General features: G+C 42.9%; 2 protein-coding genes across 2 annotated transcripts; both read right to left on the bottom strand.

Annotated features, from left to right (window-relative positions):
* Positions 1-5,428: 5,428 nt before the first annotated feature.
* Positions 5,429-31,197, bottom strand: STOM (stomatin; the record flags this gene model as incomplete). Its single annotated transcript, XM_084237466.1, has 7 exons — positions 5,429-5,623; positions 11,606-11,740; positions 12,695-12,898; positions 16,053-16,135; positions 17,105-17,177; positions 17,708-17,811; positions 31,137-31,197. The coding sequence occupies 7 exons, from the start codon at positions 31,195-31,197 to the stop codon at positions 5,429-5,431; spliced, it is 855 nt and encodes a 284-aa protein (XP_084093592.1).
* Positions 31,198-50,301: 19,104 nt separating this feature from the next.
* LOC311172828 (glycosyltransferase 6 domain-containing protein 1-like) lies at positions 50,302-51,601 on the bottom strand (the record flags this gene model as incomplete). The annotated part of the gene is made up of 3 exons (XM_084236355.1): positions 50,302-50,899; positions 51,313-51,450; positions 51,582-51,601. 3 exons carry the CDS (start codon positions 51,599-51,601, stop codon positions 50,302-50,304), a joined length of 756 nt encoding a protein of 251 aa, XP_084092481.1.
* Between the last annotated feature and the right edge of the window lie 8,188 nt (positions 51,602-59,789).

The raw sequence follows: 59,789 nt of genomic DNA, 5'->3' as shown, positions 1-59,789 counted from the left end.
TGACCTCAGAGGCTGTGTCCTGTCTCCAGTTCAACAGTCTCTGAGGGCTCTGCACCAGGCAGTGAACAAGGTCTGCAACAGAGCGTTTCTGTGAGCCTCAGTTCCCCACCTGCAACTGGTAATACTACATTAAACAGTCCCTAAGTGGAGGTGACATGATCCAGTTGGACTCCACTTAACATGGAAACTGTGACTTTAAGCAAAATGACATCACTCAAGCAGGCCCTGGACCATCATTTAGTCCAAATGTTGGAATATACGAGGTCATCGTAACCAAACGCTCTTACAGGGAAGGACGCTGTTGAGGGCCTGCTGTTTGGAAGGTAAAAGCTGCGTTTTGGAGTCGGACCTGGGCTTAAATTCTTACTGCGCCACTTACCAGCTGTGTGACATTACTAAGAGTATATGAGGAGAGGGCCTCCCCGGTGGCGCAGCGGTTGAGCGCTGGGTTGCGAAGCTGCCCGCGGCCTCTGCAGCGCCGGTTCGATCCCCGGCTGCTCCCCGGCCACCGGAGGAGGGTCCCACATGGCGCGCAGACCTCTCCTGCCGCCCGCTGCTCCCCTCAGCAGTGTCCTTCGGTCCTTCTGCCTGCTCTGCTCCCCGCTCTGGCTCTGGTGAATTCTCTCACCCTCCCGCGCTTCTGACTGTACCCAGTGCATGTATAAACCAAAACAAACAAATAATAAATAAATAAATAAATAAATAAATAAGACATGCCTCTAGAAAATTTAAAAAAAAAAATCTTTTAAATAAAAAAAAAAAAAGAGTATATGAGGAGTAAGAGGGGTGTGTCATGTGGGCCATACTAAGTGCTCAAAAAACAGTAAAACCACAAAGATGGGCCACACGTACCCCCCTCCCTTCCTTCCTTTGTAAAAATCCACCCCACTGGGGCCTCCCTGGTGGCGCAACGGGTTAAGTAAGTCTCAGCAGTAGGAAGCCAGCAACAGCCACTGCAGCATGAGTTAAATTCCCGGCCAGGCAGCTGACCCACATGGCGCGGCAGACCTCTCCTGCCTCACCCGCTGCTCCCCTCAGCAGTGTATTTCATCAGTCTGCCTGTTCTGTTCCCCGCTCTGTCTCTGATGAGTCTCTCACCCCCGTACCTCTGGTCTACACCCCAGCTCTTGTATGCATAAATAAATTAAATCTTAACCAAAAAAAGCCCACCACAGTGAGGGTGGCATGGGGAAAACGGAGCGGCTGGGGCTTTTTTCTCCTTCCTGGCATCGGCCTCTACAGCCACCACCTGTGGCCTTGCTTGCCTCCCAGATTTCCTTGCCCGCATGTTGATGTCGTGCTTGGGAGTGCGAGCAGAGGGCATGTGTGCCTGTGATTGTGGACACCCGGGCCGACCACGGGGCACACGTACCTATAGATTATGGACATCTGGGCAACGACTGCAGAGGAGAGAAGCCAGAGAGGGAGCAAGATCGTGGTGTTGGGGGGTGTGCTGGGAGGCCCGGTTGCTGCCAGCCTCCCTACCTCCCTGCCTGCTGGTCTGCCTGACTGGTCCCCTGCTTCAGCGTTAAAGTCCTGTCCAATCTACCTAAGGCTCCAAGATGCTTTTCCGTTTGCCTGAACCAACAATGAACCTGCCCGCCCTGTGCCTGGTTTGCCCCTGGCAGGTGGGTAGGATGTTTGCCGCTGTAGGGAATGGAAAGTGACTCAAGCCAAATGAAGCCATAGCTCAGTCCTGTGCTCGAATAAACAATTCGAGCAGAGCAGAGGGGTCTTCCTGGCGGACTGAACACCATGGTTCAGTAGGGTCTAGGTCCCCCCTTGATTCTCTCGGCTCTGCTGTTCCTGGCCTCCTAGTGAAGTATCTGTGATGTTACAGATAGCTGGGCTCGCATTGCTGCCGGCAATGCTCAGAGGGAAAGAGAAGGAATTGCTGCTAGTTTCCCAGAAAAGGGAGGAGGAGCTGTGTCCTGTCCTCAGGGCTCAGGAGCCTAGTGAACATTCCTGACCAATCCTGGGCCATGGGATGGAATTATCCAGAGGTCAGCTAGGTTCTTCCCAGAAGCCGAGGGTGGGGGGGTGGGGGGGTGGGGGGGTGGGGTAAATTTCTCTTCCTCTGAGATGAGCACAGCTGTAAGGGAGGTGAGGCAGGGGCAAAAACTTGGTTCCCAGAAAGGAGAAGAGGGTAAACAGATGCTGGGTAAATGGCCTCTTGTTGACTTTTTTTGGGTCAGATGTGGAAAATGGTAACTATTAATGGCTCCTTGCAGTCTGGTGGTATCCAGTCACTCTTGGAGGGAATTTGTGGCCTGTTTTGTTTTTTGTTTTTTTTTTTTCTCCCAGAATCTTGAAGGGAAGATTCCAGTAATGTATTATGACTTTTGTGCTTATAGTACTAACATCTCAACTTCACCAGTGGCTTCAATTTCCTTTCCCAACAAACTTCTCTGGCTATAGGGCTACATCCTATAAGCCAGTGTGACTAACAATGTGGATGGTGTGTGCAAAGCCTCTCTGTTGCTCGACACGCCATGTATTATTATTCTCGTCACCTCTGTAGTTTGTCTTCTTCTTCATGCCTGCCAACTAAGCACCCTTTATAACAGCTTAGCTTGAAGGTGGAATAATTCTTAGAGATGATCCAGGCTTGTGGTTCTTAAGTGTAGACAAGCATGGTCAGCACCCCTCAAAGGTGTGTGCAAACTCGTGCTCCAGATTCTGGCATGTTCTCAGAAGGTCTGAGACTTGAATCTCCTTATTTCGCAGGGGAGGAAGATGAGGCTCTAGGAGAGGGATGAGCCTCTGCAGGGCACAAGTTCCACATCAGTGGGACAAGCACGCGGATGAGTGATTTTCCATCTGGGATTTGCAGAATTCTTTGAGGTGCTTCAGAGATTTCACAAATATTTGCTTCAAATTCCTTTTTAAAGTAGTAGTAGAAATCAAACATTTAGAAACAAAATAGAGAAATTCATTGAATGAAGAACCTGATTTAAGATTATAATTGCCTTTTATAATGCCAATTTTTTGTTTTCCAAAAGTCTTACTGGTTAATATTGAGGACATTATAAATGTGAACTTGAGAACTGATTCTGGTAGAAGACTCTTATCTTTCATGAGTAGTTTCCTTTGAAAAAAGGAGGGTTGCCCCTCCCCCTGGACTCTGGCATTAGGTGGGTTGGGTTTGAACCCCAACTCTGCTTTTGCCAACCATGTGACTTGGTAAGTGTAACCGTTGAGCCTCAGCATCCTCATCCTCCTAGAAGGCATAATGAGTAGCTACAGCACCAGGCTGTTTTGAGAACATCACAGAATGTATGTATTAGTGTCTGAGCACCGAGCCAGGTGGCTGATGTGAGATTCATTCATTCAAGATGGTTCTTTGAAGGTCAGCTGCTACTGATTTGCACCCATTGGTTTTACAGCTTCTATTTCTCTCCACTTAATTTGAGGCTATGCCTGCGTGACTAGCTGGGTGACAGCAAGATGTAACTTCCTGTCCCATTTGGATTAAAAAAAAAAAGAGAAATGAAACCAGCCAAGGCTTGTGGGGGTGCATGGGTCACAAATGTCCCAGGGAAGATATGCGGGCAGGTGCGCCCTAGGGTACCTGCACAGAGAGATGGCAGATGGACAGGAGGGCACACGACAGAGTGAAGGCAGGGAGGACCTGATGTGTCTCTTTTGAACAACTAAAACCACCACTAGATGCAGAAATAAACAGACGCTCACCCAAAGAAGTCAGGAAAAGTGCAAACTTTATGACGAACAGCATAGGAAAGGGAGGCCACTTGGAGAAAACTCTTGCACTAACCCTCTCATTCTATGGCGCCCACTAGACCTTCTCCCTCCTGAGCTATGACGTTCCATCCTACTGGGCTGTGAGTCCACAAGGCAGAAGAGCAAAGACTCTGGTGTCTGGAGATGGGAAACTCAGGGCCAGAACACATTGTTTCTGTGGGTCTGGGAAGAGATTTCTGCCAGGAAATGGGGTTCCTCGTCCTCAGTGGTCAAGGCTAAACCGCTTCACCAAAGAAAGTTATCATTTTAAAATTCAAAATGTAAAGGCAACTTGAGTTTTAAGTAAAAATGCTCCCTCCATGTGCATTTAAAAACTCATAGAGGAGCCTGGATACCTGGTTCAAGGTTTTCTTAAATAAACTTGGAAATGAGAGGGACACTCCCAGGCCGGGGCTGACGAGTGAGGGACAGGTATGGGGGTGGCTCTGGGGAAACAAGGTGCTATTCTTGCATTTCTCTGGGTGAACTCAGAGGAAGCAGGACAAATGTCACCAGCCAGTTTTCCAGACGGGCTTCCTAATATTACAGACTGAGTAACTTGTTCAGAGGGGTTGACCACTTCCTTTTCCAGGAACAGGTGGGGGGATGACTAGGCAAATAAAGATGTACATCCTTATGACAGTCCAAGTTCGAGTGTCTTCTCAAACTCGTGGCTATCATGTCTCCAATCTGTTGTAATCCCTTACATTATTTCATGAGCAGTATTCCATCAAGATGGTCATAATCTAGAGTAGTTAAAGCATGAAGACAGGAAAACATAATGGTTTTCTGAAGATAATAGAAAAAAAATTAGCCCTTAAGCTATACAAATGGGTTTACAGACAACTGTTAAGAGAATCTGGAGAAATTTTTTATTTAAAAAAACCAAAACTATTTAGAACCTGATGTAAATAGGCAAAAGTGGATAAAAAGCACTTTGTGACAAGTGTTTTCGCTGGTTTGAAAGATCACAGGTGAGTCATTTAATCACCAAGAGGCTCAAAGAAGTTAAAAAAAAAAAAGACCCAGCATAATTTTAACAGGACCTCCTCAGCAGTGGATGTCGGGGTCTCAGAGGTCAGGGTGACCTTGCTCAGTGGTCATGACCATGACCTTCAGTGCTGAGAGGTACTGGCAAGAAAATGCCTCCTCGTAAGTGAGGGCTATTCTAAAACATGGTTTGGGTGAGTAAACGGATATCAGGAAAATGTCTTTAATTGAGAGTCCCTGCAAGTAAGGCACAAGTGGGCCAGAGAAGCTGCTTGCCGCCTGCAGTCACTGTGTCCTGCTAAGCCCTGTCCAGTCAGGGTCAGGCGGTGGGAAAAGCCTATTTTCTTGCCTGTGGCCAGCTGCTGACAGCGGGTGCAGAATGACTAATGCAAGTCAAAGAGGAGGGATTTAATCTATTGCATAATCATCTAAATAGAAGAACTTTTAAATGTTTTAGAGAGTCAGATTATCTTACATATCACCGAATTCTCTCTCAGTATTTACAAAAGCTAACAGCCTTTTTTTGCCTGCGGTTATGATCACTATACACTCTAAGAACATCACACACAGCAGAAAGGGAAGGAAAGGGAGGGAGAACAGCCACGGTTCTGCCCTACCCTCTCCTTATGGTCTGAAGGCTAGTTTGGTCCCCCGCTACACCCCTGGGAGGAAGCACACTCCGCACTGGCCTCGGGGCTCACTTCTTCATCCCCATGATGTTTTGCAGCATATCTATGGGCAGGGGGAAGACGATCGTTGAGTTCTTCTCAGCAGCGATGGTGGTCAGTGTCTGCAGGTACCGGAGCTGAAGGGCCGCAGGAGACTCTGTGATGACGATGGAGGCTTCCTTCAGAGCCCTGGACGCGTTCATCTCTCCCTCTGCTGCAATCACCTGTGGACAGTGGGAAGGAGCATCAACAGGAGGGAACGGTGGGTGTTAAACTGCAGCTCATACACCTTGGGGGTCAACCAAACTTTCCAGGGGGGATGCTAGAATCATTGCAATGAAATCAATTTCCAGAATTTCCATAAGTTCTTTTTTTTTTTAAAGATTTATTTATTTATGCATACAAGAACTGGGGTACAGGGCAGAGGTGCAGTAGCTCCCTGGGCGGCCAAGGACCGAACTCATGCTGCAGAGGCTGTGGACAGCTTCACAGTGCTGTGCTCAACCCCTTGGCTACCAGGGATGCCCTCCATAAGCTCTTTTTTCCTATAACTGATTTGCCTGAGTATGTGCCTGAGGTCAGGAGGTCAGGTCAGCCTGTTCTGCATGTCCCAGGGTATCAAACAAAGGGACATTCAGAACACTGATGGGAAGGGCGGAGAAAGTGGACCACCCTGAAGGCTGGGAACTTGTCCTGATGCAAGTCAGAGGGATCTTAGTTCTGATTTCAAAGAAAGGAAAGAGGGCTTCCTGAACTGAAAGCTGATCATTAAAAATATTTTTTGATAAGAGCACTATATGAATTTTTAAATACATAAATTCATTGGGAGTGCTAAGAATTGCATGATGTTAAACAAAATTTCCATTTCATAAACAAGGTTTCTTCCTCCTTATATCTTTATTTTATTTTAAGATTTATTTATTTATGCACACAAGAGTTGGGGTATAGGTCAGAGGTGTGGGGGGCGAGAGGATTCACCAGAGACAGAGTGGGCAACAGAACAGGCAGATTGACGGAAATACACTGCTGAGGGGAGTAGTGGGCGAGGCAGGAAAGGTCTGCAGCGCCATGTGGGTTTCTCTCTGGCTGGCTGGGAATTGAACCCGTGCTGCAGAGGCTGCGGACAGCTTCACAGTGCTGCGCTCAACCCTCTGTGCCACCTGGGAGGCCCCTCCTTATATCGTAAGAATAGAATTGATGCTGAATCTTGTCTCATTCTAGCAATAAGAACCATCTACACATACGTAGGTTTGTTTCTCAATCATCATATTAAGTATTTCTAGTAAAATCTCTTATTTAGGAGAAATTCTAAAACAGAGCCTTGAGAAATTAATTCTAACTTACACGAAATGTTTGCAGCAGGTTAATAAGAGAACTCATGACAAAATATATTAGGAAAAGAATCGGGGTGGGGGGAATGAAATATAATTTCAAGGAGAACAAGGAGCAATGAAAAAATTCGGATCGTTAAAGGAGCTTACCCACGTATTTAAAAACAAATGATTAAATGATCAATATTAAAATTTCACTGGACATACTTAAAAGAATGATAATAGTTCTACTTTAAAATGTCAATATTGAAAACATGCCAGGAATCATATGCTTGGGAAGTATATAAATACAAAGCGAGCATTTTTACATGTGTGTTTAAAATGTGTGGGTGTGGGAGGGATATACAAGCTTTTCTAATTTTCTTTTGGGGTCACATGGAGACAGAGTTTGAATATCACTGGAATGGTGGCGAGGGCCGGGGTTTGGAGTTAAGTGGACTTGAGCTCAAATCCCAAGCCTCCCCTTTACCTGCTCAATGTCCTCACAAAAGTTACTTAACAACCTGGGCCTCAGGTTTTAAAAAAGGAGAACACTGACCTCAGGCTCTCAAGAGGAAGCCAGAGAAGGTACATGAAGCGTCAATGTACAAGTGGAGGCTCTTATGCAGGAAAGGCAAGTGATAAGCCAAGACCTGATGTTTGGACCCAATTATGCCTAAAGTTTAAAAGATTCAAAGCTAAATCTAGGGGTTATTTTTAATTCATGATTCTGGGAGGAGAGGTATAAAGACACCATAGTCCCCAAGATTAAATGAACAGTTTCACCAGCTGGTTTTTATGTGGATCCCCCAAATATTAATGCTTTGTGACACTCCTGTGAGTCTCAGAACTGGAAGCAACGGCCTCAGCAACAGTGAAGTTTATGTAAGCAGCAAACGCTGGGGGCCTTCTCAGTGCCAAGGTCTGTGTGGAATCGAGGGATGGAGAAAGGATGCCCTCGCCTCCTCCAGCTCCTACTCAAGTGGGGGAGACAGGCAGGGACACAGAGCGCCTCGTTCCAGGGCCAAGGCTGGCTGCACCCGCAGAGCAGAGCATGCAGGTAGGAGGCGAGGTTACAGGAGCTGAACATGAAAGGTTAAAGGTGTGTTTTCTGGACAAAGGTGAGGAAGAATATTTCACACGACTAGGTACTGAGGTATGGAAAAGTGCGTGTATTCCAGAAAACTGTAGGTGGCTGAATGCTGTGAGGAAGAGGGGGCAGGGTCCCCAGGGCAGTGAAGGCGGGGTGGGTGCTTGGTCTGGTCTTCATTCTACAGGCAACAGGGAAGTTGCAGGAAGGTATGAAGTAGATAACTCCATTGGCGCTGCCTGAGAAAACATTCTACGGATGTCTGAGGCCAGATCAGACGGGAGAGACGGAGAGCTGGTAGAGGGGCAGGCGCAGCTTGTGGGGTGGGTACTCAGATGGCACGGCTCGGGAGCTACTAAGAGGAAAGGGGTCCAAAGGCTGAATCCCACGTTTCTAGGTTTCAGTTGCCTGGCTGGTGCCAAAGGTGAGATGGGGGTACCCTCTAATTCGGGAAGGGACCCAGTTTAGAGGAGAAAAGCCTGGACTTCTGAAGGCAATCCATTCTGTCCTACCCAGGATGGCGTGGAGGGACAGGTGCCAGACATGCTCCGGAGGACAGGGTGCCCCTCGCGGGCACTAACAGACCCCTGCGTGCGTGCAGCCGGCTCTGGTTTCCCTCCTTGTCAACTCAGATGTCCAATTAGGCACTTCGTTTTGTTTGGACACGGACCAACGGCAAAGATATCTCATCTCCCACCAGCAATCAAAGCCCCATCTCTTGGCTGGGAAACCAGCCCCACTGGGCTGGGCACACACTTGTTCATAGAAAATGGGCTCTGAGCGAGCTGCCAACGACGTGAACACAACACTGCCAGCTTGGTCTAATTATAGGCCAAGCTCGGTGCCGACAGGATCTTAGAGAAGAAGCGAGACACTCGCGGGCATGTGGAGCGTTGGCCAAATGGACATTTATCCATGTCAATCAATGCTGCAAAAGTCCAGACCATCAATCTACAACCTGGCACTATCAGGTACGCGAGCTGGGTACCACAGCCCAGGCTGGCTGGTCTGAGGGGTGGGCGGAGAAAGGACATCTGTGTTTTCACACTCCCCTCTTCAATGAGCACATGACCAGGCCCAGAAATAGGAAGCTGAAGGCACACCAGGCACTGGCCCAAGAGTGATGAAAAAGGAAAAAAGGGGAGAATTCAAGCCCAGAAGAGGCGACATTTCAAGCCATCGAGTTGGTCTTTAGACTTGAAGAGGCTTGGCGAACAGACCGCAAACCTGGTGGCGAACCTGGGCTCTTGGGGCGAGCTCTTTTCGCCCCACCTACATCTGTGCGCGCTCAGGTGTTTGCCGTGCAATGCTCCCGCGTGTGGCTAAAGCACACCTCACCGGTCCTTCACATAGGGATGGACACTGGGGTAGTTTCCAGTTTGGGACCATTACAAAGTGCTGCTGTGAACATTCCAGTACTTGCCGTTTGGTAAAGAAATGAGTGTGTTTCTGTTAAATACATATGGCCAGGCAGCTGGCCACGGTGGATACTTTCACCAACAAAATAGGAGTTCCAGTTCCTCCCTCTCCCGTACTTGGTAAATTTCTCTCCCTTTCTGCTTTCAAGTCTTCCTGGTGGATGTCTACAGCAGCATCTGCTCACGATTTGAATATGCATTTCCCAGATGGCTAATTAACTTGAGGAATTTTTCTCTGCTGACTCAATCTATAGGCTTTTCCTTTGCAATTTATTTAATGGTGACGCCCCTATTTTCTGGAAGAATTTGAATATATGCTTTGATGACATAGTCGTCTGGGTGGGGCAGGGGGACTGTATTTTACAGAAGGGCCAGACTGCCCATGATTCGGTGTTTGTCCTAATGACGGTCGAGGCCACTGCTGCTAGACCCTGCGGCCCCCTCCAAGCAGGAGCCCTGTAATTCAGGACTCTAACTCGCTTCCTTTATCTCTTCTTGTTCTAAAGGGTGATAGGGCCCATCTTTCCTAATTTGTGAGGATGCCTGTAAGAGGCTCAGCCCACCCAGGAAAATCCAGAAGAGGCAGCTGTGTGTAGAGGGGAACTCTGATTTCCACGGCCCCGACTCAAGTGCGTGACCTCGAGGAAGTCACCTCTCTCTTCTGGGCTTTCATTTTTTTCCATCTGAATACAGTGGGCTGGTAAGTGAGTTTCATTTAGGCTCAGTTATAAGCAGTTGAAGATTGTTACCTGGAGGGTGTTGCGGGGTTCTGAGGTCACATTTAAGCACAGTGGAAAATGGCTCTGTGGTTAATTACCGGCAGGGGAATAGCAGGAGGGGTGGCAGCATCTGGGCCAGGTATTTGTCACCTTTGAAGATAATCTCCAAGGACATTTTGGGCTCTGATATTCTACGTACTCCAAGAAAGACACGTCCTTTTATTCAATATGGTTTGGAAATGGGGCTTTTGGTTAATGACCTATTCTAGGTAAAAGCCATTCCTAATTTTCAAAATAATTAGATTACAGAGGGACATATTTAATTTCATTATTGTAAATATAATTTAGTCTTCTGTATGTGATGGTTTTGAGGGAAAGTGCTCAAGGGCTCTGTAGTATCATCACTTGCATAAATTATCATATTAGGAGAACCCCAACATTCTGGTTAGTAGAAAATTCTGGGTATAGTTTGTCAAAGGAACCAGCACTATATAGTGCTGGTTTCGAAATTAAAGTTTCGAAATTAAAGTTATCAGCTTGTAGTTGAAAGGGCATCCTAACAGAAGGGCAGGGGCCTGTGGTTGGCCAATTACCAGCAGTTACTATTTTCTGATAACCACAAATTGGTCTGCAATTTGTATTTTGGTGTCTGTCAGGTCCATAGCAACCCCTCCCATGGAAACTGTCGCTTCCTGCGCCTTCACAGGGAAGGGACCTTATTCCTGTGTCTGTGCCCTCTGGCCCAAGGTGTAGGAGTGGAGAGACTCTGTGGTGACTCTGGAGTCAGGGCTATTCTGTTTCCTTTTGTTGTTCAGCTGGGGAGACATGTAAACGTGGGAGTCAGACCTTCTCCCCATGAGCTGTCTGTCATGAGACATGGCCCAGGAAATGGAACGACCCTTGAGTCTCAACAGCGGTCTGGTGCCTGGTTCCAATTCTGAGGCATCTTGATTCTACCCTGGGTTGGCGAGATATCCTTGAATCCCTGTCATGGGTCATCCCAATAGATCCGCTTTCCCAGGTTAGGTGAACAAAATGGGGTCAGTACACAGGCAGGGTTAAGACATAAGGGGAAAAGGAGCAGACAATAAAGAAAGGAAAGTGAATAAAAGGAAGTAGGAGAGGGAGAAGAGGAAGCAGTTAAAAGAAGAGTCGAGAAAAGAGAGACAATGAAAGTGAAGACAAAAATCAGAAAGGAGAGATGGTAAGCAAACTGCTGAGATTTTCCCTTTGCTCGGAAGTCAGCCCTGCCACCTGGCTCTTAGTGGGGGACAGGCCGAACGAGGGAGGGTGTGTAGCCTGCCAAGAATGGGGTGGGGTGACTGTGTGTGCTCTCCCCATGAGATGTTGACAAGGAAAAAAGCAAGGTGGAGAACACCAAGTGTACACGACCCTACTTTTGTGAAAATGAACAAGCCAACAGTCTAACAACGCCGCCAAATAACCCCCAAAAGACAATGTGGAACCACAGATGCCAAGCTGTTATGAATGGAGGCCTGGGAGGGAGGTGGGGGCAGGGAGGATTTGAAGTCATGGGAAGGCTTTCATTTCTACGAAATACTTCAGGATTATTTCAATTTTTAACAAGTTTTGCTTTCTTGTACTTAGGGAAGAAAGCTCAGTCAGGAAAACAAGCTACAAAAAAAAAAAAAAAAAAAAAGATGGTTACCTTGGCTCGGGCCTCACGGGACGCTTCTGCTTCTGCAGCCATCGCTCTCTGGAGCTGCACAGGCAGCTTCACGTCCTTGATTTCGACACGCTCCACCTTTATTCCCCAGTCATCAGTGGCATCATCCAGGGTGCACTGGTAGGAAGAGAGGCAGGCTGAGAACAATCAGGCCCAGTCTCGAGGCCTCAGGCAGCATGTTCAGCCCTGGTAACTGTTCAGCATGTTCAGGCAGCATGTTCAGGCAGCTGACTTCGGGGCGCCTGGCGTGGAGAGGACACCGGGGGGACTCTCCGGTGGAAAGGATGCTGAAATAGGGGCCAGGCCAATGATCCTGACTCTGTTACCAATTAACTAATGCAGGAGTTGGCAAACTTTTTCTCAAAAAGCCAGAGAGTGTTTATTTTCAGTCTCTGCACTATTTAGCCTTGTTGTTGTAGCTCAAAAGCAGCTGTGGATAACGCGCAGACCTATGGGTGTGGCTGAATTCTACAACAGGCCCAGGCAACTCCTGAGCTGTGACACAGAGCAGGCACATTCCCTCCCTGGGGCTTCAACTACTTCCCTTTACAACGACAGGAAGGAAATCATACTTCACATGTTGTTTGTGGGCATCAAATAAGGCCATAGATTGTACGCCCTATGAAGTCTACACAAACAAAAAAAGCTCAGATTTGTAGTACTTCAGCATTTTCTGAACAAGCCAGGTTTAACTCAACATCTTTTACTCAAGCAAGAGTGGAAATTTTGAGTTATTAGGGACTCACCCAGAGAACAGACTGCAACAATGCCCGCATTATCTTGCAGAATGGTCAATGAACTATTAGGCTATAGAATAAGGTTAATAATAAAATAGGGGGAATAATACACACAGTGGGGGATGGAATAAAAAAGCAATGCATGCATCTGAGTGTTAAAAGTCAGGAACTATTTGTGTGAAAAACACCTCCTTCCATCAAGTTTGGGAAAACCTTTCTATGAAGAAAAAAAGGTCAGCGATTCCCCTACTTCAATGAATAGAAAGTTTTCAAACACTGCCCCTTTGCTTCATTTTTCAGTTTCTGGAGGTGCCGGCACTCATGCTCTCCTCACCTGCATGTTGTGTGCAATTTCCTCTCTGTCAGAGAGGATCTGAGAAAGGTTCTTGGTGCCCAGGACGTTCCTCAGGGTCGTTTGTGCCAAGAGGCGGGTAGCCGAGTCAGCATTGGTGATGTTTGCCACAGCCAGGGTGGCGTTCTGGACGCGGTAATAGACCACGCCATCCACGCTGATTGTCACCGAGTCCTTGGTAAGGATCTACGGGGCAAAGGAAGCAATTGCTCAATATATCTGTCACCTGGCTAGGTCTTTAATGTAAGACGTGCTGTTCTACACTGTATCTTTTAACACCGGCAGGCTTTCTTTAGTAAGTGCTATCAACTATATACTTGTGGGCCTCCATTAGTGGTGAGGGTGCAGCCCTCATGAATGAGATTAGTGCCCTGGCTAAAGAGTCTCCAGGGAGCCCCCTCACGCCTTCCACCATGTGAGGACACGGTGAAAAGACGACCATGTACGGGTGAGGAGGCAGGCCCTCCGCAGACACCTAATCTGTTGGTGCCTTGCTCTTGGGTTACTCAGCCTCCAGAATAGTGAGAAATAAGTTTCTGTTGTTTATAAGCCACCCAGTCTCTGGCATTTTGTTTCAGCAGCCCAAAGGAACTAAGACAGGAGAGCATGAAAAAGTCAATTATAGCTTTAAATTTTCATAACATGCAGTCACTAATTCCCATCCATTCATTCAGTCATTCAACAGATACTGAGACATCATAAAGCAGCAGACACTGTACTGGGTACCTGGGACAAAGGTATGAAAAAACTTGGTTTCTAATTTTCGAAGAGGTTGGGGGATAAGGGAGAATGAAAGGGACAGATGCTGGGCAGTTGTAGGTGGCAGGGGTAATGTTTGAACTAAGTCTAGAAGAAAAGAAAAATTTCCTGAGGGTGGAGTGAGACCATATTCAGGGCTGATCAAATAAGGTGTGAAGAGGCACAGGGGTGTGAGAGGGCCTCCGTTTGATGAACTAAAAATAGCACACATTACTGGAACAGAAGGTGAATGGGGGATGTTTCTATAGGGAGAGAACAGGGTAAAAACATATTTACAGCACACGAATAAAAATGCTGGGCATGATATAATGCACCTCTGGTGCAAGGGCCTTAGCGTGGTACATGTCCTGTGACAGGTGGTCCCGTGTCCTGGCTCCTCCCTTCTCTGTCCTGCACACACTACCGCAGACACCCTGCAGTCCTGCACGGACCATGTTCCATGTCTCCAGGCCTTTATGTAGGTGTCACCTGTGCTTGGATGTCCGCTCCTTTATCTCGCCACCACATCCACATCCTACTGGCCCGTTCTTACTCATCATTCAAGACATAGCTCAAGTGTCCTTTTCTCTGAGAAACATTCCTAACTCACTTGGCAGAGTTAAACAGGCTTCCCTGGACACTTTGCTGTAGTGACATTATTGTTTACATTGTTCCTGCTCTCTGAGACGATGAACTTTTGGGGGGCAGTCTGTCTTTGCATCTCTAGCCCTGGCACAGTGCCTGCCCCATAGCAGGTGGCGAATAAAGGAGAGATGAGTTGAAATGACACATGGTCCTAGCAATTCAGTGATGGACAAAGAGCCAGGAGTGACAGTGAGGGCCTGAACGCTAGTCCCAGCCTTGCCTGTCCCTCCCGCCGTGATCTCTAGCAAGGCTTCTCCTCTGTGTGACCTGGACTTGCCTTGCTGGTGAGATGGAGCTAAGAACTGCCCAATTCTATACAAATTTCTTGGAAGGTCAAATAAAATGTTTGTGCATGAAGGCCCCTTGAAAGTGTGAGCTATGTAAATGCAAAGTAATAACAGCAATATCATCCAGCTGTGAGTGCCACCAGGCACAAAGCCATAATCCTTTTTTTAGTAATCTAAAAATACTTCTGGCTTGGAAGAGAAGTGGGGGATTTGGAAATAAATGTACTGTACATTACCATCTTGTGCAAGAATTAAATATTCCCATGATGTGATGGGAAAATGTGTATCATTTCTAAGCAAATTCTTGCCACAGTGACTGTGCCACAGCCAAAGCTTTCTAAAGCGACAGCCTCGCTTATTGTTTATCGTCAGCGGCATGTTTATCTCCCTTAACCGTCAGTTCCAGGGGATCAGAAAAAGGACTGCTTGCCAGGTTCAATCTGCTCTGTGTTCAGCAGCTTGTAGAGGGGCAAGAGCAGCAGTTGGAAGGCAGAAGCTTCCAGAGACCCTGCCAGATGCTTGTAATGTTGCATAGAGGAAAATGCCAGAAGAATTCTCAGCTACCCCAAAAGGGGCTCCTTTGGTGCATCAGCCTTCCTGGAAAGGTGAGAGATCATGCAGAGAATACGCGACGCTCTCAGGCTTGTCTGGCGGGTAAATTGACTTCTGGTGCCACTACGGATGTGTGGATTAGAAAGTCTGATCTAAGAATTACTTGGATTGGTGCCAGCGAGGAAGTTCCTAAAGCTGGATTCTGGATCTTGTGACAAGAGAAGGCAGAGTCAGCAGGCTCCAAACACCCTGCTGAGGACCTGGTCCTTGGCCAGGAAACACTGACAGGCGTCCGAAGTCCCCCCTTCATCAAGGTTTTTATGTTTTCTGCCTGCAGTGGTTATAACGCCTCTTTAGGAGTATGGGGAAGCCAGCACTTCCTCCAGGGCCGCGATGTTGCTAATGTAAAGTGCATTTAGCACGGGACTGCGGAAGAAGCAATGGGCAGGAATTCCGAAAAGCTGGATGTTAGTCTTCGCTCTGCCAATGTAGTCTGGAGGAATTGCTATGTCCTGCGACATTTCAGGGATTCTGCCATTTCAACTGTGATAGTATTTGCAAAGTGGCTTGAAAAAAGCAGGAAGTGATTACTGATATAAAACATTATATGCTTTACCTAAAATGTCAAATGAGCATTTTTTCTCATTCTTTGGCTTCTAACCAATTTATCGAGAATAAAAGCAAGAACCTTAGGAAGAGATACTGCGCTAAATAGAATTTTCTATCAGAAACTCCTAAAGGAGAAATGTGGTAGTGAAAACTATGATGACTGTGTTAATGCTAACATTATATTTAATTGACATGACACCACACTTTGTAATACTAATAACAGCAGGCACTCTTATAGCACCTATTATTTTATCAGCCACTGTTCTAAGGACTTTATATGCCTCATTTTGTTTGCATAAAAACCTTGTAAAGTAGGTCCTACCATTATCACCTCGATTTTACAGATGAGGAAACTGATGCATAGAACAACTGAAGAGCTTGCTCAAAGTCAAGCAGTTACCAGAGGGTGAGGACAGATGATCTAAATCTGCACTCTGCTGCTGTGCTAAGCCTCCCACTGTCGAGCACTTCCACACATGACATCTCAGTTCCAGCAGAAGACACCTTACCTCCTGGGGAGGAATATCAAATGAAATAGTTCTCATGTCCACTTTGATGAAGCTGTCAGTGCATGGCAGGATAAAAAACAAACCTGCAAGCAAGACACACCGAGGCTGAGAGAGCGACACCGGCACCTAATTGGTTTACCACCCTTCAATTAAAACAGAATCACCCTGATTGACTGAAAGTCACTGGTTCACCTCAGTGAATATGCCAGAAGCCGAGAATACGATCTTCAGTAGGTTTTGCTTCCTTATTCCACTGTTACTGAAACCAGTATAGCCATTTCCCATGTTAGCTTTCTATTTCTTCTATTTTCTCTCCTATGACACATTGTTTAAGCTGCAAGCAGCGCCATCTTTCCTGAAATACACCCCTAAACAAGCCATCCTGTCCTGGCTTACCTCTTAGGCCACTGCCCTGCTCTCTGGCCAGCTGAGCTACCTGCAATTCCTTGAGCCTGCAGAACCCTCCTCCACCTTGCTTTGGACATGATGTTATTTCTGCTGGGAAACTCCACGCCCCCTGGCTAATAGCTTTGCAAGCCTCAAGGCTCCAGGCTCACTCCAGAAAGCCTCCTCTCATCCTAGTGGGTAGGGCCCAGCACACTTCTCTGGTTTTCAAAGCTCCTTGTGATGACTTGATGGGACTGTACCTGCGTTTCCTGGTAGGGCCCCACCACTGGAAGGGAAGATCCCTGAGGGCAGGGACTGTCTTAATTTCCCTTTAACTCCCAGAGCCTAGAACACAATTGGAGCTTAATCGTAGTTTATCAAAATCAAAAATAACGAGTGAAAACCTTTATTTTGGGGGACTCTCATGCTTACACTACACTGCTGTAGCCATTCCTAGCCTAAAATAACCTTATGGGGTCAAATGGGAAGGGGAGGGGAGAAGAGGGCAGGAAAAGGTGACTCTGGCAAGGCTGGCCAGCACTGCTGCTATTGTTACCAGGCTTCTGCTACAGGAAGTCCTTCCCGAGTCAACAGAGTAGACACCCCTGTCAATAAAAAGGTCACATTTCGGGTTCCAGGCAAACAATCCAGAATCAAATACTGACCTGGTCCTTTGGCTCCTCCTTGCAAAATGCGACCCAATCTAAAGATGATGGCTCTTTCATATTCTTTTATGATCTAGATTCAAAACACAAAGAGTAATTTTATGTGAGAAGTGTAAATATTTGCATGCATGATTTTTTAAACATGTATTTTTGTTCTGAACAGGTAAGGTAATGCTATTTTGTATTTATTCTCTATAATCCAGATAATATTTTAGAAATAACATGCCAAGAAAGTTGACTATTTTTTGCTGAGTATAAAAGCAATAGATATTTATTGTATATAAATTGGAAGGTATAGCATATGGAAGCAAACCCATGACCTCACTCTTTAGCTATTAATATCAGTATTTAATTACTCATGCATTAATACAAAAAAGAAAAGGAAAAATAGCTGAAGTCCTCATAGTTGTTACGGGACTTCTGCTACAGGAAGTCTTTCCTAAGTCAGGTAATGAGGGTGAACTTTCCAAAAGCGAGATGAAGAACAAGCAGTTATAAGCCAGGGGTCAGTCTCTGTCAGCCAACTTCTCTAACACACATAAAGTGAGTTTATGTGGTTAGGAGTTGACCCTTATTTCCTCATGCAAATGAAACATTCTTTACCTTGATGCACATCCATATTGATACCGGGAATGTTATAACTGTGAACAAGAATGACACAATCACCAAAATCCATCCACAAGGTCCAAGGCCTGAACTGGGAGAATCTGCGAGAACAAAAAATAAACAGCTCTGATCGTTGTTATCAGCACAACCGCCAAGACCTTCATCCTTACCACCCGCTGACTATGCCTGGCACAATACTAGCTCTTCTACGTCTGTGCTGCCCTCTGATCCTCATAACAATGCCAAAGTGTAGGTGCTACTTTCCCCAATCTCTTTACCATGATAACACAGCTATTCCCTAAATGATTTCTTATTGTATCCAGCAAACATTTATTAAGCACCTAATATTTGTTATGCCTTGAATTTTGCATGGAAGTAATAAAAGTGAATAAGACCCCACCCCAGCTATCAGAAAGGCTAAAGTTTGTGGGCAAGACAGATAATTATAGGAACAGATAATTGTAATACCAGGTGGTAAGTGCAGATACATGGAGCCCATTCAGAATATTCTGAAGACACAGAACAGGGGTCATGCACACAGTTGGTGTTTGGGTGAAAGTGAGTAGAGAGGGTGTGTGGGTGACGGTGATGGTTGTCAGAGGGTCTTCTTAGAGGAAATAGCAGTGAAAAGGAAGGGGAAGGAAGTAAAAGGACATTTAAGATGACAGTACAGCATAATTAAAGGTGAAAACCACATAATATATGAGCATAGACTCATTTAGATCCTCTTTAAAAATGACACCTGCAAATTATTTCAGAGGGTTATAGGCACCCTAATTATTATCCATGTCCTGATTATTATAGGTTTTCTGATTTCTTATGATTATTAACAACTTGTAGTGACTATCTTTGTTCATATTTTCTTTCACACTTCTAATTGTTTCCCTTTTCTGTAATATGCAATCACTTTTTGTCTGATTACAAATGCATGCCCACTGCAAAAAATTCAGAAAAGTATACAAAAGGAAAAACTTAACCCAGAGATAATATTCTCCCAAACCTTTAGAGTATACATATAATTTTTATAAAGAAAGAAATAAAATTTGTAAGCCATGATTCTCCCTTCCAGTTACTCCTTTCACACCTTTTTAGTCATGGTTGCTTTTTCATTTAAAATATTAGCTCGGGGGAATGAAGGGGGAAATTAAATCAATACTTGCATGAAGTTAAAAAGTCATATAGTTCTAAAAATTAGTACAAAGGGCAGCAGCCCCCTGCCTCCTCAAAGGCTGAGGATTGTGGCACTGACCCCCATATATCAAAACACGCTTGTTATTTCTTCCTTTTTCAGTTTTGAGCATTAGTGACTGATTTCCACTAAGGAGGAAGATTTAGTTCTCATCCCCCTTAACCTGCCACATAAACAACGGCCTCCTTCTAATTACGCTATCATTTTGGTGATAGCAATGACGAATTTCATGTTATCACGAACATGTAAACACGATCACAGCTAAGCTACATAGTGAAGCAGAATGAGTTTTCCTTTCTGGTACAAATTTTAGTTTCTGGAATCAGAGTCTCGCTCGTCCCCTTTGTCTTGTTTTCACCATTCTTGCGGATTCCACCTTTGTCTTGTTTTCACCATTCTTGCGGATTCCACCTTTGTCTTGTTTTCACCATTCTTGCGGATTCCACCTCGAATCTAAACCTGCTGTCTGTGGGCTCTGCTTTGTCACCTTAACCCTCCGCTGGCACCCTGCTTTGGGCTCGGGAGTCCCAGCCCACACCCCCGGAAGGCCCATCACCACCACCACAGGAAACCCGTCATGCTCTGGCCTGTGGGTTCTGTATTCAGTGTCTTCCCCATTTTTAATTTGTGCAGGACAGAGGGACTGAGGAGGCCAAGGACACCCTCCCTTTCATCAGTCACCGAAGGCTTCGGCTGCCTTCCCAGTTGCTGCTGGAGTAATGGGAGAGAGATGAGCATGAGGGAAATAAGAGCAGAGGTGGCAGCAAGACAGACTTAGATAGAAAGAGAGGATGCCAAGACATAAGTAGAGGGTTAAGATGGGGAGCGTGGGAGAAAAGGGGGCAGGAGTTGCCATCCAGGTTAAGTGTTGTAGAGCCAGAGTCTACGTGAGAACTCTGGTGGCACAGACTGGAGTTTTCTGAGCTGGTGTCTCAGTAGGAGGGAACACATCAAAGTGACGCAAGTGACTCCTCAAGGTTTCTAAGCTGTAAGTTTTTGGAGCACAGACTGAGAGAATCTTCAAAGCAAGGCCAAGGTGCTATTGATGGAGGAGACGCTTAGGTCTTAGCCTAATTGCTGCCATCTTAAGACAGCTCATGGTAGCTAGGCACTGGTCCAATTACTTTAGATACTTCATTTACTCCTTACCAAACCCTGTGAGGAGTTTTCAAGTTCAACGTCAGCAATGCAACCTCGCGCCCAAGCACACACTATGGAGGATGCGGGGTCGCGAATACAAGTCCTCTTACTCCAAAAGCCCATGTTCTAAAATCAGTGCACTCTTGGACTGTTTGCCTCTGAATTTAAAAATCCTCATTAAATTAGTGTTTGTGTTTGGGTCACTTTCTCAAGACATTATGCAAACACAGTAGGACTGGGGAGGAAGCTGATAGTCCTTCAGAGGAAGCCCTCTTAACTCTAGCTGCCTATTTATAGCAAAAGAAGTCTCAAAGCTCCTTGCCAGGCTAGGGTCTAGGTTTCCAACCTGAAGTGGATTCCAAATAAGGAAATGAGTGGCCACAAATACTTATCTGACAGCATCTGGTGCTTTCTAAAACTGCCCAGGGCTCGCATATTTCAGGCAAAGTACTTAGCTCTGAGTGCTGAGCTGGGAGCTGTGGCTTATAATTTAATTACCTTTATATTCTCAATGCCCTGTAGAGAATGGGTATAAAAGAGCAACCCTCTTACCCAGTTTTCTAACTGATGTGTATCTCCCTTTCTCTGAATCTTGATAGTGCTTTTAAACCTCTCTCATGGCACTTGGGGGAAGGCAACGGAGAAAAGGTGACAGCGTGTTTGAAACAGGAGTGAGGCTGTCCCCCCCCAGCCGCCCTAGCCCCTTGGAAAGTGTGTGCCCTTCGCTTTATCTGTTCCGGAAGCCGCTCCAAAGATGGAGCGCTGAGAGAATGAGGTATGTCATGTTTTGGTGGGACTGTGGATAGCATATGTGACTGAAGACCGTTACGGGCAGGATAGGGAGCAGAAACTCCTAAGACAAAGTCTCAGAAGCAGCTTAAAATGGCCACTGACCACTCTGGAGCGGCCTACCTTTTCCTCTGGCCTCTCCTTGCCCTCAGCACAACAGTTTTCAGATGGTTGCTGGGAAGTTCCCAGGAGGTTATGACTCAATGCCTGATACTTTTAATTTTTGTGCATTTATATCCCTTCCTAGACCTGAGATTCCCTGAGAATAAAAAATTGTCCATGTCTCCATTTGAATTCTGTTATCATATTATCATAACAGAAGCCATCTTAGTTGAGTGATCTTTCTCTCTTGAATAAAGCACATTTACCTCCATGGTCTGTACTCCTTACCCCCTGTAATAGTGAGATTGTGCTCAGTAAATACAGACAGATGATAGCTTTCTGTAATCCTTTTATTGTACCCAAGTGTTGACATGAAAAATGAGAAAATAACTAGCATTTGCCCTTTTTTGATAAAATTTTCTTAAACTACTTAATTTCCCTCCCTGTCAGGCTAGGTGTTGACATTCAAAGACCCTCCAGAAGCTTATTCATGGATTGTTAAATTATTGCATCATTAACATGAGCGCCAGGCAGAAAATCCAACCCAGTTTTTTGGTGCTCAGTCAGGGCTGCCACATTGTTTTTGAAACCCCAGGTAAGTACGTGGGATAACAAATCAAGAGGAAAAGTGGGTGTTGTGAGAACTGGTCTTGCTCTTGCACATTTCAAATGCTAAGTTAGAAATAATAGGAGTATAAACTGAGGAGACTGGCACCATTTCATATTATTTGAATGCCTTTAACTTTATCCCTTTCTCAATGCTTGCAATTCTTTCTTACTGGTTATTGCTCAAAAGATACATAAATCACATTCCTCAGAAAGGCGAGGCTTAAACTCCACTAGGCTGACATGAGCCCTTCGTCACTAACATGGGCAATGGGGGTGACATTTTCTCATACTTCCCCAACTTTCATGGAATTTACTTCCTTCAAATTTCCCATTATCTTTAGGACTTTAGGACTAAATCCTCCTGACCAGCTTTATGAGGTGAAAGACAAACAACGAGCAGTCGGTAATCCTGAGATACTCTGGTTAATGTAACTAAAGATATTTTGCTGGGTGGGAACATCTGGAAGATTAGGGATCCCATGATGCTTGGCTGTAAATACTACTTTGCCACTGTTTAGAATATTTTTTCCTTTTGAAAACCATTTTAGAATAAATGTTTAGGCAAGGGCCTCCCCTGTGGCGCAGCGGGTTGAACACCACGCTGTGAAGCTGTCGACAATGTGGGTTTGATCCTGGCCGGCCAGGGAGGGACCCACATGGTGCTACCGACCTCTCCTGCCTCGCTCGCTGCTCCCCTCAGCAGTGTATTTCGTCAGTCTGCCTGTTCTGTTCCTAGCTCTGTCTCTGGTGAATCCTCTCATCCTCCCGCGCCTCTGGCCTGTAGCCCAGCTCTTGTATAAAAATAAATAAATCTTAAAAAAAAATCTAAACGTCTTTAAAAAAAAGAATACATGTTTAAGCACAACAAAGATTTGCAAATGGATATAAACCTATATATATTAGCATTTTTAAACTGGACATTCCAATTGGGCTTATCACCAGAAAAGTAATATATTTTTTAATATTTTTTTTTTCAGTCTAGTGGCAATAACATTTTTTTAGTTTAGTGGCAATAACATTGCCACTATAAAAATTAGAGATTACAGTTTAGCAAAGAGAGAAAGAGAAATTATCCTATTTTCAATACCTCTGGATGGTGATTGTTTTCTATTACACATTTTCTATCCTACTTTTCTCACAAATGAAATAATAGTATACGCAATGATTTAAAATCTGCTTCATCCCCTAATTATGAACATCTTTTTATGTCAACATATATTCTTTATTATTAACACTTGTTTAATATTCCACATTTAGGTTGTGTTTAATTTTCTTAATTAGAAACTCATTGCACCGAACATACATTTAGCAACTTCCATACATCTTTATTGTATAAATCTAATTTTGCTGAAAAGATGAAATGTACTATTCTTAAATTTCTTTCACTCTGGAGAAATACTACTTCTCTTACTACTACTACTACTGTTATTAATACTGTTACTACTACTACTAACCATTTATTGAATGTCTGTTACATTTAGCCACAACTAACTTCTTATATACATTATCCCTGATGTATATGAAATGTACTATACATATGTTCACAAAAGATATACACATATATATTTATACATATACATATACACACATATATACACACATACATACATATATACACACACACATATATATATATATATACACATATATTTACAAAAATCGGTAAGATATTCCTCCTGGAGTTCCAAGTAATAAAGCAAAAGACTGTGGGAAGAGACAAAAAAATGAAAAAAAAAAAGCCATGAAACATGAAAAAAAATTATATAGTCATTTTTGCTAGACTAACTTCTACATTAGCAGTGATTAAGGATGATATACAGGTATAATTTCCGTATGCTGTATGCTGTTAATAATCCCTAGAACACCGTATCAGTTGACCTACTTTATGGTTTATTGAAGTTGGCACCAGTGGAAATTATGTGGTGTAATAAATTCCATTTATCATTTGTTCTAAAGTTCAAAAGATACTAGATGTCCACCTCAGAGAAAGGCCAGAAACAAGTCTTAGATAGTATGAAAACCTTACTCAGAGTTACACGCATTACTACATACAAAAAGAAAAGGAAGAGCTGAAGAATTATTAAAGTACTGAAGTAGCAACATTTCAAGGACAACCTTTTCCTTCCTCTTCTCAAAATGCAAATGAAGCACTTCCTGCCGTAAATCACCAAGAACAGTTTAGTTTGGGTGGGGAAAGACAGGATGACTAGGAATTTAGTCAGCTATCTAGATCCAGCAGCACTTTTTAAGGGGTAACAGTAGGTCAAAATGAAAGGTCTTGGCAATGTCTGAATTTGAATTCTTCTTAAAAGTATACATATAATCAGGATCTTACTTTTATTTTTATTTTTTTAAAGATTTATTTAATTTATGCATACAAGAGCAGGGGTACAGGTCAGAGGTGTGGGGGGCAGGGTGGTGGTGAGAGGATTCACCAGAGACAGTAAAGGGGAGAACAGGTGGATTAAGTGAAATACACTGCTGAGGGGAGCAGCGGGTGAGACAGGAGAGGTCTGCTGTGCCATCCAGGGATTTCCCTGCTGCAGTGGCTGTGGACAGCTTCCTAGTAGTGCTGAGATTTAACCCCCTATACCACCAGGGAGGCCCCTATGTGGGGCCTCCAGTTAGAAGGCTATATTCCTCATCAGAGAGTCTATGCCAGGATTTGGCAAACTTTTCCTGCAAAGGGATATATAATAAACAATTGTGCAAGTCATGGAGCCTGCTCCGACTGTAAATACTCTGCTGCTGTAGCGTAAGAGGAGCCACAGCTATGGGGCAGACGAGCAAACATGAATACTGTGTTCCAACAAAATTCAATTTACACTGAAATCTGAATTTCATATAATTTTCCTGTGTAATGTTCTTTCTGAATGTACAGAAGATTCTTAGCTTTTAGACTCTACAAAACCAGACAGGTGGCCAGTATGGTCTATTCCTGTTCCGTGTCATACAGCTATCGATATGAAGAGGAAGGCTTCATAAATTACATAGTACCCTTGATCTTTCATCCAGTTTTTCAAATAAAGGCACATTTCCCCGATTCCCAGTTTCTATTTCCTTTGCTTGTTTCAAAACAAGGTCTTTATAAGACCTGGTAATACTGCAAAAAAGCAAAGGGGCTGAAAAGTAAGTGAATATAATTTGTCTTCATCTAATCAAAATTTACTATAACTGAGTTTTCATAATGACTGGAAGTTTTTGAGAAAGAGTCAAAAAAGGGAAGGAAACAGGAGAAAAGCAGAAAAGGAGTGAGGAGGAGAGAGACAACAAAAATGAAGGCAGAATCCTATAGAAAGAAAGATAACAGGTAAAGGAGGGCAGAGGCTGGGTTTAGCACATAGTAGGTCTCAGTAAGTATATATTGAAAAAATGATGGTACTTAATAGAGTACCATCTCTGCAGTTCACTTGGGCAGAGGCTTTCAAAGCAATCAAGCACACAGTAGAACCCGTCTTTCAAATAACTGTTTTAATTAGGTTTTAATTCTTCCACCGGCCTTATTCTAAAACCTCTAGGGAAAAAATTATTCTCTGGGCTAGAGCGGCTACAGGTGAGAGGGTATCAAGTTAAGAACCATATCTGAAGACTGTTACTTTTCCTCCTCATTATAAATCTACGGACAACTGTAAATACTAGACAAAACTGATACATGAACCATTATGTGCTCTGAATCACAAACTTATAGTGGTTTACTTTGAGATACTATGGAAAGGAAATGGGCTGATCCTTTCCTAAAACCTTTTCAATAAAAGTTGAAATGGGGGCCTCTCTGGTGGCACAAAGGGTTAAGCACCGCACTATGAAGCAATCCGCAGCCTCTGCAGCATGAGTTCGATCCCCGGCTGGCCAGGGAGCAACCCACATGGCGCAGCAGACCTCTCCTGTCTCGCCCGCTGCTCCCCTCAGCAGTGTGTTTCAGTCAGTCTGCCTGTTCTGTTCCCCACTCTGTCTCTGGTGAATCCCCTCACGCCCCACACCTCTGGCCTGTACCCCAGCTCTTAAATGCATAAATAAATCTTTAAAAAAAAAAAGCTGAAACGAAGCGAGTCCTTTGCTTAGCTCAAAAAGAATAAGGAAATTAAAAAGGTATGAGTATTTTATTCTCCATGTATCTTGAGGATTTTCTGTAGCTTCTCTTTCTTCATGTGTTTGCAGCCATAAAGCAGGAAGGAAAACGTAGGTAAGAAGACCACCAAGAATTATTCTGAATCCTTCAGTCTTAACAGGGCCCCACCTCCTCTTCTCTACAGCACTTCACTCTCTCTAAACAACATTTATCACACTTGTAATTACAATGTGTGTTTTCTTCATGAGATCTTGTTCTAGCAGTATAGCAGCACAGCTTCCAAATGGGCCATGCCACTTGTTGTGTGATCCCGGGAAAGTAGATGAACTTCCTGTGTTTCCCTAATACTCATCTAAAAATAGGGCAGTAGCAGTAAATGTGCTAATACAGAAGGCTAAGCGCATAATAGGTATTCAGAAACGTTTGTTAAATAGTTGTTGAATGAGCGAGTGATTCTGCCATTTCTTTGCGGGTAAGACTGCCTATTTATTACACAAGAAAAAAGGAAACTGCGTGTCAGCAGACAGGATTCAAGGAGAGAGTTCAGAATCACCGCTGTCCCAAAGCAGTTGCCACCCTGCTTTCTTTTTAAAAATCAGACCTTTTCCACCCATGAGGTGAGAGAATTTAGGAAGGCAGACAAGCATGGGCTCTTCCCGTAGCTGGGAAGATGAAAGTAGTTAGGTTCACAAAAATTGGAGAGAAAAACAATTTCACAACAGTATTAAGTTAATTAGGGTTAGATTAGACCTGAAATATTAAAATATTAAAACAAAACCAAACCTTCCGTCTTCAGGAGGAATGCCTCCCCCAGCTCCCAGTTTTTACACTTTAATATCTTAAAAGTATATTTAAGTTTTTCTCAAAAGTCTTTGGAGGTAACATCACTTTAATAAAAAAAAGAAAGAAAGAAACAGGAAAGTATGAGAAAACTAGAGCATAATGTTGCTAATTCTTCCACTGAGGCCAAACAGCAAAGCAGTGCCTAAGGCCTTGGAGTTTCCTGTTAGGTAAGGCTACATTTTCCCAGTTGGTACTTAGCTCATATAGTTATTATTGCTATTAACTAGATTAAAAGTGAAAAGATGTAAGCTAGCACTTAGAAAGTGCTCAATAAATAATAGCTATTATTATTGCAGCTTTGTGATCACTATTAATATAATTTATAGCACTAAACTTTTTGTTAAGTGAATTGCCTTTGGGGACCTGCCACAGAAAAAAATACCAAGACTAACAATCTGCTTGGGGACCCTGTCTCAGGAGGAGAAACAGACCACATTTGGAGAGGCAAGACAGAATTCTAAACTTTCTTGAACCATCCATATGACTTTATGTCCATAATGTAAATAACGCCAATGACTTCCATTTTAAAGTTTCAAAAGTATATTCACATACACTTTCTTATTTGATACTCAAAACCTTGGGAAATATATGCTGCAGTAAGACTACGTCCAACATGTGGTTGAGGGGTTGCCCTGGAGGTGGAAAGCCTGGCCCGAGGTGACTCAAGTAATAAATGATGGTAGATCTCTCCATTCAGACCTCTGAATTCTAAATTCTGCTCTCATTCCATTAGATGATACCATCTTACCATAAATGCACATTTACGTCTAGACAAAAAAAATTGGTGTAATTGTCACCACTGGACACTTCATTGGTTGTGTATTCAAGGTTAATCCACTGAAATGTCAGGACAAATGCATGGTGTTCAAGTTTCCTTTCTAGTCCCCGAGTACAGACAAAGATTCAAAGAGAATGGCGGAGCCAGGGTGCGTGAGCACTCGGTCACAGAGAACTGGAGAACAGCCATGCCACACACACTTCCTTCTTTCTACAGGCTGGGACCTCTAGCTTCTCTTTCCACATTTCAATACATGCAGATTCCTTACTATGTACAATATATTTTTTTCACAATTACATACAATCCCTTCACTAATCATAGAAACCTAGACAGCCTATAAATAAACAAGTCTACATGTAATAAGGAACATTACATGTTCCTTAAATCAACAACCTGGTTATAACAAACTCAATGAAATGAATACAGAAAAATTTCTCCACCATCCTAAGTCAAACACATAACCTTGTGATTTATCCTGTAGGAGCTGGGGCCTCTACCTCCCTTCTATGCTTCCTTTTTCTTTCAACGAACATTTTGGCAAACCTACTATGTAGTGGATCCTGAGTTTATTTCAGTGAAGAAGAGCACCATCTCTGCTTTAAAAGCTCATTGGTCTAAAATGATGGGGGATCAGAGTCAACTGATAATTAGAATACTGTGTAATAAGCCTTAAGATAGATCAAGATGTGTACGGGATGCCAGGCAGACACAGAAGACAGGTGCTCACCTTTTAAAAGTTTTTAGGAAAAGATTTCCACACCTTCTTAAAAAATAGATTTTGAACCCAATCTCTGTCACTTTACCAACATTAAATTTTGGCTTCCTTCAGAGCGGACCAGGCATTCCAAGTGATTTTGTCTTTTACAGTGTAAAATGTACATGGATTGGTGGGACCAAGAACATATTTAACCATAAACAAAATACACAAATGCCAGCTTTTGTAGACTTGGTTGTTGGTTTATTTTTGTTTAACCATTAATGGTTTAGCTCAGATTAATTATTAAGGAAGTTAAAAAGTTCTTCCCAATCTCATAGGCTGTGACAACTGAAATAAACAAATCAGTCCCATGATTCTGCTTATTTTCAGGCCTTCTCCCAGAGGGATTTATTCTGTTGACATGGCTCTTAATTATAATAATACATTTCTACCTGCATCATTTCATTACAAAGTGAATGAACTGGCTTTAAGGAAAAAGTCTTGCCCTAGGTTTGCTCACATTTATGTTCCTCAGAATAATTACCAGCAAAGGCACAAAGGGACAGAATTTGGACTTTTATTCTCCACTGCTTTCTGCAGAAGGAGCCCTCTGGAGCTGCAGCTATCCAAGAGGTCTTGACTGAAGCTATTTTCCCCTGGGCTTTTGTTGTTTACTCTCTCACCTTCAGTGAAGTGCTGGTGTTTGACAGGCTCCTCCATTTGGCTGTGTACCTTGAAGGTAGCTCTAGGCTTTGAAAACTGGTCTAGATTAGAGAGCCCAGGCTTGAAACCTACCCCTAATCACACCCAGTTCGTGTGATTTTTCCACTCTGAGCCTCAGTTTCCTGGCTGTGAAATGGTGGATAATGATATTACACTCTCTTCTTTTTTCCTGTTTTATATTTTCTACAATATTTATTCTTATGTATTTAAATTCCAAATCAAGCGCAAGCTACATGAAGTCAATTTCTATAGCTTACTCATGTATTAATTCTCACAGACCTGATAGCTTATGCTGCGTAGAGTGAGTGAGAAATAGTTGGTAAATCGATCAATCTCATTGGTGGTATACTTTAAACTTAACGATAGCACCTAAAATTTTTTATCCCATTTGGCGAATAACTCTTATCTTCATTGCACAGAATCACACATATAAAGATACAGAATCCATCTTGATATTGACATCTTCCTTGTGGAGCTATCAGAGGACTACAAATAGATAATGTTTGTAAAGCACCCTGACTTGAGTTCAGCCCATGGTAAGCACTCCGTAAATTCTATTTAACAAATTTTAGTAATTGTAATTGCTTTCTTACCAGTGTCAGAGCTGAGGTTTACATTAAAAAAAAAAAAAAGTGGTACACACCAAGCAAAATATGTATATATAATTTTCTGAGGGGGTACACAGTTTTCATTAGATTCTTAAGATTCCTGTCTAAAAAAGAGATCAGGTATAGTACCAAGAAAAATAATTTAAAGTGTGACCGTGAAAAACAACCAAATGAACATTAAGTACAAAGATCACGTCCATTCCTAAAAAACTCCCACAAACAGATTTCCCACTGCAGTTTCATCAAAACTTTAATATGGTCCTCACAGTCCTTTGACTCCCAGCAGGAGGTCAGGGCACAGAGGGAGGGATCCTGTCCACTTCCTCTCTAGGAAAACACAGCTAGCAAAGAGGTGGATTCACGATTTTTGCAGGCTCAAGCTTTAGAGTCAGTACTTGAAGTATTCAAATCCAGACTTAAAATAAAGCTCCAAGACTCGTAAACTGTATCATTTTAAGTGACTTAACCTCTTAGAGAATCAGTGTTGTCAAGCATTAAGTGGGGAGAGGACAGGAGTACCACATTATCTGCTGTGAGGATTTAATAAAATAACAAATAAAATACACAGCACTTAATTTTTTTTGGGGGGGTCTATTATTCTCATCTTCTCCTCCCTCTTAGACTCCTAATTTGGACAGCTAACTCTCAAAGGAGGTTAGTAGAGCAGAGTGAAACGATTTCCCCAATTCTGTTGGTGCTCCTGGAAAGGAATTAAAGACAAGGATTCCTGGGCAGAGATACGGGACTTATACTAGATGGGTGGACAAGGCTGGTCTGGTTATTCAAATAATCAGAACAGATGCCTCGAAGGTACCCTTCTTTGTGGGGTGCTGGAAAAGCCCACCCAGCCCCTTCACTTTCTTTCCCTTTGCCCTCCTGTCTGAAATTCCATCTTAGAAATAATTCCTTTGGATCACTAAGAGCCCCAGGGAGGGAACCAGTACCCCTGAGAGGTTTATCACCTCTCTTTATTGGACTCCCCCAGCCCCCCAAGAGGTTAGCCAATAAAGATTCCAGGTGCTAGCTTTCTCAAGGGTTCTAGCTCTTTCACAAGGGAACAACACCGGGTCATTCATAGCTTCTGCCTTCAAACTAGGAAGGCCCTGGGAGGGTGGGGGAACCTGGCTGCATGACAGGTCCCTGGGACCAAGGCAGCAAAGTGAAGGGGACAGGAGACAGAAAGTGAAGCTGGAAAGCGACATGGAGAGTACCAAAGAGCCTTCCTTCTTCTCTCCCGCAGAGACTGTCCACTCTGTGTCGGGAGGGGGCGGGGGTGGGGTGCCAACCTTCAACAGGTGGGCGTTAAGATGAAATGGGATGGACGGATGCGGATGTGGGAGCAGGAGTTCCCAACAATTCCGGGGGCGGGGGGGGGGGGCTTCCTTAGGTCGGGGGCGAAGGCTGGGTGGAGGAGACAGTCTCCTACAGGATGGGCTGGGGGGTGGGGAAGGGGAGTGGGTCTCCTACAGGATGGGGGGGGGAAGGGGAGTGGGCGGAAGACGCGGGGCGCGGGTGTGGGGCGCAGGTGTGCGCCCGGGCTCCACCCTCGCCAGCCGCGAGTCACAGATGCACTTGGTGGTGCGCGTGCAAGACCAGAGATAATGAATGAGCTGGGAGCTGGCACCGGACCTGGCATCTGGAAGCCTCGGGCCAGCGCGAGGCCCCGCCAAGGCTCGGAGTCAGCGGCAAGGCGCCCGCTGTGGGGGCGCCCCCTGCACCCGCCGCCCCGGGCCCGCGCCCAGCCTGCCCGGCGGGGTCGGCTGGCCCCGGCGTGCGAGGGGACACCGGCCGCGAGCAACGGTCGCGCAGCCCCCCAGGCAGCAGGGAAGGTGGGGAGCGGCGGGGGGCCCCCCGGGCTGGCCAGCGGCGTGGGGCTCACCCTTGAAGGAGTCGGGGACCCGCCGGGCTTGGGCGTCCCCTGCGTGCCGCTTCTCAGCCATGCTGCCGAGCCGGAGCCGCGCTGCGGTGCTGCGATCGCCGAAGCCGGAGCCCGAGTGGCGAGGACCGCGCGGAGCGGACCCGGGGCTGGCGCCCGGGCTGCGGCCCCGCCCCGAGGCCCCGCCCCCCGCGACCCGGCCAATCAGCGCTCAGGGCCGCGAGGACACGCCCCCTCCGTCCGCCCACCTCGCGCGCGAAGGCCGCGGACTCCCGGGCGAGGCGCCGCCTGAGGGAGGGGCCGGCACCCCGGAGGTGGGGTCCCCGCGGCGCCGCGGGGCGGGGGGCGGGCGGAGGCCGCGAGGCGGGCTGAAGGTGTCGGGGCGGGGCTGAGGGGCAGCGGGGAGGGAAAGGTGCGAAGGAGGAGCGGGCGCGCTTCCGGGCGGGCGGTTTGGAGGGGAAGATGGCGCCCTGCCGGGGCGCAGCCTGCCCGGGCCGGGCCGCCGCCTCACGTGAGGTGCAGGTGACCGGCAAGGGCCCTTCTCGAGGCCCTGCCGCCTGCCCGGCAGCGTGCGCCAGGTCGGGCGTCCGCTCGAGGAGCAGACGCCGGGCCCGGCCTCGTGGCGTCTGAGCGGCTCGTTGGGCTCATCTCGGCGAGCCGGGCGCTCCGAGGGTGCGCAGGTGGCGCTGAGGGGACGCAAGGCCGGTCTTGGGAAGGGGGAGGGCCGGGCCGGGGGTTTCAGAAAGGGAGGCCCAGCCAGAGAGGAGAGGGCGTCAGCTGGTCTCCCCCTCAAGCTTTCCCCGGCTTGGGGCCGAAACACCTCACGCTGGAAAACCGGTCAGGGTTTGTTCTCCGCAACTTGTCCTAATGCAAAATGTTCAAAGTATGTACCCAAGAAGGTGCGCCTCCAGAACATCCACTGAGGTAAATCAGTCAGGAAGGCTCAAGGAGAGGCGATGTGCCCTCCTCCCCAATTTCCTCGAACAGGTGACCTCTCACCTGGCCGTGGAGTCAAAGGCGGGAAAGTCGCTCTGGCACAAGATGTGTGTACAGGGCCATGCCATTCTGTCCCCCGCGTGGAGTCCTGTCACCCCAACCGCGATGCAGAGCCCGTCCACAAAGCTCCCCCACCACAAAAGTTCCCCTGGTGAGGTAGCAGCCCTTTTGTCTTCTTCATGTGCTCTGTGTTTGGTTGTATAGTATTCCACACTCTGTGGTGTTTGCGTAATATAAGTGGTAGGTTTTCCGATTTTAGCTCTGGAAGTTTGTGGCTGACAGGACAGAAATGAGCACTGACAGTTGCAACAGGTGGCTGATCATTTCTGCTTTGGGGTGCAGACTGTCCTGTGGCTGAAACTCCATGCAGATCTCTTAGGTTGACTTGCAGTGACACGGGCCAAGAAGTTTATAGTGTTGGGGTGGAGTACAGCTTGGCAGTCCCTCTGTTCTTATGCCTGGAGAAGGTAAGGAGGGGAGTACAGCTGATAAATCACTCTGAGAAAGTGCGCAGCTTCTTTTTTCCATTCCATAACAAATAAAGCCCCAGTGGCATGGACGTCCTGCTGCTCCAAAGAGGAACAAATGCACCTGCAGGTATTTAAGCCCTTCAGTAGGGGAGAGCATTTTTACCAACTGCCTGTCATGAGAAAGCATAGAGTTTTCATTTTTTGCTGAAAAGAAAAATGGTATGAATTTAATGTTTGGTCTCCTCCCTGCTGCTTTTGCTCAAGGCAATCCCAACAGCATCACTTCTGGAGAATTAGACAAGAGGATTCTCCCTTTGGGACAAAGACTTTGGTAAACACTTGTTGGCTTTGGTTTCAGATTGCATCAGTTCTGGAGCTCATTCCAGGCCCCAAACTAAGAACAAACTCTGACTTGCTTTTTAAAATTACTTGAGATAGGATGAGAATTTCCACATTTGGGTTTTAAAAGGTTCAATTTCACTCACCCATGAAATTGTTATATTCTGGCTTTCCTATGCATAGTCTGGGGGAACTTCTAATCCTGAATTTTCTTCCAGCAATGATTAGACATTAGTGTTTTTTGAGATATTTATGCCTTAAAAGTGGAGACATTATATAAAATTACATTATCTAAAAATAGTTTGAAGGAGTTATTTGTAGTCTTATTGCCTTTAACGGAATGACTGTGATTTTGGTGCGTTTTTCCCCTTAGCTGTTATCAAAAGGATATTTGCATATAGTTAAAATCAGAGTATAAAATATTTTGTAGTTCTTCTACGTTTTATGTTGCTGTTGTTTGCCTAACAAATGAAGGATATCGTTAAGTATTGATTGATGATTAGAGTGATGATATTAAGACATGGACATGAGTTTGAAGACAGACATGCATATGAATCCATAATTGAATAAGACAGAAGGAAATTTAATTAGTCTATTTCCTGTGTCCACACAAATGCTTTAATGGGAATAACAGGAAAGCCTTAATTTATTTTCTTTTCCTTTAAATTGCGAATCCAGCTGTTCTCAATGTCTTTAGTAAAGTCAACTAATCAGATAGTTTTGAGGGAACAACAATACCAGCAAGTCCCATCTGTTCTGGCATTTTTCCCAGGACTAATAAATTTGGTCTGTTTCTCTCTATGCACTAATTCATAGGTATTGATCACAACAATGTTTTTGTCTTCTTAGCTCCTCTCTTCAGAAAATCACTCCAGGCTTGGTATCCTAACGTGTTTCATGGGAAGATTTTACACATTTGCCTATGGCAGCAGACCTGTTATACAACAACTTGGTAAGAGCCCGGGAAGTCCAGGTTTTCAGGTCTTATGAAAATCAAAAGAATGAATGAAGCATTGGTGTTACTTAATAGAATCATCTATGGGAAGAATTATCAATTCACTTTATCAGTTCACTCAGTAAATATTTATAGAACACCTACTACATGTCAGTTATTGTTCTCAATGTTTGGCATACATCCTTGGATAAAAAGACAAAAACTCCTGCATTCATGGAGCTTACATTCTAGTATTTCTTTCCAAATGTACACTCTTGTATGCTTCGCCCTGGTTTACTAGGGCTTCCATACCAAAGTATCACAGACTGGACGGCTTCAAGCAACAGAATTTATTTTTCTTGCAGTTGTGGAGGCTGGATGTCCAAGATCAAGGTTCAGCAGAGTGGGTTTCTCCTAAGGGACTTGAGGGAAGGATTTGATCCAGGCTTCTCTCCTTGACTTATAGTTGGCTGTCTTCCTGTAACCTCACATTGTCCTCTTTCTGTACTAGTCTGTGTCTAAATGTCCTCATTTTAGAAGCACACAATCATAATATATTAGAGCCCAGCCTCATGACTTCATTTTAACTTAATTACATCTTTAAAGACCCTGTCTCCAAATAGTCACATTCTGTATTCATATTCTGAGGTACTGGGAGACAGGACTTCATTACGTGAGTTTTGAGGAGGACACACAATTAAGCTCATGACGCCATCTCTGACTGTGGTGTGTCCCAGTCTCTATCTTGCCTGTTTTGAATATCTCTGTGCTATCCAAAGCTATTTGTTTCATAGTAAAATGGAACTTGTAATTCTGAGTGACTATTCTACTAAACATGATTAATTTTTAAAAAATACTGATAAGAAATTTAGGAAGGATTACTTTACTTGAAATGTTGTTCCATTGAGAATATTATCTACCATATTCTACTCTTTTGCCAAAGTTATAAAAATTAATAAAGGGGAAGGGGAGCTGTGTTGAAGAATGGATTCTCTGTTGAACAGGTTATTCTTAGGGAACTAAGGATTCATGGTAAAAAATACTTTTTCAAAAGCTTATGTGGAAGGAGAGACATTATTTCTGATAATAAAATTATTTTTTTGTAATTCAAGTATTATCATTGCCATCATTTACCATTACCACCAATTACTATTTATTTTTTCCCCCATGAAAAAAACTGAGACTGGGTTTAATCACTTGGTCAAGTCTCACAGATTATAAGAGATGGAGGTACTATTTGCCCCAAGTCTATATTAGTCAAGTTTCTGCTCTTAAACTTTCAGAATAAATAAAAAGAAACAAAAGACACTAACATTTCATAATGCAGTCCTCAAAAGTGAATATGTGCACTCATACACTTAAAGGAGTTTACCTTCAATCTTCATATACACTTAACCTTTATCTTTAATGGAAATCTATTAATATTTGTGTTTTTGGTTTGCTCTGTCAAAATATGTCTGTCGTAAATACTGGATTTATAAGGACATAATCTTCAGTTATGATCAGTATTTTATAGTTTATTTCATTTTACATCTTGGATTACATTGACGTATTTAAATAATGGTTTAAAAGTTTGGATTTCTTTCTTTTTAGTTTTAAAGAATCAATTTTTGTTTTTCTGTTGCACAAGTTGAATGGGGCAGCTTGACTGTCTGGAGACATCAGGGAAGGTTTCTGCAAGAAGCAGTTTAGTAGAATAGATACGGTTGGAAAAGTATGCTTTAGGAATAGAAAAGCCCTTGTAAATGCGTAGGAGTACGAGAGCTTGATATCTTGGAGGAAATGAAAGTAGTAAGATACGCGGGGTATGGGAGCGGTGGGAGACGATGTGGACGGAAGGGCATATGCTGGACTTAGAAGGTAGTCATGACGTCACTGAAGACCTTAACAAGAGTACAGTGATCACAGTGGATGTATGAGAAAATCACATGACAATCAGAATAGGTCTATATCTATTAAAGAAATTGAATCAATAATTAACAACTTTCTAAAACAGAAAACTCACTGGTGAGTTCTACCAACTGTTTAAGAAAATCTACCGATTCTCTACAATCTCTTCCAGAAGACAGAAGCAGAAGGAATACTTCCTAACTCATTCTTTGAGGGCAGCACTGCTCTCACATCCAAATGCTTTCACATTACAAGAAAACTACAGACCAGTATCTCTCCTGAACATCGGGGCAAAAGTGCTCAATAAAATATTAGTAAATCAAATCCAACAATGTATAAAAATAATTATATATAATTACATATAAAATAGTTCAACATTTGAAAATCAATTAATGTGATCCATCACATCAACAGGCTGAAGAAGAAAAAGCACAGTTAGCCAGCATGGGAGTGGACCGGTGAGCTGAGTGTAGCAGAGGTTTATAAATATAGTTCTGTGGCCCAATCCTCAGGCCTAGAATAATAGAGTGTGGTGGCAGGAATGAGAAAGTGTAGCAGTGAGAGTAGCTATATCACAGAGAACAGAAAGTATCAGCGGCATCGGAGGCCAGGCCTGGGCGGTGTCAGAGGCCAGACCTGGGCGGTGTCAGAGGCCAGGCCTGGGTGGTGTCAGAGGCCAGAGTGCATGGACAGGCACTCTCCATCGGCACTGGTGCCTTTGGCGGGTCCCAGTAGCTATCAGACCCAGTGGGCATGGCTATGTAGCTGCTGTTTTGTTCATTAGCAACTCCAGGGGAAATTGCCAACAAAGGAGTGCGATGTGGGTACCAGGAGGATTATTCTGGAGAGCACCCATGAGGCGGCCCTTGGGACACCCAGAGCTGTTCAGCAGATGGAGACAGCATCTGAAAGACAGATTTGGGATCTACCTTATCCTTGGGCTGGTATGATCTAGGGGAAAAGTACATGTCTTATGAAGAGTGCTTTGTTTTCTTTTTTTTCCTTCTAAACTTTATTTTTTAAAAAGATTTATTTATTTATACAAGCACTGGGTTACAGGCCAGAGGTGCAGAAGGGTGAGAGAATTCACCAAAGACAGAGTGGGGAGCAGAACAGGCAGAAGGACCGATGTGCACTGCTGAGGGGAGCAGCGGTCGAGACAGGAGAGGTCTGCCTCACCATGTGGGAATCTCCCTGGCCAGCCAGGAATCCGAAACAGCGCTGCTGCGGACAGCTTCACAGCACTGCACTCAACCCGCTGCACCACCAGGGAGGCCCGAAGAGTGCTTTGTTTTCTTCTTTCTTTCTTTCTTTCTTTCTTTCTTTCTTTCTTTCTTTCTTTCTTTCTTTCTTTCTTTCTTTCTTTCTTTCTTTCTTCTTTCTTTCTTTCTTTCTTTCTTTCTTTCTTTCTTTCTTCTCTTTCTCTCTTTCTCTTTCTCTCTTTCTCTCTTTCTCTCTTTCTCTCTTTCACCTCTTTCTCTCTTTCTCTCTTTCTCTCTTTCTCTTTCTTCTTTCCTCTCTTTCTCTCTTTCTCTCTTTCTCTCTTTCTCTCTTTCTCTCTTTCTCTCTTTCTCTCTTTCTCTCTTTCTCTCTTTCTCTCTTTCTCTCTTTCTCTCTTTCTCTCTTTCTCTCTTTCTCTCTTTCTCTCTTTCTCTCTTTCCTCTCTTTCTCTCTTTCTCTCTTTCTCTCTTTCTCTCTCTCTCTCTCTCTCTCTCTCTCTCTCTCTCTCTCTTTTCTTTTCTTTTCTTTCTTTCTTTTCTTTCTTTCTTATTTGTTTATTTATTTATTTATTTATACAATAGCTGGGGTACAGGCCAGATGTACGGGAGGGTGAGAGGATTCACCAGAGACAGCAGGGAACAGAATAGGCAGACCTGACTGAAAATACACTGCTGAGGGGAGCAGCGGGCAAGACAGGAAAGGTCTACTGCACCATGTGGGAATCTCTCCAGCTGGCTGGGAATCGAACCCGCACTGTAGAGGCTGAGGATAGCCTCACACAGCTGTGCTTAACCCGCTGTGCCACCTGGGAGGCCCTTGTTTTCTAAAATAGTGAAGAAAGGATCCTTTTTAGGCAAAGGACACTCAAGGGATGAAGTGATGTGATATAGGTTGAAAGGCAGAGAGATGATGACAGACGACTCACTGAAAGAGAAATTCCAAAGACACTAGGGGATACCCTGGGTATTTCTCGAGGAAGCTAGCCCCTGGCAGAAGTTGGCATTGCATAGATGATGGAAGGACCAGTTTTCCAATCCATGGATATTATAAATCTCTACATTTAGTTAAGCCTTCTTTGATGTGATTTTTTTTTTATGGTGAACAATGAGATTCAGCTAATGATAAATTAAAAGCTTATTCCTGATAGAATCCACATCCCTGAAAAGTTCAAATGGTTTAAATGTAAGGTTAAATCTGTTCTGAACATAGGGGTGTGGTTACTAAAAGTTAGTCCAACCATATGTGGAAGTGCAAGGAATAGTGATTGTTTCTTACTTTTACTTTTTTAAAATATAAAAATAGAGCAATTTTTTTGGTCACCCTACATTTCTCCTAAACATTGCAGAAATGGAAACTCTTTATGGAAAGAGTTTCCATTGGAGAAATGGAAACTCTTGTTCCACCAGAAGAAAAGACATTCAGAGCTATTGCTATGTTTGGCTCTATTTATTATTATTTATTAACCAAATAGACATAAATTGAAAAGAAAATACAAAGACTAATGATTACACTAAGTCATGGAAAAATCTGTTAAAATCTGCATGTCATAAAATTAAGGGGTGATTTTAGGCAAATTCCCCTAAAAATAGCATAATTAAATTGTACTTAATACTCAACAGTGATTATAATTTGGCACTGTGGAACTTTTTTTAAACCAGATTTTATTTATTTATATATACAAGTACCGTGGTATAGGCCAGAGGTGTGGGGAGTGAGAGGATTCACCAGAGACAGAGTGGGGAACAGAACAGGTAGATCTACTGGAATACACTGCTGAGGGGAGCAGGGGGCAAGACAGGAGAGGTCTGCTGTGCCATGTGGGTTGCTCCCTGGCCGGGGATCACCACAATGGCTGATGATAGCTTGATAGCACTGAGACTTTAACGCCTGTGCCACTAGGGAGGCCTCCAGAACTATCTTTTTTTTTTTTTTTTAAAGTAAAGCTACCCTATTTTTATGAAGTGACAATGTAGTAATAAATAGAAATGTTTGGTTTTGTCCGTTACTTTTTTCCCTTGTGAAGCTAATCAGTTTTGTGCTCCCTTACGTTGTCATTGAATCATTCTTAGCTCCATGTTAGGCAATTTATTCAGGAAATGAGATTATCAGAAGACTTTTCTGAGAATTCTAGGCGTTCAAAAGTAGCAAACTCTCCAGGAGAGTCTCTGATGTTAGAAAAAAAAAATAACTTCGTTGAATTGATTTGCCTTGTGTACATGGATGGATTTTTACTAGCCAACCTCTTAACATTCTCAGACATAATTGTTACATTTAGAAAGAATGCCTGTTTGCACTGAATTGTGTTAAATTGGAAAGAATTTCTTACATTTTAAGATGAAAAATTCAGGCAGTTTCAAAGGACTTTTTTTTTTTTTTTTTTTTTTTGTAGGGATGAAGACAGCGTTGCCCTGTCTTGGAGATCAGTTCTGTGTACTTAGCAACCTAAACTGTCCAGCTTTTCCATGGCTTCACTTACCTAGACAGGTGAGCCTGAGTTTTTTAAGCTCTTAATGATTTCACAAAGTCTCCTTTGAGAATGGTGGTGGGATGCTGATCTTGTTGTGTTATTTGAAAGAGGTCTTTCTGTTCCTTGGTTTCTAAGTTACTGGGTATCTTTGTTATTAGGTTCTTGTCTCAAGAGACTCAACAAAAGGGGATAAATGGTGAAAGAAAAATGTGTAATAAATACTATAATAAAAAATGCTTCCTTAGAGGAAATAACATTTGTCATTCGTTAATTTATTCAGCATATATTTACTGTGTGTAAGTATAGCCTGAGTGCCAGGGATACAATGATTAATAAGACAGACGTGGCTCCTGCCTCCATAGAGCTTTCCGTCTGGTGATTCCAGAGAGTGCTTTGCAGGCAACACATCCTCAGGGAAATGGTTATTCCTAGAGATCAGGCAAAAGGAGAGACTTCCTTTCATGTTCCATGATGGTAAAGTGGCTTTCCTGAAGTGACAAAATTGCTAATCAGGTTATCGCGTGTGTTCTTCTGGGACTGTACACTCACTGGCGAAGCTCTGGAGAGCTTTCAGATAGCTGTTGCGTAGACCAATTTAAAGGGGAATGGGAGGGATTGAATCATAATTGGTGCCTTTGATGGCGTGGTGTATTTCAAACCGCGGTTTTCATGTGACTGGAAGTCCATGAATTACCAGACAACTGAATTCTTATTGCAAATGTCTGGCTCAGTGGTGCTTGCATGAGTAGTAAAGCAAAAGCTTGCAAATCATATGTTATTATGTTCTCTATCATAAATTTTATCTTTCTTAATTTCAGCAAGATGTTACATGAAATTTTACCACAATTTTGATATATTGACAATAATTCCACCTTAGCCTTTTGTTAAGATATTATAGGGCCTCCCCGGTGGCGCAGTGGTTGAGCGCTGGGTTGCGAAGCTGCCCGCGGCCTCTGCGGCACCGGTTCGATCCCCGGCTGCTCCCCGGCCACCGGAGGAGGGTCCCACATGGTGCGCAGACCTCTCCTGCCGCCCGCTGCTCCCCTCAGCAGTGTACTTCGGTCCTTCTGCCTGTTCTGCTCCCTGCTCTGGCTCTGGTGAATTCTCTCACCCTCCCGCGCTTCTGACTGTACCCAGTGCATGTATAAAACAAACAAACAAACTAAATAAATAAAGCATGCCTCTATAAAAAAAAAAAAGAAAAAGAAAAAAGAAAAAAAAAAGATATTATAGACCTTACTTTTTCTTTTAAAACATTCAGGATTGGGCCTCCCCGGTGGCGCAGCGGTTGAGCTCTGGGTTGCAAAGCTGCCCACAGCCTCTGTAGCGCCGGTTCGATCCCCAGCCACCGGGCAAGGAGGGTCCCACATGGCGCGTAGACCTCTCCTGTTGCCCGCTGCTCCCCTTAGCAGTGTATTTCGTCAGTCTACCTGTTCTGCTCTCCACTCTGGCTCTGGTGAATTCTCTCACCCTCCTGTGCTTCTAACTGTACCCAGTGCTTGTATAAATAAATAAATAAAATCTTTAAAAAAAAAATTCAGGATTATCTAGTATATTAAAAGGCAAGATATTAATTATAATTGACACATGAAAATTTAAATAGAATACTTAAAGCGGGAATTTAAAATTTAATATTTTGAGAATTTAAATTCTATTAAACATTTTATAAAAGTTAAACTAATTGCAATTCTAGAATCAGTATCCATCTGTCAATGTAACAATGAATAGATTGCTCCACACATATCGCACCTACACATATTCACACAGACTTAAAAGTAATGTGATTTATTTAAATAGCACACAGTGTTTCTCAGCTGCCACATAGAACAGTGGGAATAGTATACTAATTAGTGACTGTCATTGGATACTTCAGCTAGAATGCAAAGTGAGGTAAAAAATGGACATTTACTGCTCTGAGACATTGATATACATATCCCATTCATGCTCTTAGAGAGGAAGGATTCAGACCAGTTTGCCTCTTCTCTCACCCCAGAGCTTTTACTGTTCAGATTCTCTTGGTAGCAAAGTCTGTCTCTGACAATAGGCGCACAGCCCATCCACTTGCATACCATGCAGGGACTACCCCTTTTATTAGGAGGAGAAGAGCAAGAGATGTGTGAAGAAGTTTCTCCCAGGAGCCTAAATAAAGTCAGCATCACAAAAGGAAATATTGAAGGTTCTAGATTGCACTGTACCAACAATGAGTGCTGGGCTCTGAGTATCCTCCCTGACACATAAGGCTTCCTAATGTGGAGCCCAGGCGCACAGGTCTTAGGTTGGTGCTTGGTCTTAGCACTCAGTGTGTGTATGTTCAGTTCATGCTTCTATTTTCCAACAGGGCTCTTGTTCCCGAAGCTGTTCTCTCTTGTGTTCACAAGTCCTAGTCTTCTGCAGGGGTAGTTCCTCAATGCCATGAGTTTATTCCTTGTAACATTTTTATTTTCTTTAAATCTATTTTGAAGTTGTTTCAGATTTGCAAACAATTGACAGAGATAGTGTGAAATTCCAGTATACTCTTCCCCAAGCTTCCTCCAGTGTTAGCATGTTCCATAATCAAATTGTGTTTATCAGAACTAAGACGTTAACATGAGTGAACACTGTCCGTGAAACCACTGACTTCATTTCCATCTCACAAGTCTTTCCACTGTTGCCCTTGTTCTAGTTCAGGATATTACAATGCATTTGGTCCCCAGGTTTCCTTCGTTTCCAATCTGTCACAGTTTTTTGGTCTTTGCTTGTCTTTCACAGCCTTGGAAATTTTGAACAAGTTACTGGTCATGCATTTGTAGGCTGTCTCATAGTGGGGGTTTGCCAGATGTTTGGCTTTGTCACGCTTACTTTGGAAGTGTGTATCTGGGGCAAGGGGTGCGTGATGGCCTTATGGCTGGAGATGTTAACCTGGATCCCTACTGGTTAGGGTGGGGTCTGCCAGGTTTCTCTCTTTCCGTGCCCTTTTCTTTGGAAGAGAGTCACTAAATATAGTCCACACTCAAGGGGTGGGGAATGTATTTTAAAACTACTCCATCCTTACCAAGCATCCCTTTTGCGTCCCCACTTCCAAAGGTCCACTTGGCTACAGTATTATAAAGTATTAAAATTGGTTATGTTTATCATTTAGTGACTAGGTTGCAGCATTTTCTTTCTATGCATTTTTATAATTTTTATTCCTTTTCCAATAGTGTTATAACACAATAGGTAGTGCATCTATATGTGACTCAAAAGTCAGAATGATCTAAGAATTTCCTCTGAGATCTGAGAATTTCCTCTTTTGTCCCTCTCTACTTTATTCTCCCTTGACCACGTTTTTTAATTTTCTTGTGTGTCTTTTTGCTATTTATGCAATACAAGCATACATTCTTATTCTTTGCCCTCTTACACAGAGGCTAGCATGCTACTTGTTCAGTGCTCTGTCTTCTTTGCTGAGTTTCCTTTATTTCTTTTTACAGTGTTGTGGATGTCACAGTGTTTGCTTAACCAAACCAATACACATTGGCTTGGTTTTGATCCTCATTTTTGCCTTTACAAACCATATGACAATGAATGACCTGATACAGACCTCCCTTTGAGGGTATGTGGGTTTATCTGTGTATAAATTCCCAGAATGGGAGTATTGTAGAATATTGACTTAGTCAGCCGTATCTCAAGTATGATTAGTTCTCATGATTAACTTTTCTTATCACAGTCAGGGGCAACCAGGAAAATAGCAACCACTTCTAAATAGTTTTTATAACAGAGGAAATGTAATTCGGGGAAGTGGTTACCAGGTGAGAGAGGAAACTGAGGGCCTGAGAAAGTGAAGCAACCCAGAGATTAGTAAGAGCAGAAGGACCACTGTGCTGGTCTGGAGAGACAGAAGTAAGAACCCCAGAGCTGGAGGTCATCTGTTAGAGGCTGGGGCGTGTAAGGGGCTGTCTGGTGAGAGCTGGGGCCACTAAGGGGATGCCGTGACTGCCAGAGAAGTTCCTGAGATAGAAGTAGCCCGGCTTATTCCTCCCCTCCCCTGCCCTCCAGTCTTTCAGAAATGAGCCTGAGCATGCGACTTAACAGAGGTCAGCTGCCTACAATGCAGAGCAAAGACAGGGAAGGGCAAGGAGTGGATTTGAGGAAAAATGGACTTGGGAGCCATACATCCCACCCCTTTTGCTCCTCACTATTTAAGTTCATCTTCTGTCCATATGCAGCATCATGCAGAGACTCTCTCCCTGTCTCCCCGGGCCAGAAGAGAGACTCAGGGAGCCCCACTGGTTTTCATATCTGTATCTTGCCGCGGACCAGCACAGCAGTAGACGATGAGGCCGTCTCAGGGTTGAGAGACTGCGCAGGGTGGTCAGGGATTCGGTTAAAGAAATGACAAACAGACACACTTCAAGAAAGAGTGTAAATCTGAGTGCGCTTTAATTAAGTTAGTGGTCAGTATATATATGTTTTTTCTAAAGGCATAGGAACAGTGAACATCAAAGAGATCAGTTTGCTCATAGGCTTAGCTTAATTGACAGGGCAGTGATTTATGTCCGAAGTTACACCTGGACCTAGCCTCCTTCCTAATTGGACAGGCTATAAATTCTTTCTACTGTTCTATATAATTATTTTCTAGTTGCACTAACTATCACTATTACCTACTCATTTTTACTCATAATTAATTGTCATGGGTGAATTTATTTTATAATGCAGTTAATATCATAGGTACTAAAGTCAAGCATATAATAGAAGATTATTAAACTAACAATTCTATTATTACACAGTGTTTAGTAATGTTTCATTTGGATTAGCCTGTTTATTAAATTACGTATGTTTTTTAATTAGCAATCAATGACCAGAAAAAGGAAAGGTTTTAGAAAGACAGTTGTAGCAGAATAAAGTTTGTGGGCCTTGAGAAAGCGAGATAAGGTTCCAGGTGGTCAGCATTTCTTTTAATCATCTTTGTGGCAGCTTCTGGTGGTCGTTATCTCTTGGCAGGCATTCGGCTTTTCTGCATCTTAGGGAGTTTGCTGTTCTCCCCCTGCGTGCATGGTTCCTTGCCCATGCCAGACCTCAGGGACCATGGCAACAGCCATTAGCCCTGAGGGTCACTGCAGGGGGAGGTGCAGCAGTATCTCCAGTTCAGGGTCTACTGGTGGTCCCTGCGCCGCTTTGCCGGGTCCAGATGTGACTTTTTGTGGCCTGGTGACCTGCGAGTGAAATTGTAGACCCAGTTCCTCCAACACTTCATACAAAACTGTAGGAGAAGGGAAAAGGAGAAAGGTTGAAGTCATTGCTTAATATGGATATTACAACAAATAGTGCTCAGTCCTTGCTGCTGTAAGAAGTCTGAAGACTACAGTTGATGATTAGCGCTTCCTTCCTCTCCCACTTACTCCATGTTTCCTTTGTCTTGGGAAAGCATGGTGGTTTGGGTTCTTTCCTTGCAGGGGTTTTACATTATGGACACACTCATAAGAGAAGACGCCCTTGGTTTTTCAACATAGAGAGTTCACTATAAAGACTTAGTCCAGCAGTGTGGATCACTGAAAGGAAAAAAGGGGAGAGGAACTGCTGGAAGAAGCTATCACCCCTAAGACCGGGAAGACAAAGGACGCTCAAAGGATAGCCCCCTGAGACCCTCATTGCGGGGCCACTGCCTAACTTGCTGATAGATTTGAATAGGCATGATAGGGTGGTTCCAGAAGTGTCCCCCCCCCAAGTTGAATATTAATTATAATGGAGAACCACTTGTCAGGAGAGGAGCAGGTCCCTTCTCTCCTGCTCTGCAGAATTCAGCAGGAAGTAGCTGGCAGCATAGACATACAGTTGGCATTGTCCCTGAGCCACAAAGCAGAATAAAAATGCATGGGCTTAGTGGTCCTAAAAGCCAGTGGTTTAATGGAGAGCTGTGTGGAGATTTCTGGACCTACTAAACATAGAGCTTCCATATGATCCAGCAATTCCACTCCTAGGTATTTACCCAAAGGACACAGAAACATCAATTCCAAAGAACACCTGCACCTCTATGTTTATAGCAGCACTGTTTACAATAGCTAAGCTTTGGAAACAGCCCAAATGCCCAAAAATAGGTGACTGGATCAAGAAGATGTGGTACACAAAAATCTGCAAAGAGCTGATGAGACTCAACAACAACAAAGAAAATAATCCAGTCAAAAAATGGGCAGAAGAGCTAAAAAGAAACTTCTCTGAAGAGGAAATGCAAATGGCCAACAGGCATATGAAAAAATGTTCAACATCACTTGTCATCAGGGAAATGCAAATCAAAACTACCATGAGATACCATCTTACACCAGTGAGAATGGCACATATTAAAAAAACTAGCAACAACAAATGTTGGCGAGGGTGTGGAGAAAAAGGAACTCTTCTGCACTGTTGGTGGGAGTGCAAACTGGTCCAACCACTGTGGAGAGCTGTGTGGAGATTTCTGGACCTACTAAACATAGAGCTTCCATATGATCCAGCAATTCCACTCCTAGGTATTTACCCAAAGGACACAGAAACATCAATTCCAAAGAACACCTGCACCCCTATGTTTATAGCAGCACTGTTTACAATAGCTAAGCTTTGGAAACAGCCCAAATGCCCAAAAATAGATGACTGGATCAAGAAGATGTGGTACATATACACCATGGAATATTACTCAGCATTCAAAAAAGATAAACACATGCAATTTGCAGCAACATGGATGGCGCTGGAAGGGATCATGCTCAGCGAAATAAGCCAAAAAGAAAAAGAAAAATACCGGATGGTCTCACTCATAGCAGGAATCTAGAAAACTTAAATAAGGGACCAGGAAAATGAATAACTATAAGATAGTGAAAATCAAAATCAACAAAAAACTATGAACCAGAGACACTTTTAGGGGGGCGGGGGCGGGAGGGGAGGGATTGGGGTCAGAATGGGGGGGCTGCAATTGTATGGGGAATATAAAAATAAAATTTATTATTTAAAAAAAAAAGATGTGGTACATATACACCATGGAATATTACTCAGCATTCAAAAAAGATAAACACATGCAATTTGCAGCAACATGGATAGCGATGGAAGGGATCATGCTCAGCGAAATAAGCCAGAAAGAAAAAGAAAAATACCGGATGGTCTCACTCATAGCAGGAATCTAGAAAACTTAAATAAGGGACCAGGAAAATGAATAACTATAAGAAAGTGAAAATCAAAATCAACAAACTATGAACCAGAGACACTTTTGGGGGGGTGGGGGGCGGGAGGGGAGGGATTGGGGTCAGAATGGGGGGGTTGCAATTGTATGGGGAATATAAAAATAAAATTTATTATTTAAAAAAAAGGAATAGAAAAATTCATGCAAACCAATTGGCCAAGTGCCTCACTTTAAGAAAAAGTAACAAATGTTATTAATTAAGGTATGCTATTACTAACTGTATCTCACAGACCTTGAGAGAAATGTGGTAAGCAAAGACTGGTTGGGCTAAAAAAAAAAAAAAAAAAAAAAAAAGCCAGTGGTTTAGTGACGTACAGCTCACCCCAGTATCTGCACACCAAGTCCACACATATTGGAACTTTCCATTCAGCAATAGCAAATTGCAGCTTTTCTTTAATGTCCTTTGTAGAAATTGACTCTTCATTCTTTCTCCCTGAAATAGAAGACCCACGTTAATTTCAGGATGAGAATTACTCCTCAAGTTCGGTTGCAGCCCCTCTTGAATATTCACTAGTTTAAAGATGAAATTATAAAATTAAAAGAAAATTATACGCAATAACACACATGTTAGTTATTGTACACACATGTTAAACAAGAAAGAAAATAATGCTTAGCCATTTGTCCTTTTTTCCTGTGTGGCCATAAGCCTGTAGCTAATATGAGTCACTTTCTTCTTCCCTCATTTCATGTCCCCTTTTCTCTGAGCTAGCACCTGCACCAGGTCGTGTGATCCACTGTCACTCCTGAAGGACCTGAATCTCCTGGCCCTGTCTTTTCTTGGTTTCTGTCATATTCTGCTGTTTTACAGAGAACATACAGGAGAAACAAACAAAAGGAACAGAGAGGACAGAGTTGGTGACTGCCAACCTGTGGAGTGGAAAGAGAGAACAAAAACCTGTAGGTGTTAAAAATGTCATACCCCTGAGTAAAAGCAGACACAGTTCTTGCTTGCGTTTCTGTAGTCACATAGTTACCAACTGTCCAGGTTCACCCTGGAACCTGAGACTTCCTGTGCTGACCCTGGGAAAGTCCCTGGCAACCAGAAGAGTTGTTCACCCTGACCTAACATGAGTTGGTGGGCAGATCTGTGATGGGTGTTTCTGGGAAACCAGCCCCTAAGGAGTGAGCAGTTAAGATGCCCTAAACTCCGCCCAGTCAGAGAGGCTTTATTGGTGCTGGGAAGTGGTAGCAACTGTTAATCTTGGGAGATGGTAGCTGCCATACAAATTCATCCCAGCCCTGAACGCATGGACCCAATGGAGGGCTCTAGGGAGAGAGGAGGCTAGAAGTAAACTAGGAAAGAGCAGTGTCGAGCATCTGTGACCCTTCTCATAGAGGGTGGTCCGGAGGGGACAGATTCTTTCTCGTCACGCGCCACCCCCTAGCTCTGGAGGCTTGAGGGCTTTGGTGCTGGCTGACTTCAGTTGAAGGTAGGTTGGGACCAGTAGGGGAAGGAGGGACTTGCTACCATGGACTGGCGTGAGGAAGAACTGGAGTAACTGACAGGGCAGCATAACGTTTACACAGGTGGGCTACACATGAGTGAAATCTGAGTTTTACAGAAAATGTAACCTCAGCAGGCTTGGGCTGTCAAAGGAAACTTGGTAACACTAGACTTTTCTCTAAGCACTTGGCAGCAGGGGAAAAAGGATTGTTGGTGAGGACTCCTTTCTTTGTAATCTTGTGCCACCTAGTGTTAATTCCCATGTACTTCTTTTTGTCTTGGGTGTTTAAGGGAAGGCAGACGAGTTGCCTTTAAGGATCGTTTCCCAAGTCATAGGTCTTTTGTTCACTTATTCATTCCACAAATTATCAGCGAATACTGTCAATATGGTTACTTTTCTGGGCAGTGGGCTTGGAGCTGTGAACAAAATGGACAAAATGCTAAAAGTCTGAGAAGCTTACATTCTTGTGGGAAGACAGCTTATAAACATGTAAGCTCCGAGCAACTGTGTGTTGTGCAGTTACAAATGTTAAGGAGAAAAAAATAAGGAAGGAGGAATTAAGTTTAAAATTTCTGGAGGGAAGGTTATAATTTCAGATCAGGTGGCCTCACCAAGAAGATGACTTCTGTTCCTTGCTGTGAGGGCCACTCCAACATTTCAACTTGCTTCATCAAGAGCAGCAAGAAAAGAGTCAGTCTGCAAGGAAGATAGAAGTCATAATCTTATGTCACCTAGTCCTGAAAGTGATAGCCCATTACCTGTGTCATACCCTGTCATTTGGAAGCAAGTCACTATATTCAGCTCACACTCAAAGTGGGTGAGGGGGTGGGGAGTGGAGATATGGGCATCAGGGCAGGTGAACCATGGGGCATCGTGAAGGCCACCTGCCACAGTCATCATCAATATTCCTTGTAATTTTAGTGTTCTAATAGCCAGTCATTTATGCCTTTTATAGATTATTTAACCTCCATTTTTTTCTCTCATAAGAGGATTAAAATAGGGGCCTCCCCAGTGGCGCAGCGGGTTGAGTGCAGTACTGTGAAGCTGTCCACAGCGTCCATAGTGCCTGTTTGATTCCCGGCCAGCCAGGGAGAATCCCACATGGCGCGCAGACCTCTCCTGTTTCGCCCGCTGCTCCCCTCAGCAGTGCTCTCAGTCCGTCTGCCTGTTCTGCTCCCTGCTTTGTCTCTGGTGAATCCTCTCCTCCTCCCGCGACTCTGGCCTGTACCACAGCTCTTGTATAAATAAAATAAATCTTTTTTTTTTAAAAAAAAGAGGATTAAAATAGTAAATTATCTCCAGTTCTTATAACTATGCTAGAATGCCTCACAAATTTGTAAAAACATAGTCAATGTGACCACTAAAGATTCATATGGAGGTGATTGCCCCTTTTTTAACTACCATGGTATTTTAACCACATCTTCCTTATAAATTTTAATACTTTAAATACTTCCATACTTTAAATACTTTAATACTTTAAAACTTGTGAAAGAGATATTTCCGAATAGTTTTATCTCCCTTGTTGCTAGACTGTAGGCTCCTTGAGGGCGAATTTTTTAAAAGACATTTTTCCATCTTTGATTGCACCAAGTAGAGTACATTTTCCATAGATTCGATATCTATTTGAAAAATGTGCAGCATTAAAACAATGAACTCAACACATCTCTTTGTAAGAATAAATGTTAAGACACATGTTTGGTAGAATGTACCTAAGTTACCTAACTTCAATCAGATGCTAGATAGATCAAGTACTAATTGAGGTAATCACAAGCAATGTATATCCCAACACTGAAAAACAAGGTGAATATTTGATGAGCACATTGGTGAATATTTACTTTTTTCCTTAATTTTATCCCTTTGGTGGTGTGTGTCTCTATCTGTTGGTCTGTCTTTATTTCTGTACTAGAATCTGGGTGTGTTTCTCCATAAAACATTCATCTTATGCCTCCAAATAGATTTCCATATTACTTATAAAATACAGATAATAGCATCAGTGTACATTAATATTAAGTTATTATCTATGTATTCTTAATCCAGAACAGATAGATTGAGATGCTCCAAATGGCAAGGAGAAAAGCAATTTTACTTTCAAAGTTTGCACATTTGGTAAGTTTCTAAGACACTGACAAATATTTTAAGTTTTATATTTGAGGAATTATTGTGACCCCTTCATTATAAACATCAAGTCTTTTCTGTCTTCCATTCTATCTTAACATTTGATTTTGGAGAAGTTCTAAATTTTGGATTTCAATTGTATTCCGGTGATAACAACTTTGTGGGTTTATGGATAAAAAAATACTTGTTTAGGTGACTTTCATATATGCTGGTAATTCCCTCTCTGGTGTCATGAGTAACTCCTTTTTCATATTCTCTAATGAGGGTTAAAACCTCAAGAGGTGTGCCACCAAAAAGTGTTCTTTGGTAGTAGAAGTCTCCCATTCCATAAGGGATGAAAGCTTCTGACTTAGATTTTCTTTCATAAGGGAAATTTCTCACGTCTTTAAAATACCACCAGGGATCGAGTCGAGCTACAGACTCGCCCAGGGTCTCCACCCCAAAGTCATTCCTGAAGATCTGGTTTGCAGTCATACTGAAGAGAAAGTCCACTTCATGCTGAATTTGTTTTGTGATATACACATCTAAGTTCTTCATATGCATGAAATCTTTGTCTTTCCACGCATTTTCTTTGTGGAGAGTAAATAACTTCATAGTTCGAAGGGGACCCAGCTCTACATGAGGGAGCTTGGAGAAGTCATCCATCAGAATGTAGAAGATCACATGGTGGCCAGCCATGAAGTGCTTGTTCGCAGACTGGATGAGCTCTTTCAGGTCCTGATCTGCAAACCTGTGAGGGAGGGAAAACCAGAAAAACTCATTTTGCTAAGAATCAGAAGGTTAGGCGGCACTTAAACGTATTGCCTAACCCCTGTGTCCTTGTTGCCAGCAGGTGGGGCAGAGAAGTTGGGTCTAGAGCTTAAGTGTATTTGTTAGTGAAAGAATGAGGTAAACTTGGAGACCTGAGAAGAGTCATAAAGTTTGTCGTGAAGAAAGGAACAGAGTTAAGTGGATATTAATGAAGAGATTCCCAAGTAGGGTTAAGGCCTCAGCCAAGGTGGGGGAAAATAACCACCTTAAAGAATAATAGAGGCCAGCCAGAAATAATGATTCGGACTCATTTTGAGTAGTTCTTTAGATGTAGAAAGTTCATGGATGCTCATCCACATTTTCCCCAAAAGAGTGGATATTAGTGTCACCTACTTTCCACTAGTACATATAGCCAGGCCTACAGTCACGTTCAATCTTCTGTAATGTTTTTCCAGGACCTGTCTGTCATAAGTCCCTTTCCATATGACTGGAGCACCCCAGTTGGTTATTGTTACTACGTCAGGACGTTTTCTGTTGAACAAAGAAACAAATTAAGCTGAGATCATTTTCTTCTGATGGCAGAAGTTGTTTTCCAAGTGATCATAGTTGATTATAAAGGGCTTACTATGTGCCAAGCTTACTGAATAAGTACTTTACATTACTCATCTAATTCTTGGAACATCCTATAAGCAGGTACTATTATTATCCTTATTTTGCATATGAGGAACTTAGGCAGTTTGGTTGAATAAGTTGCTTAGTATCACACAGCTAGTCAGTGACTGAAGGGAAAATGGAATTAAATCAGGCTTTTCTCTGCCTTTCCATCGCTGGCCTCTACATCCGGCACCTGTGGTCTGCCTTTCTTCCCAAGTGGCATTACTTGCACGTGATAATGTGTTGTGCTTGGGAGTGTGAGTACAGGGCACCTGGGCCCAGAGTGGGGGGAAAGGTTGTGTGTGTGTGTGTGTGTGTGTGTGTGTGTGTAAATACAGACATCTGTGCCCAGCAGCAAGGGATAAAAGGGGCTCCTCAGTTCTGGTGTTTGTGTCACTCTGGGCCGGGGAGCCCAGTTACCTCCTCCCTGTATGCTGGTCTGCCTGTGTCTGGTCCCCTGATTCAGCATTAAAGGCATGATAGAGATACAGAAGGCTCCAAAATTCTCTTTTCGTCTGCAAGTATCGACAATGAACCTACTTGGCTTGGGATGATTGCACAACAGTGAGACAGCCTGCATTCGAGATCAGCCAGTCTGGCTTCAGACTATGCTTTAGCCATTACCCTCATGCTGTCTTTGGAGCCCAGGGATTTTTTTTTCTTTGTACTGTGAGATTAAACCCAGGTAGCCCAGTGTCTAAACATTTCTCTGTGCATATAGTGTGCAAAAATACATGTACAAGTATATTCCTGTAAACATTACAATAAGGCTCAAATTGCAAACAAAACCAATAGAAATTGGCTAAATAAATTGTGATATACAGCCCTAAAGAAAAATCCTCTGTAACCATTACAGAGATGGAAATCCTCTCCATCCTGTGTTTTTTTTTTTATTTTTTTAATAGAGGCATGTTTTATTTTATTTATTTATTTGTTTGTTTGTTTGTTTTGTTTATACATGCACTGGGTACAGTCAGAAGCGCGGGAGGGTGAGAGAATTCACCAGAGCCAGAGTGGGGAGCAGAGCAGGCAGAAGGACAGAAGTACACTGCTGAGGGGAGCAGCGGGCGGCAGGAGAGGTCTGCGCACCATGTGGGACCCTCCTCTGGTGGCCGGGGAGCAGCCGGGGATCGAACCGGCGCTGCAGAGGCTGCGGGCAGCTTCGCAACCCAGCGCTCAACCGCTGCGCCACCGGGGAGGCCCTCCATCCTGTGTTAATGCCCAAATCAAGAGAGATGAATGGCATTTTGGGGGGCTGCTTCCCCAAATAAAACCAGGAGTGTTAAACCAGATAGAGACTTTCTGCCCAATACTTTATATAGACCCCAGGTTTGTATGTAAAAACCTTAAATAGCAAAAACTCAAAGTCTTGGGAACTTCCCAGGATAGCTACAATTTGATAATGGGGAAAAAAGCCTCCCTCATTAAAATTGAGTTATATTATTATTTTTGGGGGAACAGAATTTTTTGTTCTTATTTAGGATGAAACCAGTCTGAGAGCTGAGGTTCTTCTATGCCATGATTCCTTTATACAAAGAGAAAATCAAGTCCATTGTAATCTGTTTTTTCAGCAAATATATGTTGTGCCCCTATAGTATGACTCTAGTGTAACAAGCATTGTTTGGTTCTGCTTTTATGACTATGAACATTATAATAGCTCTAGCTTCTGAAGCTGATAGACTAGCAGGAAAGACAGCATTAGGCAACTGTAGTACACAGTGATACATGCCAGCAGGGGGAAAACAGCTCCCAAACAGGGTAAACCCAAAGAAATCCTGCTGAGGCATATCATAGTCAAATTTCTGAAAGCCACCGATGAAAAAAAGTCTTGAAAAACAGGCAGAGAAATGATTTACCAATAGGGAAAAATTGACTTGAATGAAAGATTTCTCATCAGAAATTACCCACCCAAAAGGAAGTACAACATTTTTCATGTGCTGTAGGAAAAGAACTGTCAACCAAAATGTCCCTCACTGGGTGAATGATTAAACAAACTTTGGTACATCCCTTTGTGGAATATTATATAGCGATAAAAGGGAAACAGCTGTTGATATATATTTATAACAGGCTGAGTGAAAAAAAGTTCAATTGATTCTGTCTATAAAACATTCTCAATATGCCAAATTTTGAAGATAAAAAGACTAGTGGTACTGAGGGATTTTCAGAAGGGTCAGGAGGAGGATAGTGGGTGTAAGTATAAATGGTGGCTCAAAGGAGATCTTTGTGGTGCTGGAATATTTTTGTATCTTGATTATTGTGATGTTTACATGAATCTACACATGATAAAGTACCATATAATTACATACATACATTGTCCCAACGTTGATTTCCTGTTCTGTTATTCCATGCCAATGATGTGTGATGTAACATTGGAGGAAATTGGATGAAAGGTACCTGTGACCTCTGTGTACTATCCTTACATCTTCCTGTGACTCTATAATTATTTCAAAACCAAATATTAGAAAAATAACTTTAAAAAGTCCATCCCTTTTGGACATATCAGAGGTGTTTTTAGCCAAAGATATTTCATTATAGGGTTGCCCAAGACTTGTGCTCTTGCAAAATCCAAATTTTCCATGCCTAACTTCGTTAAAAATACACCGTGGCAAGTGGAAAACTTTAAAAAATTCATTTGTTGAGAATTGTTTTTTTTTTATATAGAGGCATGTTTTCTTTCTTTCTTTCTTTATTTGTTTGTTTTTGTTTATACATGCACTGGGTACAGTCAGAAGCGCGGGAGGGTGAGAGAATTCACCAGAGCCAGAGCGGAGAGCAGAGCAGGCAGAAGGACCGAAGTACACTGCTGAGGGGAGCAGCGGGCGGCAGGAGAGGTCTGCGCGCCATGTGGGACCCTCCTCCGGTGGCCGGGGAGCAGAGGGGGATCGAACCGGCGTCGCAGAGGCCGCGGGCAGCTTCGCAACCCAGCGCTCAACCGCTGCGCCACCGGGGAGGCCCGAGAATTGGTTTTTCTAATTCCTTGTCCCTACACAGTATCAATGGTTGAAATCATATTTGACTAAAGAGGACTATCAATCTAAGAAAATCTTCATCCTGTGATGGAATAAAGCAAAGGTCAAAAACTTATCTGGTATAAGCAAGTGGGTATCTCAAGTGAGCAGATTTCAGAAATGTTCACATACATGTGTCTGTAAACTCATGCACATGTATGTATGCGTGTGCACAGAATATTTCTGAACTTGTATCCAAGAGATTTGTCAGTGATTGACTCTAGAGAATTCAGTCTTCCTTTCTGTTTTCCCATCACCATTAGAACTTACACAACTCCAGCCAGTTTGCTGTCGATACAGTTTGTAGAATATTTGTAGAACAAGATTCTTACCAGCAGAGATTAATGATCTGCAGATGTTTCTTTATTCTTTAAATAAATGAAAAAAAGAAACATTTTAGTGTTAAATATGAACAATGCCTATTACAATTAGAATAACCAAAGTATCTAGAATTCAGATCCATCCATTCACTTATTAACCAAATAATAGCTAAACACTTACTATGTGCCAGATGCAAGGATCCTATTCTGGAGTAGATGCCATCCAGTTTTGGAAGTCAGACCCATGATAAGCTTATGGCCTTTTTCTTTTTTTATTTAAATCTTCAAAAAATATATTAATACTATTCCAAGTGACCATGAATCCTTTCTGTTTTAGGTATGCTATCCCAGGAGGGTAAATAACATGTAGAATATGATAACAAAGCAACAGGGTACTTTTCAAAGACATTAGCTCCTATAATATAGCTGATTTTCAAATAACAACAGGATTGGTATTCAAACATTGCATACATATACGCGTGCGTGCACACACACATACACACACACGCACACAAATTCCTTAAGGAGGAAGGCATGAAGGAGGTAAGAATTTGAATTTTCCTATGTGAGAGAATTTCGGCAGGCTGACAACTTTGTTCCCCAGTAGAGCTGTGCTTCTATAACAGGTTACTTTATGTCTTGTTCCTATTAGATGGAACTTTAATGTAGTATAAAGTGTGTCTTAAATAGTCCATCAACATGGTCTTCTTGCATTATTTCTTCCTTCTTAGCAATACAATACAGTGCTCCAGACATTATGTATTTCTTTGCTTATTGTCCATCTTCTCCACCTAGAACACAAACTTCATGTGAGCAGTCACTTTGTTTGGGTTATTACTGTTTTCCCAACACGTAGTACAGGGCCTGGTACCAAGAAGGTGCTCCATAAAATTTTCGTTAAATGTTGAAAGAGGAAAGAATAATACAGTCATGATTTGATTTGTTCACCAAAGAGGAGTTAATTCCTGCTTAAATTAGGGACTGTTTATTAATATTTGTTGGGCAGAACAGTATTTTAGATTAACTCTTCCAATCATTAAAGACAGTGGCTCATCAATCTTCTCTATTTACCTGAAATGATGCATGATCAATGTCAGTTCTAAAGCAAATAAAATCAATAAAATCATTTTCCATTTAGAATTCATTCTCTGCTAGGAAAAAAAAGAAGAGAAAAAGAGGTGTTTTGGGATAGTAAATGACAATGTCCTTGCCATCTTCTAATAATGAACTAATGTTTGGAAAATGGGCCACAATCCAAGAGTCTGATTCTAGAATGCTTAGCCTCAGGAAGATGGCAGACTTGAGTCAGAGCACCATCTAATCTGAAGTCTTCAAAAATCCCCCTTAGAATGCTGATGGATTCTTTTTAGAGCAGATGCGAAGTGTCTGTTACATTCTTTTTGTGTTCCTTTATCAAGGTTCACCCTGATCTCACAAAGGAAATTCAAGAAAACTGGTGTGAATTCACTAGCGCGTCTGTGAAAATAAAATGATATACTTATGAAGACATCCTTATACATTGGGATATAATATCCTGATGCCAAAGTTGATTTGTGTGTATATGTATATGTGTATATATAAGTACACACGTATATGTATTGACTGATAATTTAGATATTGACTAATAATTGACTAGTCACAAAAAGTGATAATTTATTCAAAGACTAAAGGACTAACTAGTGACCTAAAAATATGAGCTCTCTCAAAAGTATATCCTTGTAAACAGTGGTTAAAAGTCTAAATTAAAAACATGAAGCTCGAAAATGGAATATTTGACTCCAGCCAACATATGAAGCTAATGTTTAAAAAGTTAGGTAGGTTTTCTGTTTACAAGCATAACCTGACCTTCAGTAGGCACTGTCCAAGAACAGGTCCTGCTTTTGGGTTATGTGTCGGAGTCCAATGGAGGTTTCTGATACTTACTTTCTGAATTTTTATTTGATGAGTAAGATTTGATGAGTTAGAACGTTATCACCCAATATGGTGATCTCTACACTGAATGACTAGCGAGCACATGAAATGTTGCTAGTCTGAACAGTGGAGTTTGAAGACCTGGTATGAAAAAATAATAGAACTCAATGGTAATTGTATGGATTTATTACAGGTCAAAATGGACTTGGATATATTGGGTTAAATGAAATTATGTTATTTGAATAAATTCTATGTTTCTTTTACCTTTTTGCAGTATGACTCCTAGAAAATTTGAGGAGTATATTTCTATTGGACAGTTCTACAGATAATACCAACAGTGAAAGCTTCTGCTGGGACACAATTTTAATTTCCCAGCAATGTGAAATGTCCCCTTCTTAAATTCAAGAACATGGAAATAGTCTACATATGAGGTCAGACTCCATCTAGCCAGATAATTTTCTGACAATACCCTCAATGACATTATCTCAGAAGCCAGTCATATGTTAATGTGTCACCTATTTTATACAATATACTTTTCATGCCAAAAGGTTTGGGAATGATCCCTGCCTATGATTTTTGCCAGCTCATCCAAATTTTCATAGTCTTAAGGGAAATACCTTTAACTTGGGTGACATAAAGAGGTCTCAGAATGTTCCCCGAGCATTGTCTTTTGGGTCTATTTAAAAAGAAACCAAGCAGAAAAATACTCTTCTAGTATTTGTCTCTTCTGCTAAGAGTGATGTCACTAGACTCTTTTGATGATTAAAGCATCTAGAAAGTCATAATGATACTGTCATAATTTACACATTTGGCAGCAACTGCTTTCCATTGCTACCAGATGGTAGAAATTTGTCCCATTTCAAAAAGTAAGAGGTTAAAACATATTTTGCTTCTTTGTACTTTCATAGTTACCTGGTGGCTGATTTTTACTTGAGCAATAAAGTCTGAGTGGCATGTTGCACTTGCATGCCTGTGGATGTGAAGGATGGAAAAGAGCAGCATCTTCTTCCTCAATTAGACACTGTCCACTTATCTCAGGCAAATCTAATCCCCCTGGCACCATCTTAGAATGCTGTTAAAGTGCCCATTTTCTGATGCTAGAAATAGCACATTTTCATGTTATAAAATTTGTCAAGTACATAAAAACACAAAGGAGGAGATAATCAAATATAATCACATAGTCCTGAGATAATAACTTATTTTGAGATCACATGTATCTTTACCCTTCTTCTTTAAAAATAAATTAGCTCTTGATAGAAAAAAGAACACATACGATAAAAAAAATTCTATCAGGAAAAAGGTTATATAATGGATACTAAATCTTCTACCTCAGCACCCAAATCTACTATTACCTCATCCCCAGGGACAACTGCTGTCACAGTTTGTTGGGTTCTGTCACTCTTCAGTATATCTGAAAGATCATTCCATCTCACACATCAAACACATTCTCTCCTAGTGAGCAGTATATCATCGTATGACTATATTATCATTTATTTAGCTGGTTTTCTGTTGCTAGGCATTCTGGTTGTTGATTTCCTTTGCTACTAGAAGAAATGCCACAATGGAAATACTGGAACATGTTCTATGAGCACTCGCTGAACTTGATGACAGGCTATGTTCCTAGAAATGAAATTGCTGGGTCAAAGTAAAATCTATCACTTGAAATTTAAGTAAATGTTGCCAAATTGTTTTTCATAGGTGTTTATTCCAGTTGAACTGGTACCACCAGTGGATGAAAGTACCTATTTCCTTACACCTTTATCAATGTAGTGTGCTATTCAAATTTTTCATATTTGTCGACCTGAAAGGTGAGGGTTGTAGCTGAGTATAGTTTTAATTTACACTTACTTTATTATGGTTATGTTGAACATCTTTCTCACATATTTAAGAGACATTATAATTCCTTCTATGTAAATTACCCCTTATTTTTGTTCATTTTTATATTAGGTCTCTGCCTTTTATTTAATCAATACATTTATTTATTAAAAAAATTTTTTTGAAGATTTATTTATTTATTTATACAAGCACTGGGTACAGTCAGAAGCGCGGGAGGGTGAGAGAATTCACTAGAGTCAGAGCGGAGAGCAGAGCAGGCGGACTGATGAAGTACACTGCTGAGAGGAGCAGTGGGTGGCAGGAGAGGTCTGCGCGCCATGTGGGACCCTTGCCTGGTGGCCGGGGATCGAACCAGTGCTGCAGAGGCTGCGGGCAGCATCGCAGCCCAGTGCTCAACCGCTGAGCCACCGGGGAGGCCCAAATCAATACATTTATTATATATTTATTTTTTAAATAAATTTTTTACTTTGATATCATTTTAGATTTAAAAATACTGTAATTAAGGGCCTACCCTGGTGGCGCGGGCGGTTGAGTGCACACTGTGAAGCTGTCTGCAGCCTCTACAGCACCAGTTCAATCCCTGCCAGCCAGCGAGGGTCCCACATGCTGCGTCAGACCTCTCCTATCATGCCTGTTGCTCCCCTCAGCAGTGTATTTCATCAGTCTGCCTGTTCTGTTCCTTCCCTGCTCTGTCTCTGGTGAATCACCTTCCCATACATCTGGCCTGTACCCCAGTTCTTGTATAAATAAATAAATCTTAAAAAAAAAAAACCCTGTAATTAAGACCATATGGTTTTATTTTATTTTTTTACTGGTAACCTCTATATACTTTTTATTTTTTTTAATTTTTTTATTTTAACATCAATTTTTTTTACATTTTTTTAGACAATATTTGCTTCCCCCTACCTCCTCAGTTTGAAACCCCACAGAATTTCCTTCCTCAAGGCACCCATGTACCATCACCACAGTCCCCTGTGCTCCTCCCTCCCTCCCTCTGATCCCTCACCCTCCTCCTCCCCTGCAGGATGTCTCTGGTTTACAATTGTCTGTTTTTGCTTTGTTGTGTTTTGTACTGTTATTATTTTTTTACACTGATGTCCTATTTGGTTCCCCTATATTCCTGTAAGTGAAACCATCCGAT

Source organism: Talpa europaea (assembly GCF_964194135.1).
Source record: "Talpa europaea genome assembly, chromosome: 7".
Taxonomy (NCBI): Eukaryota; Metazoa; Chordata; class Mammalia; order Eulipotyphla; family Talpidae; genus Talpa; species Talpa europaea.
This window is presented reverse-complemented; position numbering and strand designations above follow the sequence as displayed.